At 37.5% G+C, this 70,759-nt stretch overlaps 6 protein-coding genes across 8 annotated transcripts; 5 read left to right on the top strand and 1 right to left on the bottom strand.

Moving 5' to 3' along the window:
- Positions 1–26,389: 26,389 nt before the first annotated feature.
- LOC128867792 (coiled-coil domain-containing protein 93) lies at positions 26,390–33,003 on the bottom strand. Its single transcript, XM_054109294.1, has 10 exons — positions 32,764–33,003; positions 32,478–32,686; positions 32,239–32,368; positions 32,041–32,178; positions 31,826–31,984; positions 31,575–31,619; positions 31,184–31,494; positions 31,016–31,129; positions 27,231–27,433; positions 26,390–27,170 (listed from the first exon to the last, which is right to left on the bottom strand). Exons 1-10 carry the CDS (start codon positions 32,848–32,850, stop codon positions 26,794–26,796), a joined length of 1,773 nt encoding a protein of 590 aa, XP_053965269.1. The 5' UTR covers positions 32,851–33,003; the 3' UTR covers positions 26,390–26,793.
- A 2,189-nt stretch (positions 33,004–35,192) lies between these two features.
- LOC128866780 (protein arginine N-methyltransferase 5-like) lies at positions 35,193–38,199 on the top strand. The gene is made up of 6 exons (XM_054107760.1): positions 35,193–35,724; positions 35,795–36,239; positions 36,301–36,466; positions 36,534–36,696; positions 36,752–37,299; positions 37,366–38,199. Exons 1-6 carry the CDS (start codon positions 35,328–35,330, stop codon positions 37,519–37,521), a joined length of 1,875 nt encoding a protein of 624 aa, XP_053963735.1. The 5' UTR covers positions 35,193–35,327; the 3' UTR covers positions 37,522–38,199.
- Positions 38,200–43,036: 4,837 nt separating this feature from the next.
- LOC128867365 (protein arginine N-methyltransferase 5-like) lies at positions 43,037–45,576 on the top strand. Its single transcript, XM_054108515.1, has 6 exons — positions 43,037–43,183; positions 43,411–43,616; positions 43,678–43,843; positions 43,911–44,073; positions 44,129–44,676; positions 44,743–45,576. The coding sequence occupies exons 1-6, from the start codon at positions 43,163–43,165 to the stop codon at positions 44,896–44,898; spliced, it is 1,260 nt and encodes a 419-aa protein (XP_053964490.1). The 5' UTR covers positions 43,037–43,162; the 3' UTR covers positions 44,899–45,576.
- A 4,692-nt stretch (positions 45,577–50,268) lies between these two features.
- LOC128867408 (protein arginine N-methyltransferase 5-like) lies at positions 50,269–53,169 on the top strand. 2 transcript variants are annotated; one of them, XM_054108590.1, is made up of 6 exons: positions 50,269–50,367; positions 50,980–51,209; positions 51,271–51,436; positions 51,504–51,666; positions 51,722–52,269; positions 52,336–53,169. In XM_054108590.1, exons 2-6 carry the CDS (start codon positions 51,013–51,015, stop codon positions 52,489–52,491), a joined length of 1,230 nt encoding a protein of 409 aa, XP_053964565.1. In that variant the 5' UTR covers positions 50,269–50,367; positions 50,980–51,012; the 3' UTR covers positions 52,492–53,169. The 2 variants fall into 2 exon arrangements, with proteins under 2 accessions (XP_053964565.1, XP_053964564.1); XM_054108589.1 differs by lacking the exon at positions 50,269–50,367 and adding an exon at positions 50,417–50,561.
- Positions 53,170–57,860: 4,691 nt separating this feature from the next.
- Positions 57,861–60,760, top strand: LOC128866983 (protein arginine N-methyltransferase 5-like). 2 transcript variants are annotated; one of them, XM_054108064.1, is made up of 6 exons: positions 57,861–57,959; positions 58,572–58,801; positions 58,863–59,028; positions 59,095–59,257; positions 59,313–59,860; positions 59,927–60,760. In XM_054108064.1, the coding sequence occupies exons 2-6, from the start codon at positions 58,605–58,607 to the stop codon at positions 60,080–60,082; spliced, it is 1,230 nt and encodes a 409-aa protein (XP_053964039.1). In that variant the 5' UTR covers positions 57,861–57,959; positions 58,572–58,604; the 3' UTR covers positions 60,083–60,760. The 2 variants fall into 2 exon arrangements, with proteins under 2 accessions (XP_053964039.1, XP_053964038.1); XM_054108063.1 differs by lacking the exon at positions 57,861–57,959 and adding an exon at positions 58,009–58,153.
- A 4,728-nt stretch (positions 60,761–65,488) lies between these two features.
- On the top strand, positions 65,489–68,140 carry LOC128867324 (protein arginine N-methyltransferase 5-like). The gene is made up of 6 exons (XM_054108441.1): positions 65,489–65,747; positions 65,975–66,180; positions 66,242–66,407; positions 66,475–66,637; positions 66,693–67,240; positions 67,307–68,140. The coding sequence occupies exons 1-6, from the start codon at positions 65,727–65,729 to the stop codon at positions 67,460–67,462; spliced, it is 1,260 nt and encodes a 419-aa protein (XP_053964416.1). The 5' UTR covers positions 65,489–65,726; the 3' UTR covers positions 67,463–68,140.
- Positions 68,141–70,759: the final 2,619 nt, after the last annotated feature.

Below are 70,759 nucleotides of genomic sequence, written 5' to 3'. Positions count from 1 at the left end.
TTATTCGTATTCTTAAGAAATTTGTACCCAAAACATATTACTTCGCTTCATTTTCGCATTTTTTTTTTGCAATATATATAAAATAATTAATTCCGCTTCCATATTTTTCGTTTTTTGAGCTGCTCAGAAGTAGATCACTAATTAGTGACTTTTTTTTGACTAATGACGTGAGATTGCTTACTGAATTGCAACTAGTCTCAAAATCAAATTTCACCACGAAAAGTCTCAATTAGTGACTTGAGACTGCTTACAGAATTCGAGCATAAGTTACTTTTACATCATAGTCTGCAAGGATTGTATTCATAGACTTAAATAAAGAAATTAATAAATAAATAACTGCATAGCCCTTATTAAACCGAAATAAGAATGTAACTCAAAAAATCACCCTTTATAATTAAATACCTACACTTTCACCTGTATTTACTTGGCTCACCACAAATTTTTGTTATTCTCTTTGCAATTAGATTCATTTAACACAAGCTCGTTTATCCATATTTGTGATAAAATGAATATTGTGGTTTTCATCAAATGGAAATTTGCAAACAACAGCCATCGATTTATCTATAAATACAGTTTTTTATTAAAATTGTGCTTATTGTGTTATCGGTGAGCTGCATGTTATTTTTATCAGTGGCAAGGCTTTCAATAAAGTTAGGAGTATGTTTCTCCATTTCTCGTTATTTGTATATCGGCTTATTTTATTTTTTGGGCAAATTATATGAATCAATATGCTAATCATAGCTGTGAGCAATGCCGGTGCTGGGTGATTAGATAAAAGAATTAGCACGAGTATTGATTTAGTCAGTACAAATCTGCCTGAATTTTCTGGTTTACGCCAGTTTTACGGGTGTGGTGGAAAATTCATTAAAAATCTGCATAATATAAAAATAGCGAATACATACATATTTGTACATATTTATATATTAATATTTGATAAAATTTATGCAGCTGCTAAATTGCGCAATGTACATATTTCCATTCACGGAAAACATAAGCAAATAATCCTGCTTGTTTACCAACGCTTGCACACATACATACTCATTAATTTCAGGCAAATACTCGCACATTTGCATGGCTTTTGAATTGGATTTAGTGAATTAAATTGACTTTCTATGTCAAGAGCAGCTGCTGCTTGACATCTCAATGGCGACATGTCTTAATAGCTAAGTATGTTTGCCTAACATGAGCCTGATTATGATATCAGATAACTCAATGCAAATATGCGCATATTTTTGCTTGTAGGTATGTTGAGTTACTAAGCAATAAATGCATAAACACTTAAATTGCTTCTATGTACGTGTATTTGTGTTATAGTGCAATTTCGTGTCTATTAAACACACGTTCTTCTATTTTTAGCAGTAAATGCTATTTTTTATTGTTAATAGAAAACCTTATTTGTTACTAGCCGCATATAAATAACAATGCGAGTCAGATAGCCACAGGCAATAAGTAAATAAATAAAAAAAAATATTTATTGCGCCAGAAATGTGCATTGGATGGATGGAAGGAATCAATAATCCTTCTATACTCATGAAGTTTTGAAAAAATACTAGTACCCTTGTCGCCGTAGTCGAATCTATTCGCGAGTGACTATTATTAGGCTAGTCCTATGATTGATCACGCCTTTGGGGTTGAAACATCATAGAGAAACATTTTTTTCTAATAGCAGCAGGCAGTAGCAAACCTCCGAGTTTATTTCTTTCATTAAAAAGTACTTATAAATATAATCTTCTATTCGGAGGCGACATAAAACGGTAGAGTCCTACATGCACAGAGTAATATCCACACTCCTACCACAAATCAAAGGAGAAGCTCAACAAACATCTGGCAAGGCATGTACACCTCCACAGTAATACATCAACATGTCTTAACTATATACCCTTTTTTAATATTCATTATTATTCTATAAAAGCTCTGCTCACTATGTAACAAAAACGATCAGCACGACGGATATTTTCTTTACCGATGGGTCCAAGAATGAAATAGAGTCTAGAGCCGGATGGTACTTAAACGATAGTATCACTATGCTATTTGGGAAAAGGCAACTGTTTCCCAAACGGAAAATTTGCCATCCAGAGAGCAGCCGAAAGGATAATCGAGAGGAGAAGGAGCGGGGAAACAATTGGAGTTTTCAGTTACAGTCAAGCTGCACTGAAGGCCCTGGAGAACGCGAAGCAAACCTCAAAGATTGTTCAAGAATGTAAGAAGAACCTTAATTTTGTTGCAAGACAAAACAGGCTTGTACTTATATGGGTTGCAGGGCACTCCGGTGTCCGAAATTGCCGACAAATTGGCCAACCGAGGGGATCAGCGGTTCCTCCACAAGAGCCAGAGCCAATAATCGGAATCAGTTCCGCAGGAATCATAAATTGGATCAGCGATTATGTATGCAATTTAAATAAAGAGCGATGGTCCAGTCTAGAACGCTGCAGAACTTACAAGTCCGAACAGAAAACTGTCAAACTACCTACTAAAATTTGGAAGAAAAGACGTTCGGTTGATGGTGTTATAGCTCACAACCCGTGGGGTCAGCATATGACCACCATTGCAATCATTGAAGGTCCGATATGCCCGTCTTACTTGGAGGAGGCGGATAGCACTGATCACTTTCTCTGTGAGTGTCTTGCCTTTGCTAGAGCACGTCTACGAGTTTTGGGCTCTGATGTCGTGAGAATGAATAATATTCGTTCTCTAAAGCTGGAGGATATTTACAGATTTGCCAAAAAATCTTGACTATCTACCCTCTTTCCAGAGCTCTAAATACAATGGGCTTTTTAGCCTGAGTATTTTAGGAGCCACCAAATCTCTTGGTGCTGCTTGGCTCGACCTATTCAAACTTGAATTTCAACAAAAATTATATAAAACCAACCAAAAATTAAAAATATTTCAGTAACGTTGCATCCCAATGCCATGGTTTAGAATTTCTAGAAATATTTTTAGTATGCAGTTCTATATCATAGTTTATTTCTTTCACTTTAACTTTTTTAATGTCATCCCGTAAACTTGGAATCAGCAATCACTGTAATCATCGTAAATTTATTTGGTAACTGATAAGCAGCTATTTATATGAAGTTCTGTGATTTTAATTTTTTTTTTCTTTTATACATTCGCTGTACTCGTAATATATCTAATTAATATAGTAGGCAGTAATTTGCGCTTGCGATGATAAATTATGCTAATAAAATAAACTCATTTTTAGCACAAAAATGTTTGATTAGATTTCTAACAATCTTATCCTGGCCTAAATTTTGCACCAGCTTTATAACACCAGAGAGAAAATTAAAAAAAATCGGTTCAATCTTGTCAGCACTGAGAAAATCCTCTATTTGTGGGTCGTTGTTTGTAATAAATTAGAATATAAATATATTAATCAATACTATCTCTAAGATACTTTACAAAAAATCACCAACTAAATGTGTCATTGCAGCACCATATGCAATATTTGTGGGCCATATCTACTTTGGTGTCTTCTCTGAGCAGTGGATATACCACCTGGGCGTCAGTATACCCAGTAGTGTCAACGTATAGACAGTTATGCTAAGCGTAAGCATTGCAATATTTTCTTATTTAACGACTCGATTCGTGCTTTTGAATTGTGAATATATTTTATCTCAAGATATTGCATCTCAAATGCCCTAATGTGGGAAATTCACAGCAATTCACCGAATGTTGTTAGAAAATGCCATAAATTCATTTTTGTTTTGGCAATTGCATAAATCGCCTCTAGTTAAATCAGAAATTTTGCTCGCAAACTGCCATCCTCCAAGAAGATTGCAAACAGTTCAATTTGTGAGTTGGATTCAGAGGCGGATTATAATTTTTCAAAACCGCAGAAGAAAGTTGACCTTATATCTTGTAGGTACATGGCTAGGAAGGCATGGTGTTCTATAGCTAGATAAAGAACTGTAAATTTCTGCCGCGATTCCTGTGATTTGTGTGCATCGACATAACTGGGGCGATGCATATCTGCCCCACGGATGCACTCAGTCCACTTATATTATATGAATAACTCCCTTCCCTATCATCACAGAGAAGAAGCACTAAGACTTAACCATTTTTCTGACCATGGTTCGGAAATTTCACAGGACACACGGAAATCGTAAAGAGACTCATAAAAAATCATGCACTGCAATTGTGTGACGCAATGGTTCCTATGCTAACTATTTCTAGAAATTTCGTTACATTAATTTTAGATCGGTCACTCTGGGAGAGTGGGTAATCCGTATACTCATCCTGACTCAGAAATCTGGTGCTCGATCGGGCTTAAGCTTGAGAATGGTAGGACTGCTGCGGGTGTCATTGAGCCAAACAGGCATACTGGCTAGTAAAATTAGGCGCTACATCAAAATTCTACGAGCTTACCAAATAAAGAAATTTGTCATCGTTATGAAGATGGAAAGTCCAGATCAGAGGCAACAAAACAATTAATCTTCTCTCCTTGAAGAGCATAAAGCAAGTTCTTAAACCTGGATAAGGAGGCTTTGCGAACTCGCACCGGCTACTATACGGAGCATTGTAGACTTCGTTATCATTTCAAGAAACTACAATTAGTACATAGAAGGGCTAACCTTTTTAACAAGCTGGGCAATGAAACACCAAATTTTCTGCAAATGTGCAGCCCTCCCAAGGGGAAGACTCGCTCATTTAGGTGGTGTAACTTGGGATCCATTGATACTATGGAACAAAAAGCATGAGGCGGTGCTCATCTGAAGTCTTTAATTATAGGCTCATCGTCAAGCACAATAGACTAATCCAGAGATCCCAGCACACTATGCCCAAGTAAAACTAACTAACCGTTGAGGAAATGAGAATTCCGGTGAAATATGCAAACTACAAGGTATATACTACATGAGCAAAGCCCTGTAGTGATGTACAAGTGGAAAACAATGCAGAAATCTGGGTAACCAAGTAAAGAGGGTTGTTTAAATCAGATTTCATCATAAGACAAATCTCTACCTCATAGTTTTTCTAGGGCTATGATATCAAGGTTTGATACGATTAGGTTTCTCTAATTCTATGAATTGATCTGAACAAAGATTCTATGATCACTACCTGCAGTAGGATTTTCCATTGCATATTCTCTACTCATATTCCCACTCCCTATTCATACAGGCTATAGTAAAGATAACACAGATAGGAGTGTAGTACAAAATTTCTTTGTAAACCAGGCTGCCAATAGGAAACCATTACATCTACATAGATTGAGAAGCTTGGCCTTTGATTTACTACTAAAACTAACTCTACTCTATGTATGTCTAAGGATGTCTATGGATATGAAATAAATATTCAGAGCCCACCAGTGTAAAATGGAACAAGAAAAACCAAAAACGACAATCAAAACAAAAAATTCTTTTAATGCAAAAATAAAGCGATTTATAACCGACTCGAACACTTTCTAACTTCATATCAAAAAAGTGGCATCCGTTGTATGGTCGGAATACGCAACAAAGTCAAAGAAAAAAATTATCAAAAATCAATTCTTCAAACTTGCACTTTTTTGTACTAAAACTTTCAAACTTTAATTCATTTGGTTTTTGTGGGCGAGAATGCCATTGGAAAGAGTTCAGCAACTCGCGACTTGATGCATAACAGGTGCGCTAGAAATGATACTTAGCAGAAAAATCCACGGGAAGAGAGGTGGCTTCTGAACTTCCAGACTAAGCTCAATAAGAAAGAGGAGTACTGGGTGCACAGGCAACATGACTCAGCACTTTAATCAGGAGGGAAGGTTTCATACTACAATTGAAGAGGAGGGATGGCACAAAGGCATGAAGCCTGGCCGTCGGACTTTCCTTATTTACTTTGGACGGAGTGAGGGCGGGTATTTACTGCTGAAAACTAGAGATTAGTATCTCGTGGATAATGAGACCTCTGACTCCCTAGCTAGAATGGGCTTAGGGCCAATTTCTTTTGCACTCCTTTCTGCAGCCATCAAAGCCACGGATAGCAAATGGGTTACTACAACTCACAAGCGAGCTTGGCGGGCTAAGAGAGGCTGCAGATAAACAAAACTGCTATCGAGTTATTCAATAGGTGCGCTTCAACTTTTTTCAGATAGGGAGGGCGAACGACGCAATATTTTTTATTTTTCGCTTGTCATTTGTAAACTTCATTAGTATACATTTCATCATGGAACGCTACACACTTGAGCAACGATTGCAAATCGTGCAAATTTTTTATGAAAATAATCGTTCTGTTGCTACTACTTTAATAGCATTACGGCCATTTTACGGTCCATTTAACAAGCCGTCCCGTTTTGGGGTTATGTGAAGTCATTGGTCTACAGTAACAAGCCGGCGACGATTTGTGAGCTCAGAGCCAATATTGAACGTGAAATTGCTGGAATTTCGGCCGATTTATGCAAAAGAGTGGTCGAAAATTGGGTTCAACGATCGGACTTCGTAAAACGTGCACGCGGTGGTCATGCAAAAGAAATCGAATTTCATACTTAAATGTATATGTTCAAACTCGATAATAAAAAAAAAATTAGTTAAAAAAGTCAAGCCGTTTGTGTTTTATTCAAAAAAGTTCAAAAGTTGAAGCGCTCTTACTGAAAACCCCTATATTACCTGTCATGTTCGACCGACTGTCGCAAATCCGCCTGTCATTAAGCAGAAGAGACTGCAGGCAGGTGGTTGGACTGATGACCGGCCACTGTCTGTGGGCGAAACGCATGGAAAAGGCATCTCAAACAGTGTACTCTGCCCAGCTTGTGAAAAGGAGGATGAGACGGCCGACCACTTTCTGTGCGTCTGCCCTCGCTCGAATCAGGCTTGAGGTCTTTGGCACTGATGTGTTAAGAAGTGACCACCTTGGCTCCTTGGCAACACAAGATCTACTCAGATTTCTTTGGAGATCGGGTAGATTTAAAGAAAATTAAAAGGGAACTCGAGTGCAGTACAACGGACTTTATTGTGTCTGAGTGCTGTACTTGCTAGTTGCCCCAAAAAAAACCGCCAAGATCTCATTTTGCTGCTAGCGTTACCTCCTATTATTCTTAAAAAAATGTTTGTACTTAGTCCTTATGAAACGTACGTTAAAAACTCTCTGTGCATCAAAATTGTTGTACTCATACACTTAACAAAGAAATGAAATGAAATAAATTATCAAAACTTGCCAATAAGTCCCTGTGCTATAGTTTTTTAACGCGGTTTATGTAACAAGATATATCTTAAGTTTGAGAACCACTTTTGTGTTGAATTTCTAAAAGCTTTCCAATACATGGGAAAATAAGCGTTGACAGACTATTAATTTCTAAATGGACAAACTAAATTTTGTTTGCATTCTTGAACCAGCAACGAACTCAATATTTTTAAACACACTCGTATATACACACATACGTGTGTGTGTATGTGTGTACATTGTGTCTGCATTTTACTGGCTTATAAATAAAGTGTCAATAGATATTAAATTACCAATTGAAATTTATTATAACGGGGGCAACAGCAACATTTGACGTTGATGTGCAGACGAAACGATCAAAGCCACAAGCAAATAAGTAAATATCTACATTCATATATGAAATAAAATATGTAAAATAATATATCGCACCCTAAATACAAAAGGGGCACAACTCAAAATTTTCCACACTCGAGCTTGACTTGTTTACAGTAGCACAGAAAACAAACTATGTGACATATCACGCTGAAATTTGCCATGTAAGCTTATAACAGTCCTACCAAAAAACAAAAAATTTATTTTTGCCACATGTCATCCTCGGACCGTTTTATTGATAACGTCTCGTTCATATTTGAGCAGAAGTACATTTTGAGTTGTGACCCTTTTGTATTTAGGGTGCGATATGTGCGTACTTACATACATGGAAAGGAGTGTACGTATGTACATGTAAGCATAAAGTAAAGATATAACGAAAGCAAACATACCAGTACTTACATACTTACAAACTTTTATAAGTACTTAGACATCCATATAACTATATTTGCACATACATATGTACATACATATATACTTATTTTTTAAATGCATTTTTATGTGAGTAGGAATAAATGTCTTGCTTGTGTATATGAAACTCTGCACATTAAACGCATGTGTGTCATGGTGCTTGATAACCTTGGGCTATGTAGAATGCACCAAAGGCACGCGAAATGTCTTCGACCAGCTCAAGTTGCTGCTGACACAAAACGTCAAAATGCGATGCATACTCTCATAATTTTCAATAGATATAATAAAAGATTGACAGAATGTATAAGTATATTCTATATAGAAAGGCATGTGCACGCATGCGTGAGTGGTTTGTGGTGGATAAGAAATGTGCATAGCATTAACAATGCCAAAACTCTGCGATGCTTACTGGTATCGTTAATAAAATGTGAAGCAATGTAATAAAAACATTTCAGCTCAAATGTTAAGACAGCGTCAACTACTGGTTTGGCATCGAGTGGTTCGGAAAATTTAAGAAAAATGCACGTCATGTGCAAAACTGAACCTCTTTGGTATAATTGGAGAGTAGATCAAAATGGTGCGCAGAAGTGCTCTTATTCAGCGATTGCTAACAACTGTACATATTTGGAATAGTTTAGATGTAGTTCAAACAAGTTGCCAAATGTCTTTTTTTTCAATTACAGCCATATAAACTTCGAGATCCCAACATATGCTGCAAAATCTATTTGCTTTCTCTACACCAAGCACACTCGCATTTTTAAGAAGTGAAGACAAATGTGCCAGCATATCTTAGTTGCATTATGATCAAAAGAAAGGCGGTGATAATCTGCAATATTCGCCATATTATTTCATTCCAGGTCATTTATAATCGCAAAAATTTCATCTGCCTTACTGTAAACACTCTCAAACCCTCACACATACGCCACTGGCATTATAAGATATGACACTACATGTCAAAGACTCTAAAAAATGTCAATGCATGCACACATCACTGCATTAAATACTACATTACATATACATTAGGATGGGTCAGTTTCTTTTCTACATCGTTGCTAGCCGATGAATGGAGGGGAGAGCCTGCACGGTAGTCAAGCTGCTGTCAAGGCTCTCTCTTCTGATAAACTCCTCTAAGGACGAAATCAAACGCCTCGAATGTGCAGGAAACATTTCTCTTATCTGGGTTTCAGAGCATAGGAATAAAGAATAAAATGAGGTTACCGATAAGTTTGCCAGGAAAGATCTACAGAACCGCTTTCAGTTATTGACCGTTGTTACAGGGAAACTGCACAATTTCTTTCTTAAAATAGCGCAAGGAGTTCTATTTGTCGTGCGCTATCTAAACAATACTTTGGCCTCAATACGACAGAAGTAGGCCGATTAAAGTACTACGAGTCCCCCGCTATTCAATTTCCAAACTCATAGCGGTACGGCAGTCAACGGTCACTGGGTGATCAGAACACATGCGGTAAAAGTTGGACTTCCATACAACTCCCATTGAACAAGCTGCACGAATCCTGCAGAGAAAGGGACAGTTGAACACTTTCCTTGAAAATGTCCAGGTTTGGCGGTTAGGCGTTTGTAGTTCCTTAGTGTGCCTCAACAGCATTGGACAGTTATAGATGGTTTTTCTTCCTCTCAATTTTGTAATCTTTCGCAGGTCTACAGGTGGTCTACATTATGGTATCAAAACGGCACTGTAGTGCTACTTGTAGAGTACCCGTGGCACTCTTGCCATCTAACCTACCTACCTCCTAACAGGTTTGGACTCTATACAGAATTCTAAGAAAAGTCCATAATGTCGATTTCGAGTGCCGAAAATTTTAAAAGAATCGATTTTTAATTAATACGAAGTTAATCTAAAGATAGTCAAGCAGCAATAAGAGCAATAAGCTCATATTTTACTAAGTCCAAAAATGTTCGACGGAGCAGGGAGGCCATAGAAAGGCTAGCCGGAAACAATAGGCTGCATATCTACTGGGTACCTGGTCACAAAGGCATTATGGGGAACGAAATAGTAGATGAGATAGCAAAAAGTGCTGTGAGACTACCATTTGAACAAGAGAACGACATACCAAAACCGCTAAACGCAATATACAACGAAATGGACGACCACATGAAAAGGCAAGTGGAAGCTAGGTGGACTAACCTGACCACATGCAAAACAGCAAAAGTCATGTGTAGAACTAACGACAAAAAACTGACTCCATTCGTACTTACGCTCTCGCGAAAGGAATGCAGAACTATCATAGGTATGCTAACAGGCCACAATCTATTGGCATCATATGCGTACAAGATAGGGATTGCTAAAACGGGCAAATGCAGAAAATGCCGGGAGGATGTTGAGGAGACTTTAGAACACCTTCTGTGCGTTTGTCCGGCATTATTAAAAACGCGACTAAGATGCCTGGGAGCCCCACTGTTTGAGGGTCTGGAAGACGTCTCAAAAGCGGAGCTCTCAGCCCTACTTAGATTCGCCAAAAGCGCTGACATCCTACATGATGTGCGCTACTTTCGGTATTCATAGATGTCGGTCTCCATCTGGTATCGCTAGGGACCAAAAGGTCTATGCGTGGCTTATTGCCAACCAGGCTAACCCAACCTAACCTAATCTAAAGATTAATATTGACCAAAATATTATAAATGTTTTTTAGTTTAATACAAAGTTATACTTTGGAATTTACTGTTACGAAAAATTTTACTTTGGAATTTATTTAGAAACCTCCTTGATAGTGCTACAAAGCAAATTATATATTTAAAATGTTTAGTATTTTAATTAGATTGCATTGAAAATGCTCCTCATAAACACCAATTGCCATTCGGAGGCCGAATAAAACTGTGGAATAATACCAAGACGGGCACCACAAATTGGAGTAGGAGCTTGGCTTAATACCTGACCGAGGTGTACGCGCCAATTATATAAGTATATATGTACATATACAGCCCTATTGCGAGTGTGGACTGGCAGTAGATAAACGACTACTGAGCGATTATCGATTGTCAATGTTGTGAGTGTCAATCACTCGATAAATCATCGACTGTGAAAAGGTTTCAATCACTCCTACAACGGTTTTTAGTCGTTAAAAGTAAATGCACAAGGGAGATAATAAAATAATTGCTAAGAAAATGTTTCAAAAAGTAATTAAATTTCTTAAGTAAAATTTGAAAATCGCAGACATCACAGAAAATCACAACTGCAGAAGGTTGGATGCATCACTTAACTTCCTACTAAATTTCGCCAACTCCGTCATACTACCACTAGCATCTGCATTCTCATCGCTAAACCACAACTCAATACCATCCATTTATTTGGTATCTGTTAAAAAAAATAACTGTAAATAGGCTATAATAGTTGTCCAGAGAGTGGGCCCACTTGGACGAAGAAATCATCCGAAGAGTTCATCCTTTGTGATACCATTGCAAGGGAAAAGAAGTTAAGGAAATCGATAGATCAAAAGAAGAGAGAGGAGAGGGTGGGGGGAAGGGGGAGGTTTGAGTATTTGTGGGCTATGAGCAGGGACTGATTTGCGGTTGCAACTTTATGCTGCTGATGAAGCTTATCAGATTTTTGAAATCAAGGCCTGATATATGAGCAAGCGTAGGAAAGAAGTGAGAACCAAGATGCTTAAATCTTAGTCCCACGAGAGCGCGGCAGGCGAGTACAAGGTGCTGAGATGCTTCCAACTTATACGCCATACAGCTGACTCAAAAGGACTCGAAGAAATTCCAAGTCTCACGGCATACATACCTTGCGGATAGTGGCCCAGTGAGGACACCAAGGAAGTTTGAGAGCTGGGATTTTGTTACCCTCAGAAGATCTCCGATCCACACGTGGCCAAAAAGATTTCGCGACCTTACAAGTTTGTGTACTTTCCCAGCGCTCGCTGAGTTGACCCGAAGTTCATCGTTCCAGGATTAGAGCGCACGTTGTCAAGGGGATCGCAATACTCTTTTTTCGCATGGAAACCATCTCACAGGTCCCTTATTTGGTCAGCTCATCCACTTCGCAGTTTCCCGCAATGTCGCTATGACCAGGTATCCACATGATGTCAAAGAATTAGAGTGCAATTAAAAGTGAAAGCAGACATTCCCCGACCAGTTTCGAATGCACCGTAATTGAGCCTAGGTCCCTAGTTGCCGCTGTTCTACTGTCAGCCGATATGGTATATTTAATAAGAAAAGAATGGTTAGGTTAATGGTAGTAAAGGGTTAAGGTATGACCCTTTAGCACTGCGACCATATTGATCTATTGTGCACCCTATGCTGTCTATTGACTGTTAAGTATGCTTATAAATTGTACCAGCTCCTTCTGAGGGAGTGATTGAAGGTCTTCATCTGTAAGCATGAACTTCTTTAAAAACCTTTTCCTTCTATGCGTCAACCCCGGACATTCGATGATGAGATGTTCTATAGACTCCTCATCTTCGCAGCAAAATCTGCTGGTGCTGGTGTTAGTGATGCCTAATTTATGTACTATAAGTGTTTGTTGCAGGTGAAGTGACCCGTGAGGGCGCTCTTAGCTCTTTTAGCGTTGAAACTTAGGAACTTTTTGGAGTGTCTAAGACCCTCTATGTTGTTCCAATGCTGATTTAATAGAGTTTTGGCCCAGAATTTTACTTTTTGTTTTAGGCTGTTTTTGTTGAATCTGAACATGGGACTAGGTCCGATGAATTTTACATCTGCCCCTTTTTTGGCTTGAAAGTCTGCGTTTTCGTTGCCGTCATATCCCTCATGTCCTGGTACCCAAATTAATGAGACATTGTTTTTGGATGCCAGGCTATTCAGTGCCTTGTGGCATTCTAAGAGAGTTTTTGAGTTGTGGGTATAGCTATCTAAAGCTTTTAGAACTGATTGGCTGTCCGAGAGTATTTTAATCTTTACTCTCTTGTGGTTTCTACGTTGCATGATGTTTGCTGCTTCCATTATTGCGTATAGTTCCGCTTGGAAGATGGTGGTGTCCCTGGTGAGAGTGAATGATTTGTGGATTCTGGGCCCCACTACTCCTGCTCCTACACCATAAGGTGTTTTTGATCCATCAGTGTACCATTTTTGTGAATCATCATTCATCCATTTTGGCTTTGTTTTCCACTCGATCCTCTCAGGAAAGGTAACTGTGTATCCTTTTGTGAAACAGAGGGTTGGTTCAATGTGGTCTGAGACTTCTGCCATGCTTATGGTGTCTTTGATTTTATTTAGGATACTTAGGAGTAAGAAATGAAACTATGTGATGACTTTTAATTTTATATGTCAATCAAACTAAAACTTGCAAAACCAAAAACAAATAAATTTTACAATATTTCAAAGCTGTTTACTTTTTTTCTAACCAATATGTTTTTTAGAATACAATTATTTTGGTTATAAATTCTTTTACTTTAAACACAAGATTTATTTTCACTACTTTCTATCTTCATAGCCATAACTCCCTCTCTACTTTCGTATTGGTCAAAGAGAGGGAGACACAAAATTTACTTTATATGCAGTTATACACTAACCAACCTTTTTCCTTAGAATTGAATATAGAATTTGAATCTGCTAGATGTTAGTGATGTAAGTAAAAATCGTTTCATTCACCCTAATATTCATATATGTATGTCTATATATTTAATAACATTTCCTGACTTGAATACGCTAGATGACGTTGACTGCTGATAACATTAGTCCATTGACGGTTTTATAAATTATTCGGAGCTTCACACCACCCACCTAGTTACACCAACACACCTTGCTTTCACAGCGACTTATTCACACAAATACTTGTGGAAAGCTAATGCAACCGAAAGGAAACTCTCTCACTCGATCACACACACACAATACGAGTACGACAGCATAAGTGCACACGCATGCATGCAGGCAAATGTAGGCATTTAGACTTGCCATTCGAACACTCAACGAGTGGGTTCTTGCCAAGCTCACTGTCTACGACAATGTTGTTTATATTGATTAAAGATTTAGCGGCATTATGCGCCCAATAAGAAAAAACAATAATAAATAATAATTAAGCGGCACTCAAATGAAATACATTTTAACTGATTACAAGTTACAGTTAAGTCATCAATGTGTATGTGTATCAAATACATATATTTGTCTACTCGCTCGCTTGCAAATTAGTTTTCGATTTCCTATAAGCTATGAATTTTACAAAGTATGAATACTTTTCCTTCGTTTATTCACTTAATTTAGTATAAAGTACTATTTTTTTTTTAATTTATTATGCCTTTTTAAGTCAAAAAGAAAAGATAAATTATCATGTAATGAGATACTGTTAAAATATTATTATTATTATTATTATTATTACTGAGGAGCCTTGGCACTGCTACCTAAAAGATCTAATGTGTCCCCTTCATGGACTTATAGTGTTTCTCTGAGCCCAACTTCCTCAATAAGTTTTAGTATTCATTCTATTTTATTGAATTTTATTTCCTGCTCTAGTAAAATATATTTATTTACCCACTTGTTCGTGCCACTTGTCATTCAGTGAGAGAACTCCACAACCTCTCGACCACTTCTTCAGCTATCTTTGCTGTTTCAGCTATCTTTATCATCTTTTCAAATAACGATGACTCCTTGGAAGGCAGCCACAAACCTTCGAGAGTATTTCTGCCTACAAAAAGATCCTCATAAAAAATCATCTGGCATTCAGAGATGGCATGAAAATGTAGGACCATCCATTTGTGGGAAAACATCGCGCCACCCACATCGAATCCATCTTACAGTTATAAAAGGTGGTAAATTTTCAAGGGCCGATGTTGAATGTGAACCACACCTAAACATCAACTTTTTTTCTGCATTTCATTTGACATTTTTCAATTTCAGACTAATTCAATTTGAACTATGGAAAATGTAGTGTATCAATAGAGGAAAACAACCAGCTCATTCTCAGTTCAAATAACAACTGTCCAGTTTATTAACATTGACTCTTATTTCTAATGATTACTAATAAGGTGAATATGTATGTATGTATATGAAGAGAGTGAGAGTGATTGTTATAGATAAATTATGTTATTTACATTGATATGCATTTATACAATGTTATTTAGGCTAACTGTAAATATCAATACTCTATAGAAAGAAACGCGTTAAAGTTATTCAGGCTTATTATGAAAACGGGCGTTCAAATCAAAATGCATATCGCGAACTTTCGAAGAAGATCATCTTCAGCGATGAGGCACATTTTCACCTCAGTGGATTCATCAATAAGCAGAATTGCCGCATTTGGGCGAATGATAATCCAAGAGTAATTGCCGAAAAACCTATGCACCCACAAAGAGTGACTGTTTGGTACGGTTTATGGGCCGGCGGCATCATTGGGCCGTATTTTTTCCAAAATGAGGCCGGTCAGGCAGTTACTGTGAATAGTGTTCGCTATTGTGAGATGATAACGTACTTTTTATGGCCCGAATTGGAATATATAGATGTGGACGATATGTGTTTTTAACAAGACGGGTCCACTTGTTAAACAATGGCTCTTTTGCGCGAAAATTTTGAAGGCTGAATAATCTCACGTCGCGGCGATGTCAATTGGCCGCCGAGATCATGTGATTTGACACCGTTGGACTTCTTTCTTTGGGATTATTTGAAAGAAAAAGTGTACGTCGATAAGCCAGCAACAATTTAAGAGCTAAAGAATGAGATAATTCGGCACATTAACAGCATAGAACCTCAATTATGCCTCAGCGTCATCGAAAATTTGGACCATCGGATGGAGGTGTGCGGCCGAGGCCGCGGCAGTCATTTGGCCAATATTTTATTCTATACGTAATTGAGATATACCAATATTATTATAATAAAGAGAAATGACAATAATTTAAAAAAAAAAATGGTGTTTTATTTAAAATCAACACCGGCCTTTGAAACTTAACCACCCTTTATTTACATGGTTGCGCTAAATTAAGCATCCACTTTTGTTTTGTAATAACTTTTTTACTAAATAAAAAAAATATTTGATGGAAATCTTTATTTTCACCTTTCCATGCGCTCCATTGCTTGTTCATTTGTATACCGCAGCTGTCTAGCTTACAAGCGTATTTGACGTCCGACGCCATTTGCAAAAATTATAAATTTTCCCATTGAGTGATTAATTTTGTGCTTCCTTGAATATTCTTTAACTTTTTCAGCTCTTTTTTTGATTATATATTCATATTCCTGAATGTCAAGTAGTACCATTTCAAATAATTTCAGTAAATTCAAAAAACATAAATTTTTATACAAACCTTTAAAATCTTCTGAGCGCCACTGTTAAATTGATCAAATCATTTGAATGTTTCAAATGGTTCTCTAGTTTTCAGCAAAATTTTTATTTCGTTTACTATCACACTTTTAATTCATGCTGCTACAAGCATTTTTTTTTTTTACTTAAAAAACAAGTTGCGCTTTTTTCACACAGACGCTAGCATAGTTTTGATATTTTTATGAAATATTTTGCAGCATTTATTTTATGACACGCGCGTTTGATATTCTCTGATGGTGTACTGGTTACCTTTTCTAATTCTTTAATTCAATATCACTTTACTTTTTGGAATTTTTTGTGAAATGCTAAACATCTCATAAATATGTATGATTTTCCACTGTATTCACATTTTTCCAACTCCTTTCGAAATTTTTGTTTTTACTTAATATTTAGACAATAACACTGAACCTGAACATTAATGTGATCATTAACTTGAATGGTCGGAACAACAACGTTAACTTTCTATACGGACAATACAATAAGAATAAACGTAATAAGCATCAATGGAAAGGCAGAGAAGAAGAGATAGAAAAAAATGATTTAATTAATGCGAATACATACACAAATTTTCATATAAATGCATTTTTTATGCCATCATTTTTATTTTAAGTATTTTTTAATTGCAGAAAAATTGAATTGTAAATGTAAATTCAAATTTAGTGTGTCGAATTAATTGAAGTGACGTACGTAAATGCGCGAAACGCGTATGCCATAACCGGCGGGCAAAAACAAGCAACCAACTGGGCAGAGAAAAATAGTTAATTTGCAAAGTCTTTTCATATTCAAATTTGATGAGTTCAGAGCGCGTCGCCAGCACGCGACATCATGGTAAAACTGCAGATGTGAGCGTACGGTAACCAGTAGCTAGCAGACGGCAGCATTGAACTACAAGATCTGCAATGTAACAAATCACGCTTGGATGAGCTTGTCCTGCCAGCAGTTACACGACTATTACTGTTGCAAAATAAACGCACAGAAGTAATGAAAAAAAGTGTAATAAATGAGAACAAAAATAGCCATTAAGGCACTAACACTTAATTTCTTTATGAATATCAACGATTTGCACGCCAAAAAGAAGTTCACTTCGCTGAAAGGTTGCTAATTTTTTTTTATTATTTTATATAAATTTTTTGGTTTTTTTCACACATAGCCTTACGCAAAACAACTCACTAGCTTCACTTGTTTGTTATCGTTCGATAAAGTTTTGAATCTTATTCTTATATCTGTTGTTAGTTGCTTAAAGGAAGCGTACAACGCGCGCCAATGTGCGACACTGTGCCCGGCTAAAGACGGAATGATGTTTGCGAACGCACTCAAAGCGATGTTGAGCGCGTCAGCGCAGCTATTGAGACAGACATTGCAGCCACCGCAACAGAGCAGCGGAGCAGCAAAGCAAAGCAGCGCATCTGTCGGGCATCTTTCCATTCATGGTTGGCGCGATTGAATGTAGACGAGCAGTACAATTCTATGTAAGCGTGTTGGTGTATGTATGTGTGTGTGCGATTTCGTAGCGGACAATGGAAATAGTGATAAAAACAAATAGGAGCGTAATAATAATAATAATAATAAGAACAACAATACACATCGCATCAAGTTAACAGCACACAAATAATGCTCATACGCCATGTAGCCCCAAGTCACAGCTGCTCTTTTTCACACTCATCGGCTAACGCATATTTTATTGTTGCTATTGCAATTTTCCGCTTTTCTTTTCTTGCTGTTGCGTGTGCCGCACATCACTACTATCTGTTTACTGATAAATCTCTCGCAAATGTAATAAAATTCATTCATTTTTTTGTGATTGATAAGAAAGCTCACACATTACTCATACGACTTGGCGTACTCAGTGCGCATATGCTTAGTGAAAAAGCTTTCCCCACATGTTGAGAGCAAATATGTTATTGTACATTTTCAAATACCCGCAGTTGTAAAATTGAGAGAGCAAATAATGTAGTCGAAGGGAAGAAATGAAAGCGCACAATATACCACGTGAAGTTGAAAAACGACCTGTTGCTAACGGTTTCTTAAATGAATATACATAGGTATATGTGCACATATTTACGTATTTGTTAGCAATTATGTTTGTGTGAGCGCTTGGAAGGATTAATAGGCCGATACCGACTGACAGATATTTATATATGAGTGGATTGTGTGGCACGATGACATGCGTGACCGTCGTGAAAGCACTTAAAAAATTGTACACGTGTGATTGTTGTAGGCAGCCGTGGCTATAATATGTGTAAAAAGTCTGTTTCTCAAAAATTTAGTTGACGAGAGGGACGTATTAGAAAAAACACCAATAAATTTGATTGTTAAAGGAAATGTAAATGAAACTTTAGACCAAAATTATTATAAAACTTTTAACATTCGCACTTGAATATTGGAGTAGGTGAAGTAGTTTCATATTTTTTTGTCTCTCTTTTTTTTGCGAAACTTAATTTTAGATATACCTATGTACTTTACGGCGGATAAATTTGTGTAGAGCTATTTTTTTTCGGCATCCTTTTTAACAGATTCGAATTCTACATAAAATTATACCAAGAAATATCCAGTAGAGCATAGCTCTAAAGTCAATTTCGAGCCCCCGAAATTTTAAGAGAATCTCCACTTGGGCTCACATTAGTAAGTCACTTAATCCTTTTACAATATTCGGAATATTTTTCTTGCTACATTTTTTCGTACATTTTTCATGAAAATATGGTTAATTGTATAACAAAACCCTTATAAATCAAAGTTTTACATATCCCAAAAAATTATCGTCAAATTTTAAAAATATTTAATCAAAATTCTTCATTTCATTTTAGTACAATAGAGTGAAAGATTAAAGTCGCTTAAAAATCTTCTTCATCATTTTATTTGAAAAAAAACCTTGATATACTATATGCATAAAAAAATTATTGATATCTGACCAAAACCAAAAGATCAACCGCAGAAATGACTATGTTCCAATCCTACACAGGTTCCTGTTGCAGACGAAGTTTCCGGCCACTGTTATAAAACCATGTTTTGTAAGCAACAAAAGACATGCCAAGCCAGCACATTTCTTTTCTCAAAGACTTCGAGTAAATTATGCTGCAGGTTCTAGAGACAGTAGTGAAACTCTGGATTCATAGTGTACGCGGTGTATTTAGGCTTCATTTTAACCCATTATATCCCTGGATTATGAGTATTTTTTGCTCTTTTCTACAAAATAGGTGAAAAAAACCGCATCTATTAAAGGAAAGAACATAGAACTGCTGTACGTCATACAGATTTCTAATCACCATAAAAATGTGCAGAGAAATGTCGAAACTTTGATCCGACCTCAAAAAAAAAACCGTGAACTTTCAAATATCCAATACACACATGGCACTTTGAAAGATAGTGCAAGGTGGCGCAAAATTAATCACCCCATCGGAAGATTTATAATTTTGCAAATGACGTCGTGTGTCAATCATATTTGGCACTTGAGGACTAGTATACAAACAGACAAGCAATGAAGCGCGTAAAGATCAAAATAAAAGTTTCCATCCCTCAAAATTATTTTTTTGTGATTTAGTAATTCAGTTATGAAAATATAAAATTGAATGATTAATTTTGCCCCACCTGTAGGAGTAGAGCACCTGATTTTTTTCTATTTATTTGGTCTCTAAGCTGCCCATTTGTGTTTATAGATTTTGTCATTCTAGGAATCTTTTAATTTTTTTTTTCTTTGTTCACTCCACTCGGGAGCATAGAGCCTCGACAAGACTCAGTCTTGCGATGGTTTCGTTAATCTATATATTCTGTATTTTGCTTTCTGGCAGAGTAGGTGGTTAGCCTGCCGCTACCAATCTACATTTTGTAGAGCAGCTGATTTGATTTCTTTTTCCTTTTTTCTATTTATTTGACCTCGAAATTGCCAATCTTTATTTATAGATTTTGCCATTCTAGGAATCTTTTAATCTTTTTGTTTTTGTACTGTAGCGCAAACTATTCAATGTGTCTATTGAGCTCCATAATTGAAACCTTATAATTTTTTTTTTGTTATAAGTCTAATAAAAAAAATGTTCTGCGCCGTAAAATAAAAATTTCAAATGCCCTGCGCAGCCTGCAAAAAAAGGCTTCGTTCCATAACAGCGATGGGCCATCTGTTATTTGTGTAATGAAAAACCTTTTTTAAAATTTTAATTTATTTCAATGACCAACTGAACGAAATTCACAAAATATGTTAATATTTTCTGCCTCTACCGAACAATCGAAGTCCTAAATAGTACTGACGTAATAAACCGTAGCGATAACTCTAAATATTTTAAAGAAAAAAATTATATGGTTTGGCATTTTATAGTCAAAAGATGATAGCGCACACATCCTGCACGCAGCCATACATACATACAAATACCATACCGAGCAGCCAATCTCGAAACACCCATACGCATAAAAATAAATTAATTAAATTAAAGACATCACAGTAAAGCCGTATCCATTCACAGCCAGACAACACATTTACATTCATAGAAAATAATAGAAAATCCACCAGTAACCCCAAAAACAACTCAACCCACCTAAACAACACGTCGAAAAGAAGCAAGCAAGTGGCTGTCAATCTACCAATTGAAATGGAAGTGCAATGAATGAGTAAGTATACCCTTGGGAAGCAAGCAAATTTATCGCAAAAAAGGCACAAGAAGGTTCCGGTGTCAGTAAAGAATGAAAATGGGTAGATATAAATTAAAAAAAAAAAAAACGTAATTTATAAAAAAAAATAGTTAACAATTTCCAAATGGACGCCACGAGGCTTACTAATGCAGGCATAAATAAAAGCAGGCATACATACATACATTTCCATAATACATACGAATATATTGGCAGCTCCACCGCTGCCGACATTGTCAATTAAGATTTCTACATAATTACGCCTAGCCATGAATTCAATTCACTGCTCGCTGGCGAGAATGGTGCTGCACTGCATGATACCACTTTTGTGACACCCCTTCTTCGGCAGCACTTCGATATTGTTGTTTTTGTTGTGCTTATTGTTGATGTGGTCTTCAACGTTCGTTTAATAATAACGCGCCATTAGGTATTAATTAATTAAAGCAATTTAATTGCTGCTGTGCAAGCCGCCAGTGCAGTCGCAGTCCAGCCACGGCTACAGTATTGCTAGTTGCGTGTAATCCTGTGACGAAGGCGTCAATTTAAATTAAGGCAATCGCTCTTAAATGGTCACATACATACATACCTATGCACATACATATTCATACATACATTCCTATGCACATAGGTACACATACATATATAAACACTTAGTAGAAATAATTAACTGTGTAGTGTTTGGTAGGATTTCTCTTTGCATTTACGTAATGCGGTAAAATGTGGAATGGTCCCCAGAGTGGTAAACTGATATTGTTGCAATAGCCGCAAATAAGTTAAGGAGTACATACTTCTATGTGGTAGTACGGGTATTCGAGATATGATAGCGTCAGAGTGCTCAGTTAGCAACAGCGTTGAGGTTCGATAACAGATTGCCAATTGATAAAATTAATATGGAAGGTTGGTTGTTATAAATCCTATGTATCATACTATTATATATTGACTAAATTTGGTTGTTGTTGTAGTTATCGGTCGTCTTTGCCTACCAGTTTTACTAGGAGTGAGAGAGATCAGCATGAACGGGGTTACTATTGTTTCGGTCAGCGAAGTTAAGTATCTTGGCCTTATCCTGGATGCCCAGCTTAGCTTAGAAGAGGCATGACGACACAACCTTGTCCAAAGCAACAAAGACTCTCTTGATCTGCCAACTTCTAACAGGAAAATCCTGGGGTTGTAGTCCAATAATCCTGATAAGGATGTAAATCATGATCATAAGACCGATGGTGACGTATGGAGCAGTCGCTTGGGCATCAAAAGCTACTCCCTCGACAGCGCGGGCAGCGCTAACTAAGCGTGAGTGCTTAGCATGCGTATGCATTACGGGGACAATGCGGATCTGCCCTGTAGCTGTGATGGAGGTGATACTTGAGTTGACACCGCTTCATACTGTTATTTCGCAATCAGCCAAGCGTACCCTGCTGAATATTACCACGGAAGGCTACGGGAGAGAAGAAATGATGTAATATAAAAACATGAATTCGCTGAGGCTGCAGCTCCCACCCTCTCAGCTACCCAGAGATAATATCACTTAAGTCAACAAGTTCGAAAAGAAGTTCAGGATTGAACTGGACGATAAGTTAAACTGGAGTAAACCTGCTTTTCAAAGGAAACTCCAGAAATGCACCCTGCACTGATATACATATAGCTCGATGAACCCAGAAGGCATATGCGCTGGAATTTACGGCCAAGAATCAAGCTTTCTGTGCCTGTGCCTTCCAAACGGATATGTATGCCATCTGTCTATGTGCAGAGGTAAACTTAAACAGGAACTTCTGGAATGAGCGAATTGCCATTCTGACAAACAGCATGCACTTAAAGTCCTATCGTCTGTGAGATCAAGTCTACACTGGTCCTTGAGCGTATCGAGAAACTAAATCTATAAGAAATGCCTTCAATAAGACCCGTGCCCTTCATTGCTATGGGATAACACACCATCAAGGAGAAGCTTAGGAGTGAAGAGCTAAGGCTAAGGGAGACTGCGTAGTCATCTGCACATGATCGAGATATAGTCTTCTGACTCCTGTCGTTTCTACGACCAATCGCAGGAGACTCCAATGTACCTTCTCCTAGAATGTAGCGGTATAGCTCCGAGAAAGTTGAGACATATTGGCCAACTGCAGCCAAAAGAATGGTACATACGCTCAATCCAACCCAGCACTATCCTGAGTTTAATAAGGGAACTAGGTCTGGATGAGGGCAAACCTCATAAAGAATTTAATCTAATCTAACTCATCTAAAGGTAAACCCAGGAAAGGTGATGTTTCGACAGGTTGTTTCCAGAGGGAAATGGGTGTTGAGTGAATAGGTTTGATGGGTATATGAAAAGATGGTTAGTTTCGTGCGGTGTGCCTTCATATGTTGGGCATGTGTTGGGTATGTCCGGTCAATTGTGGATAGGTAGGAGTTTAAACTGATACAGTATCCAGAACGCAGTTGAGCCAAGGTTACGGGGGTATCGCGGGGTAGCTGAAGCAAACTTGCCCCGTCTAATACACTATAGATTATATATATTTATAATTGGCGCATACACCCTTTTTGGATGTTTGGCCGAGCTTCTCCTACTATTTGTGGTGTGCGTCTTGATGTTGTTCCACATATGGAAGGACCTACAGTTTCCAGCCGACTCCGAACGGCAGATATTTTTATGAGGAGCTTTTTTATGGCAGAAATACACTCGGAGGTTTGCCATTGTCTGCCGAGGGGCGACCGCTATTAGAAGAATGTTTTTCTTAATTTTGGTGTTTTACCGAGATTCGAACCGACGTTCTCTCGGTGAATTCCGAATGGTAGTCACGCACCAACCCATTCGGCTACGGCGGCCGCACACATAGATTAGGTTAGGTTATTTTGGCTGGCCGAACCACGCTGAGACCATTTTGGTCCATAGCGATACCAGATTAGATCCCTATTTTAGTGAAAATATGCATCACTCAAGATACGCGTACTGTTCACAAATTTTAGGAGACCCTTAAGCTCCAGTTCAGGGTTAGATTCTAGCATTTCAATACTGAGAGTACCCAGTTATCATAGTCTAGTTTTCGAGAGAGCCGGTCAGGAGCATAGAAGATACTCCAGGGTTTCATTACTTTTTTTTGCAAACGCGGTAAGGATTAAATTCAGATTGTAAGCAGCTAGGCAATGCCCTGTTAGTATGCCAACTAAAGTTCTACAGTGCCTTCTATCGAACGATATAACCGATTTTGTATACTTGTCAGCATATGCGAGTTTACAAAGGATCCCTTGCAACTGGTTAAGCTAAGCCATCTGCATTTTGCCTTTCTTAGCATGCGATCTTCTAGTTATTTTTGAAATGTGCGCAGGGGTTTAAGTATCTGATTTAATTGATCCCCTGCAAGTCTCGCGCCTTCTTTAACCATTTCATCCACGGCAGTCGGTTCTACGTTACCGAAACGACCCGGATTTATATCCGGCCAAGGACTGTCACTCCAGCAGCATTCCTCGTATGTAAGTATGGGGAATGTTTATGCTACAACAACAACAACTGTCTCATTTCCCTTCATCGTTTATGCCCCGCAACCCCATATACACAAAGCCTGCGGTTATGAACGAGCTTGTTAATTGCTTCCTTTCATTCATGGACATTTTTGAATGATAGCCGGTGTAATGTGCTAGCTTTTATAGCCGCTTGGCTATCCACTGCTCTGCTGCTTTCTTTACAGCAAATATCTCAGCTTGAAACACAGTACCATGTTAGGGAGCTTAAATGACTTTTTGAAGCATAATTCAGCACAATATATGCCAGCGCCAGCCGCCTCTTCCATTTTTGGTGCATCAGTAAATACAGGGTGGCTGATGAATTTTGCTACATTAAGAAACTCAAATAACTTTTTTTTTAGTGTATGGAATTCATTTATTTTTTTTTTTCAAGTTGAAGGTCCTTAAATTTTATTAAATTAAATTTAGTTCATCCAAATTTGTTGGCTTTGTTTTATAAACTTCTTGTTTACATAAACCCCACAAGAAAAAGTCAGGCGACCTGGGGGGCCAACGAAGTTCGGAGTTTCTTGAAATCAGTTTATTGGGAAATTTTCGTCGCAACTCTGTCATAACAGTCTGGGGTATGTGAGACGTTGCCCCATCTTGTTGAAACCACACAGAGTTGAAAGGAATTATCTTTCGGCGTAGTTCTGGTTAGAAAAATTCTTTCAGCATTTTCAAATAACGGTCTCCAGTAACCGTAACGGTGTGACCATTTTCTTCAAAAAAATAAGGCCCGACAATACAGCGTGAAGAAACCGCACACCACACTGTCACGCGAAGAGGATGCAATTCCGTCTCGTGGAGTATCTGTGGGTTAGAAGTACTCCATATTCGACAATTTTGTTTGTTCACATTGCCGTTTAAATCGAAATGGGCCTCATCAGACATGAAAAGGCAGTTTAATATGTTTTGGTCTTCTTCCACCATTTGGAGGATCTTGGCAAAATTCCAAGCGAATCGGCAAGTCTGCTGCATTCAGTTTGTTAACCATTTGAATTTTGTAGGGAAATAAGTCTAAATCTTTGTGCATTATTGTTTGCAAAGACTGTCGGCTGACACCAAGTTGAGCAGATAAGCTTCTTGTTGAAACCCTTGGATTGCTTTGTATAGCTGCAGCTACAGCAGCGATCGTTTCCTCCATCCGAACTGGTGGGTTTCGATGATAAGGCCGTCTTGCGGCTGTTCCTTGCTCATCAAAATTATTCACCAGTCTCATTATGGTCCATCTGCTCGGGGGATCGCCACCAAACATCCGCCTGTACTCTCTCTGTACCAAAACTACGGACTCCAGTGCGTGATAGCGGCGGACTATCCAAATTCTTGTTTGCGTGTCCCAGTTATCCATTTTAATAAATTTTAAAGATCAATCTACAAATTACAACAAAAATGGAACAGATAACTTAAAAAGAAAAAAGTTATTCAATTTTTTTTTGGTAGCGGCTTTCATCAGCCACCCTGTATATTGATGGTATTACTCCGCGGAACCAAGCCTTTGCGCCATCCACCGTCTTCGATAACGATCTTTAGTGGTTTTCCTAAACTCGTTACTGGAACCTATAGTCTGAATTGACCATGGCATTCCCAGTAATAGAGCTATGTGCAAAGATTCTAGAGGTGTGCCAGTCGGTTGTTTGTAGCCTCACAGTTCAGTTTGCTGTCCGATTTTCAGCGTAGAGACCAATCGGTGTTAGGTTGAGGATAGCCTAGAGAGCTGGCGTTAAAATTGATTTCATAGCTCCCGTAATACAAGACGCGGAGAGTCGTTGAACTTTTACCAATGGCCATGTTTTCTTCCTAACCGCCTTCCACCATACCAATAGGACATATAGTAATATTGGTCTAACAATTGCAGCATAGCACCAGTGCATAAGAGCGGGTTGAGTCCCCATGTGCTTCGAAGCATCCTTTTACATGCGTACAAAGCATTCGTGGCCTTTTTCACCCTCCTCTCAACATTGGATTTCCACGTCAATTTATTTTCCACTATTACTCCTAGGTATTTGGTGCCGCATTTCAGCGATAGAGAGACGTCGTCGAGTGCTAGTGCAACGTCCTTATAAATATTTGGTAATAACCTTTGTTTTAGCGAGTAGTTAGAATGGTTATACAAAATTTAATTTCACAAATTTTTGTCTTTTATTTGCAATATCTTAAATAAGTGTATCATCATTTTTTACGATAACTTTTTTTTTTATAAATTTAAATTAATTAAGTAATTTTCCTAAATCAACACATTTTCATATGCGAGTATGTAGCAAAATGGAATTAAATTTTAATTCCTCTTCTAAAATCTTTATATAATACATATATTTTTGCATTGGAAACTATTTATTTAATATATTATAAATTAGTGTGTATAAACATCGCATCTTTTTTCTTTGTTTATTTGTAAGCCACTTCACGTTAGCTTGCGTGTCGCAACTATTCGCGTGTACTTTGAACTAAAAGCATAATTACTTCATTAAAACTCGGAAAGCAGTTGCATTTTTTCGTTTTTTCTTTTACTCATAAATTATGCATATATCGCATATATTTCTATACTTCTCTACACTAAATTATTTTTGCTGAATTGACTTTAAATGCTGTTGCAATTGTTCGCAACGTTGGCACTCCTTGGTCAGCTGTTTCACTGCGGCCGCATATTGGCGCTGCAGCTCGAGCAGTCCTTGCAGCTCTGCATTCAGTGCATCACGTCTCGCACACTCCTCATTGTACTTTTGGCGCACCTTTTGCTCGGTTTGCTTCACACCAGCCACAATCGCCTCAAACTGTTTGATAAACTCCTCACGCCCATGCGCGCTCGTCATACCTTCGTTATATGCCTCACATATGGAGTTGAGTAGTGAGAGTTCTTTTTCGAGATAACGCTTTTTATCGTTCAGCGTATTAAAAAGTGTGTAGTATTGTTTCGTTTCGATATGTTTGGCACTCACTGAAAAGGAACAGATGCATGAATAACATAATAATATAATTGATTTTGTTAAAACCATACTTTCATTATGCAGCTCATGAAATCGTCGCTGATACTGCGTCAGCTCCGTGCGATCGGGTATGGCATCTAAACGTCGCTGTATGGCCACAATTCCACGATTCTTTTTCGCTATCTGCAACTTCAATTCGTGTATTTGTGCTTTCTCTTTTGACACAGCAGCCTCTTGTTCCTCTGGCGTTTGTGCATTGAGTGCCTCCAGTTCGCTATGAATTGAAAAAAAAGGAATGTAAAGTCAAGGGCACATTATGATTAGTAAGATTGATTTTGGAAAGCTTATTACATCAAAGTTGAAAATCTAGGACCATTAAATTATTGATATGTTTCCATACGACTTTAATACAAATAAGCTAATGAATGATCTAATAAACTACCTCACCAAAGGTAGAACTAGAAAGTAAACACAAATAAATGTAATGCAGCACTCGGATGAAATATTTAGTTATTGTTGTAGCAGCTTACTAAACTCTGTTAGTGCGGTGTAGTCACCGGTCGTCATCGTCTAACTCATTTAACGGTGGACCCAGAAAACGTGCTGTTTTGACAGGTTGGGTCCAGACGAAGAGGGGTGTTAGATCAGTGGATTTGAAGGGTGATGTGAAAAGGTGGTTAGTGTCGTGCGGGGTGCTTTCACATGCTGGACATATATTATTGAGTTTAACCTGCCACAATATCCATACTGTAATTGGGCTAAATTGGGCGGCCGCCGTACCACCAACCCATTCGGGTGCGTGACTACCATTCGGATTTCAGAGAGAGAACGTTGGTTCGAATGGCAAACCTCCGAGTGTATTTTTTCCATGAAAAAGCTCCTCCAAAAAAATATCTGCCGTTCGGAGTTGGCTTGAAACTTGTGGAACAACATCAAGACGCACGCCACAAATAGGAGGAGGAGCTCGGCCAAACACCCATAAAAGAAGTACGCGCCAATTGTATATATAATTGGGCAAAAGTTACGCGGGTCTCGCGAGGCAGCTGAAGCTCTTCGTCGACAATAGGTGATGATGGGAGGATTGGTGGTAAGGGTCTCTTGTTGAGTGTCGTTTAGTGTTTATCGGTATACTGTCCTGTCCAATATTTGTAGTTGTTGTTGTTGTTGTTTTAACAGTAATAGAAGCCCCGTCAGTGTAGGGTATATCACCGGTCGTCTTCGTCTGGCTCATCTAAAGGTAGGCCCAAGAAACATGCTGTTTCGGCGGGTTGAGTCCAGAGGGAGACGGGTGTTAGATGAGTCGTGCGAAGTATCTTCACATGCCGGACATATGTTTGGTATGTCGGGGTCAATTCAGGATAAGTAGGAGTTGAACCTGCTACAGTATCCAGAACGTAGTTGTGCCAGTGTTACGCGTGTCTCACGGGGAAGCTGCAGCTCTTCATCTGCAATAGGTGGTGGTTGGTCTCCGAGTACGGCATTCACAGGACGGGAGTTCATGAAGGTGGTGACGGTCTCCCGGTGGATGTCGTTTATTGACTGTCTAAATACTGTCTGGTCCAGTAGATTTCTGTCAGTTTTGTCCTGGATCTCGTCGGTATAGTTTAAAAGGTGTCTCCTGACGCGCCCTAGGAGGCAGCTCTGGCTCAAGCAGGTGTCTGCAAGGGTGAAACCTGCGGTAACACGCCAGCAGGAACTGCTTGCTGAGCAGTTTATTGTGATCCATTACAGGGAGCATTTGTGCCTCGTTGTGAAGGTGTTGAATAGGGGACATCAGGAGGCAACTGGTCGTTTTCCGGATGGCAGTATTTTGGCAAGTTTGTAGCTTTATCCACTGCGTGTCACTAGTTCCACGCGACCAGGCAGGCGCAGCATAGTTTAGAACCGGCCGACCAACTGCTTTAAAGCTTTTAAAGTGGCAATTGCGGTTGAGTGCGCTGACAAGGAGAGAAAACTGTCAAAGGTCACACCCAAAATTTTGGGATTGTTTACCATCGGAATTACGGCGGCCGCCCTAGCCGAATGGGTTGGTGAGTGGTTACCATTCGAAATTCATAGAGAGGTCGTTGGTTCGAATCTCGGTGAAAGCAAAATTAATAAAAACATTTTTCTAATAGCGGTCGCCCCTCGGCAGGCAATGGCAAACCTCCGAGAATATTTCTGCCATGAAAAAGCTCCTCATAAAAATATCTGCCGTTCGGAGTCGGCTTGAAACTGTAGGTCCCTCCATTTGTGGAACAACATCAAGACGCACACCACAAATAGGAGGAGGAGCTCGACCAAATACCTAACAGAAGTGTACGCGCCAATTATTTATTTATTTTTTACCGTCGGAATTGGTGTGTCATCGACTTTTACCCTGAGGGACAGTTTGACCTTCTTTGTGCAGGTGGTAAAGAGGGTCGCCGTGGATTTAGCGGGGGAAAGTTGGAGATTTCTCGCAGTGAAAAAGCGAGAAAGGTCGGTGAGGTGGCCGTTCACTTTGGAACACAGACCATCGATGTCATTGCCCGACACCATTATCGAGCAGTCGTCAGCGTATGAAACCAGGGAGACTCCGCTGGGGGTTGTCAGAGCTTCAAGATATAGAAGTGGAACAGCAAGGGCAAAAGGGCACCACCCTGCGGTACACCTTGCTTAATCTTCCTCTGCTTTGGTCTCGAAAAATCACTGACGAGTGACGACCGCTCAGGTAGTTTGCGGAACACCTCTTCAGCCCTGGCGGGAGTGTCGCCTGATAAATATCATCTAGTAGCGTGAAATGGCTGACTGTACCGAAAAGCTTTCTTCAAGTCCAACGCTACTAGGACAGTCCTCTCGCAGGGGCGGTTTTGGTTGAGCCCGCGGTTGTAGTTGTATTTTGTCCTGGATCTCGTCAGTGCAGTTGAAGAGATGCCGTGCCTGGGAGATGGATCAGGCTCTAGCAAATGTATGTAAGGTTGATACCGAAGATAGAAGAAATACCTTGCTGAGCATTTTGTTGTGCTCTTTGACATATGGTTTAGGAACCAAGTCATCATTTACACCTTGATCTTAGCCATAAGGCCGAGTAATGAAGAGGAACCCTGGAACACCTACTCTGCCACTGCCCTGCACTTAGTAGAACACGAATATTTCAACAGTAGAAAATGTGGCAGATCAGAAAATTAGCAGCCTATTTAAATTATGCAAACTGTGTATCAAAGAAAAATGTAAGATAAACTCTCCATACTAACACTTGGTACCACTATGGACCAATTTCTGGTCTATGTGCGATCTAGAGGATCAACAAAGTCTAACCTAACCTAAATCATCATTTACTTAGCATCCTAATATCTGTTCACGTTCATCCTTGATCTATGCTACCAGGACAATCTCCCTACTGAGACACATAGTGAATAACCGTTACAACCTAACTAACCTAAGATACTTAACTTAATGGTGAGGATTGATCAAAATGAAGCTATGTAAAGAAATCTGAATATGTTTTTGCTTAGATTATTTTCGATAATTTCAATGAAAAATGCCCACTCAGAATAAGTTATGTTTACTAAAAAAGTAATTTTTTGTGTTACTGAGTAGTAGAATTTTCGTTACCGCGACTACTAATCCTCACTCACGTAAATACGAATGCTAAAGAATTAGTAGAGCGAAACTTCTAGTAGTGAAGAAGCGAATTACTTTGCTGTTATTGTTGTTGTAAAGGCATAAAATGGTGCCCTACAATTTTTTTTTTGCTAATCATTCTGATACGAAAATCCTTGGTTGGATCATTTCGACAATTTAATACATTCGCAAGAACGAAGATCTAATTATTTAGGTTTTGGCGTGATGCCAAATCGATTTAAGCTCCTGATTGCATTTTGGGTAAACTTACTCAATTTCTTTTTGCAAATTGGCCAAATCTTGTCGACAGAACTCTTTGAACTCCGTCTCCTCTTTCTTCAGTTGGTCGTGCTGTTTCAGCATATCTTGCACTTTAGCAACAATCCTGCAACAATTTGAATTAGTCTCAAATATATATATAAGGGTTAAATTGGCTTACTCTGGGTCAGCTTTCGCTTCGATCGCTTTGTACTGTTCAATTTCAGCTTCCAACTGCTGTTTTTGTTCTTCTAGCAACCGCAACTGTTGTTGTTGCTTTTGCAATTCTACTTTTATTTCTTCATTCTCTTTGAGATTACATTGAACTTTGCGTTCTAACGCTTCTTTAGAAGCTTCGAGCATTTTAATTTGACTATGTTCGGATAGTTGTTTGGCATCCGTTTCCATTTCCTGTTGCAGTTCTGTGTAGTGTTTGTGCATTGCGCTACGCTCGTTAGCGTCGAGACGGTGCGTTGGAGAACAAGTGATGTCCTACAAATGTGGAAATGTATTATTTTTTCTCCATCATTCATCTTACTCAATCTAAGAAAATTTAAGGCCCGTTATTTTACCTCTTTTGCTAAAGTAAGATTCTTAAGCAATTGCTGCACATCAAACTGCAAATCAAAATATTTACATTTGCACAACACACAAAAGCAATGTGAACCGAAAAAGCAAGGCCAGTCAATTATTCGGATATGCAAAAAAAAACAAAAAATAAATAAAAACATTAAAATAAAATAAGCAAATTAAGTACAAAGACGTAAATTATATGACTATGAGTTAAACAGAAAGAAAATGAGTTAAAAATGCTTGTTTGAACCTCATTCTCAGCGCCATCTTGATTGCCTAACTGGCTTTCACTACCGGCCTTCGCTACAGCTGCGTTACCATACTCCAACAATGTCATACGCACACGCATTTTCTCGTCCTCATTGTTGGTATCTTTGCGCTGGTATAGCCGTGTTGGATTGTATAACTCCTACAGAAGAAGCACTTTTAATAATAATAAAATAAATATATTAAGTATGTCACGACTTGAATGTGCTTAATGTACGTTGAGGCATTTCTTATTTTCGCTAATTGCTCTTTATCCGTTTTATACTGGTAGTGATTGTGAAACTGACCAATGGCAAATTTTTTCAGTCGTTGAGCACGCTCTGCGCGATTTTCCACCTAAAGCGTAAATTTGTAATTATTTTGTTCCTCGATACTATGCGATTTAATAATACGAACCGATTTTTTAACCAGCCATTGTATAACTGGATGTATGCTAAGGAACTCTAGTCCCTGTATTTGATGTGGTTCTATTTGAAAAGGGCACTTCATTTGTGGCAGAACAGATACGATTTTTTCAACAAGTGCTCTGTAAGAAGCAAGCAGTAAAATATGAATAATTTTTTTTTCAGTTTATGAAAGTGCTTGTTTCGATATTTTTTGTAATATTATGAAAGCAACTACTCCTTCATACGAACATTTTTTGGCCAATGGTTAGGTTCTCATGAAACAATAAATCCACATCAACATCATATTCACAGCACTCAATGCACCAAGTCATACCCCCGATCACTTTGTCAAAGGAAGACAATCCCTTAATACGCGCTCTATAGTAGCCCGCAGCCACCAACATATCAAATGTTTCCTGCTCTTTCGCTGTAGCGTCCACATCCTCACGACGCTCCACCTTCAGATGCAGAAATGAAATCAACATAGTAATTTATTACCTGTATTCTATAGGAAGCTTTATTTTCAATCACTCACCTGCACTTCCCGACCTTCGGCGTCGATACGTGTGGCCAACTTCACGTTAGGCAAAAGCTTCGAGAATATATCACGGTTGGACGCCATCGAAAAACGCCCACTTTCATCACTTTTGTGCTAATGCTTTATAAATCGAATCTGCCCAATTTATCAACAAACAATGTATTAAAATTTGCCGAATGGCAAAAAGGAAAATGGAAAATATTTTCTAATAGAGTTGTCAATGTAATCAGCTGAGTTGTGGTGAGCTGTCTTTACTGTGGCAAATTGTAAACATCTGATAAGGGGTGTTACGATGGTGAAAAACGTAAATAAAGTTAGTAAAGCTATTTGCTAAAATAATTTTTTTCTTGCTTAAAAATGCAGCTTCTTAAGTAATCAAATAACAATGACTTAAGGAAAATTTGCTAATTGTTTTAAATGGAAAAAAATTTCATATAATTTATTGCCATCATAATTTTTTTTATTTAGAAGCCAAGTTATTCAAAAACAAAATTGGATGATGTACAAATATCCAAAAATCATACAAATCATTAATTATAGTGAATTTATAGTGAATTAAATTTTACTGAGATGCAGTGGCTCACAATCAAAAATAGGCCCTGAAATTTGAAAAAAGTAATGATGAAAGTAGCGGAAATAAATCACATTTTTGACAAAGTGGATATATCAGTTGGCAATACATTTCTTTATTTAAAATATAACAAAAAAAAATCTTTTTGAATATTCACGCTTTATAGTATAGTACAAAAACTTAATATATTGCAGAGTATCCCCTTTTGTGAATATCAAATTTTAACCTCCCGATTCCACTAACGTTCTAGTATATTCAGAATAAATCTGTTGGCATTGTCATGTTGGTATTAGTTTCAAATTTAATTCTGTACAAGCGCTGTTTCATGATTTGTGTCGTTATCCAAATAGAAGCGAAAATTTTTCTCAATATTTAATTTTGTGGCACTTTTTAGCCAAGTTTCTTTTAAGATTTAATAATTATGCCTATCTGTGTCTCGATTTTGGGGTAGTGCATATGGTTGTGCATTTAGTTTTCTCTAAATAAAACTTTTTCCGCCAGATCGGAAAAAGTTAAACTTGTTTCCATCGGCAAAAATTAGGGTTTTCCAGAACATCTCATCTTTAGTTCTGTGATCTCTTGCAAAGTTCAATCTTGGAATATGGTTTTTAGCATAGATAAATAGCTTGTTGCGGGCTGTGCGTCCATGCAAATCAGTTCGTAATTATTGTAGCACTCCCTTTTGGATTTTTACGTATTCTTCGTAAAATCGATATAGAATCATTGTAATTAAAGATTTTGGTATGCGCAGGACCATTGAACCATTTCAGCGGTTTTTGTTAGATTTTGCCATCTTTATAGACATTTAATCCTATTTCAGGTACTTTGTCGCAACTAACAGTAAATAATTGTGCATCATTTTGGCTGTGACTATATATTTGTGTATAATTATGTATGTATTTTATGTTCTTGCTTTTGTTACATATGGACAATATAATTTGTTTCTCTATAAAATACATAAATATATGAGTTTATATAAAACAGCAGAAAAAAAAATGGTTGGGGTAATATATTTGCCAGATTTTAGCTTAATATATAATACATATAAATGACTGTCATCATCGTTGCTTGAGCCACAGTGTACCAAGCTCATTAAACAGGTAGTATCAGTGGGGCAGATTATTTGATTTTTTTTTCTCTTTATAAATGGTCTGAATTTATTTAAATTACTCTAATCTATCTATTTGGCGGCCGCCGTAGCCGAATGGGTTGGTGCGTGACTATCATTCGCAATTCACCGAGAGAACGTCGGTTCGAATCTCGGTGAAAACACCAAAAATTAATAAAAACATTTTTCTAATAGCGGTCGCCCCTCGGTAGGCAATGGCAAACCTCCGAGTGTATTTCTGCCATGAAAAAGCTCCTCATAAAAATATCCGCCGTTCGGAGTCGGCTTGAAACTGTAGGTCCCTCCATTTGTGGAACAACATCAAGACGCACACCACAAATAGGAGGAGGAGCTCGGCCAAACACCCAAAACGGGTGTACGCGCCAATTATATATACATATATATAATCTATCTATCTTTGTTTATAGGTTTTAAAATTTTAGGAACCAAAGGCAAAAACAAAATACTTTGTGCCTGTTGTTGTGCTCTACTTCTCCTACCTGTTTAATGTGCCTTGAGATCTACATAATTACTATAAAAGCAGATTTCAAGCCATTGTCATGGAAAGGCTAATTCCCTGCTTTGAAAAGTTTTTTATTAAATATATATTAAACCGTTTTTAATCATCTAATTGACTTATCTAATTCCCTCCTTTTTATTGTTCATTGCAACCCTGACTGACCACTACTCTCATTTTCTCTCTCTACCTCGTGCTCATTGTTGTTATTTCTCGCAAATTTTCTTGAATGGATTGGCGTCTAGCCGGCACAACGTGGGCAAATAATAAAATAATTCGTTGGTGCGTGCGTGAAAAAATCGGTCAGCAGACGGTCCACAAAATACATAATTCTATTACTGAAGAAGTGTGTAATTCGAAAAAATATGCCTTACATTTGTTTGCTACAGGAAGGCAATGAGAGCCTGTCGCGTCTCATGAACAGCGCTCAGCAAAACGGCTACGCGGTCATAGCTGCACCCATAAATGCAACTGAAATACCATTGGAGTATCAGGAACCGCCAATGTGTGATCGGCAAAGGGACTTCACGTACTCAGACTTGATCTTCCCATCAGATCAATGGAATGGGAAAGTGATAAGTATTCTGTCGGACACAATCGACTGTGATGCTGAGGATCCAGTAGTGCGTCGCAATGCAGAGGAAACACTGAAGCGTGATATATCGTGGGCAGAACATTTACAATATGGTGGTTATACGATGATACAACTAAAGTCTGACCGTAATCTTAATATGGCACGCATTGCTTCAAGTAATGTGAAGGGTAGGCTTACTTTCAACTTATTTTTTCGCTTCCTTCAAACTAACTGTTACTTTCGTTTGCATTTATATAGGGTTACTGCTCGTGCAAGTACCGTTATATAATTCAAAGATTGCACAGTCTACCTGGCGACGTGACATTGACAATGGACAGTTGGAGCGACTCGAACAGCAGGACACTTGGCATTGGTGGAATAGCTTTCGATGGGCGGCCGATTTTAATTCAAAAATAAAGGTGGTACTCGAGTTAAATGAAAGTGATCGTCCATCATTGGAAGTTGTGCGTCGTTGGATGGGTGAGCCGGTCGAAGCTATCATTGTGCCCTCTACAATGTTCATTTGCAATCGCCAAGATTACCCAGTGCTACCAAAAGCTTGGCAGGAGATTTTATCTTATTTTATGCGTGCACGCATAAATATAATTATCTCTTCGGATGTGCATGACGGCAGCCTGAAACTCTATGCCGAATATATGATGCGTTTCCAGGATATTAACAGTGACATGCACGAACTGTTGGCGTAAGTCTTTGAGTAGGCCATATTTAAATAATTTATGTAAGCAGCTTATATTTATTTACAGTTTCGAAGATGTGTTGGAAGAGCCGCTGCAACCATTGTACGATAACTTGGATTGTTACACTTATGAGGTCTTCGAAAAGGATCCTGCCAAATATAAGCTTTATCAAGAGGCCATTGAACAAGCACTTTTGGACCGTGTTGCTGAAAAAGACAAGGAAAAGAAATTGGTATTTTTTATTTATTTCTGTCATCAAATCAAAAGCGTTGACTTATAATAAACGTTATCACCTACAGACCGTTATAATGGTGTTAGGGGCAGGTCGAGGTCCACTTGTACGTTCAGCGCTAAATGCCGCAGAAAACACCGGGCGTAAAGTGCGCGTCTACATTATCGAGAAAAATCCCAACGCTATACGCACACTGAATGCTATTGCTAAAAAATTGTGGTACAAGAAAGGTACACCATTATTAATATTATATAAATTTAAATTACATTCTTTAATCATCGACAGATGTGCATATATTCTCTAAGGATATGCGCGAATTCTCACCACCTGAACCAGCCGATATTCTAGTCTCTGAGCTATTGGGCTCATTTGGTGATAATGAACTTTCACCAGAATGCTTGGATTGTGCACAAAAACTACTAAAATCCGATGGCATAAGCATTCCCTGCAAGTCTACCTCCTATATCAATCCAATAATGTCTTCCAAGCTGCTTAATGGTGTGCGTCAAGTGCTGCGTCACGAGACATTTGGTCGGCAAAAGCAGGCCACTTATCATACACATGCAGAGAGTGGCTTTGTTGTGCTACTCAAAAATATATACAATATTGGCTTGCCACAATCTTTGTTCGAATTTGTACATCCTAACCCTCAAAGTCCAATTGATAATAGTCGCTATAAAACATTGCGCTTCGAAGTGGAATTGGATTGTGTGCTTACGGGTATAGCGGGCTACTTTGATACGGTGCTTTATAAGGATATTAAGCTGAGCATTAACCCACAAACGCACACGCCAGGCATGTTCTCTTGGTTTCCGATGTACTTTCCGTTCACGGTAATATTTTTTTGAAATCTTTATACATTTGAGTGTTGTCAAATTAAGTATCATATAATTTTACAGGAACCAATGGACGTAAAAAAAGGTCAAACTATTGAAATTCACTTTTGGCGTTGCGTTACAAAACAAAAAATTTGGTATGAATGGTGTTTGGCTGCGCCACTCCGCACCCATATACACAATCATGGTGGACGCTCGTGTCCCATCTACTGTACATAAGCATAAAGACGTACGTTGCATACGTTTATAAATATTCTATACAAAAATTAGAAATATAAAATTCGTTCACCGAAAAACTTGACAAATTTAAAATGATTAATAATTTGCTAAATTCTGTTAAGGGATTAATAAATAAGTGTCTATTATTTCGCTATGACTTTAATAATTGAATCAGAAACACTTTGTAACCGATTTCTTTAAGAATCCGAAATGTATGTATGTTGTATTATAAACCAAATATTTTTATATGATATTAAAAACATTGAATAGGAAATGGCTAATTTTTTCTTAATAGCATAAAAGTTACTCTACAAATTTGGCTGTTTATAGTGCAAAAATAAGCTTTTATTTACAGATATTTATATATATTTTCGTTTTTGAATTAATTTATGTACTTTATTTTTTGCATTGTTTTGACTATAACTTTTTTTAGAAAGCACAAACTTTAGTTCATGCAGCATATTTTATTAAACATTTTTACCCCGTTTTTCTATTGCATTATGAATAAAGCCAAGATTTTTTCAGAGCTATTAATGGAATAAAAAGTTATTAAAAACATCATTCGACAATATCATATGCTAGAAATGTGAAATAATAAGACACAAACATTGTAAAACAAATGCTTAATTTCCTCATTTAAATTTAATAAAAATAAAATCACACTTAATGCAAAAATAATAGCAGTGTGTTATCCATTTCATTACGCATCACGAGGAGTAATCAGTTTGAGGACCGTCACACAAGGCGAATTCTCCGAAAGTTTTGCTGTTACGATACTCGATATTAATATAATATATAGGACTATGAAGAAGTTCGTGCGGTTTTTTTCGAAATTTGAAACTTTATTGACGTAAAATGGTTACAAATTTAATATTCAAAATATTGTCCATCGCTTACTACTACTTTTTCCCATCTTTCTGGCAATTCACGGATTCCCTTTGTGAAAAATTCGGTCGGTTTTGCCGCAATCCACGAATCGATCCATTTTTTGACTTCATCGTAATTACGGAAGTGCTGGTCAGCCAGGCCATGTTGCATCGATCGGAAGAGATAGTAATAGGATGGCGCAAGGTCTGGACTATACGGCGGGTGGGGTAGGACATCCCATTTGAGCGTTTCTAAGTATGTTTTGACCGCTTGTGCAACATGTGGCCGAGCATTGTCATGTTGCAAAATAACTTTGTCGTGTCTATCGGCGTATTGCGGCCGTTTTTCTAGCAGTGCTCGGCTCAAACGCATCAATTGTCGTCGGTAGACATCCCCCGTAATCGTTTCATTCGGTTTCAGTAGCTCATAATACACAACACCCAGCTGGTCCCACCAGATACACAGCATAACCTTCAGGCCATGAATATTCTGCGCCGACGTCGATGTTGAAGCATGGCCAGGGTATTCATACGTTGCCCGACGTTTTGGATTGTCGTAATGGACCCACTTTTCACCGCCAGTCACAATTCGATGCAAAAAACCCTTTCTTTTGTGCCGTTGAAGCAGTTGTTCGCATGCCATAAAACGGCGTTCAACGTCTCTTGGCTTCAATTCATACGGCACCCAATGGCCTACCTTTCGGATCATTCCCATGGCTTTTAAACGTTTGGAAATGGTTGATTGATCAACTCCCAAAGTTTTTGCAACCTCTTCTTGCGTTTGAGCCGGATCTTGATCGAGCAATTCCTCCAATTCGGTATCCATGAACTTTGGCGGCGCACCCTCGCGTTCTTCGTCTTCCAAGCCAAAATCACCACTTTTAAAGCGTGCAAACCACTTCTGGCACGTTCGCTCAGATAGAGCATGCTCACCATAAACTTCCACCAAGATACGATGACTTTCGGCTGCTTTTTTCTTCATATTAAAATAATGAAGAAGAATTCCCCGCAAAAACACATTATTTGGCACGAAATTCGACATTTTCAAGTGTGGTAAAAATATTGTTGTTTACGCTTCAAATAAAAAACTTATACTGACGTTTGTGCCCATGATGCAAAGAATAATGAGATGGCGCCCATCGTGGTCCCGTTACTTTGCGCTCAGTGAATTTGACAACTAGTTACGTGATTTTAGCTCCAGTATGGCCAGATTACCATTTTCGTAACTTGATTTAGCATTTTTTTTTGTTATTTTTATTATTTTTTGTCTCGGAGGTTTAGCTCTTTCTTCATGACATTTTTCTAGCTGTTCTAATTAAAATGTCATGTTTATAATTTTGTAAAATATACATTTTTTAATAATTATTTAAATAATTCACTCAGTTTTATTTAGCTTTACTTTTTTTTTTACATCTGGTGGCATTGCCCGCGATTGCCGGTGTTGTGGGTGTTCTTCTGCTTTCGGCAGTCAAATCTCTCTCTCGCTACTGCAGAGTTGCCTAGCTTTGGATATAAAAACGCACTAAATGCCCATTTAAAGAAAATAAAACACGAAATTTTTATTGTGTTAAGTAAGAACTTTGTATGCGTGACAAATTGTCTGTAGAATGTGCGTTTTTTTTAAATAAATGTGTTATGCTTATGTACAATTTAATTTATGAGTTTTTTTTGTTAAGCGAAATTCTTTTGTTAAGGAAACGACTTTTTTGCTATATTTGAAGTTATGTAACTAGATAAGGTACTCTTTTTGTAAAAATGTCAGTATGGTTTCTTTAGTATTTTCTGGTATTTTGTTGGTTATTTTTACTATGAATACACCTCTTGATGCTCTATGTCTCACTAAGGATTGATGACCGGAAGAAACGATTACACCTCTATGGTTTCAATTCGCATTCAATAAATTCAAAGGCTTTTTAAAATGTGTAAAAAGGTTTTCAATCTTAAGAAGAGTTGAGAGAGGGGCATTTAATATTTTTGCATAGCCTTAAATGGAGCCAAAAATTAAATTTGCACTTTCAAATTATCAAATTTTATAAGAGTAAAAAACTTTTCATTAACACTAAAATCTTTTCAGAGTGGCCTTTTTTAAACTTCTTTTGTATAATAATACAGTTTTTTTTCAACTTAAGTCTCGGTAGCCTTAAATTAAAAACAAAAAGAAACAAACACCAAACTTAAAAATTGTCGCATTTTCGGTATAAAAAATTTATTGAGAAGAGCAAATGGTTGGCAATACTGCACAACTCTGCAAACGTGACGTCACGTACGCTCTGATGGGCGCAATCTTCTTTCTATCATTCTTGGTTTGTGCCTTACGACAGTAGCTCTCCAATGAATGTTTGGAAATGTGGATCGATGGAATAATAATCAAGTTACGCCATCTGTTGTAAAACCGCACGAACTTATTCATAGTCCTATAAGTACACTTGTGCTCACATAATTAAATAACTTTGTCTATGCAGTATTTTTCATGCAAAATTTGTTTCGCATTTTTTTGTAAAGATTTAGTTGATTGTAGAAAAAAAGTTATAAAAAAAAGTTCCAAACTTTAACTTTTTTGCGAAATTTTAAAAATTTCAAAGAATTGTCCTCAAAAATGTCAACTTTTTAATCAGAATTTGCAGATAGCAACTTTTTATGTACGAGCATGAAGTGTTGTAGAATTAGTTTGATCGCTCTTCTACAAATCTCTTGGATTCATTGATGAATCTTAAGAGATCCGGAAGAGGGAGAGTATGAACTTTATCCATACTCAGTACATCGCAGCCCAATATTCTAAGTCTGATTCTGGAAAACGCCGGACAGCTACAGAGAAAATGCTCTGCAGTGTCATCTTCCTCAAGACAGGATAGGCATATCGGGCTGTTGACGACCCCCATGGCAGCCATATGCTGACCACAGGCGTTGTGCCATGTGATTACACCCACCAGTACTCTCAGGTCCTTTCTGCTGAGTTTTAGGAGAAAGGTCGCTATTTTCCTGGTTGGTTCTTTCACAAAGCAGTTGGCTACTCTGCACGAGTTCAACCCAGAGCAACGGCCTCGATGGGTAGACGACGTCATGAAGTCGTCAATCCATAGTTGAATCGATGCGGAATTGACACCTAGAAAGGGTTCAGGGCCTAGTGGCATACTTGAAGAGCCTTCATTAGCCAGTTTATCAGCTAACTCGTTCCCTGTAATACCACAATGACCAGGCACCCAAATAAGACTAACTTTGTTGTGTTTTGCAACACTGTTCAGTTTTGTCTTACATGCACCGACTAACTTCGAAGAGCACCGTGGGCTAGCAAGGGCTTTCACTATCACTACAAATTCCAATACTACTACTCTGCCACTTTTTCTCAATTAGCCAGTATGCCACATTCAAGATGGCAAAGACTTTCGTAAGGAATAACGTGTGCATCTGTCCTGTGGCATAGGAGTACTTAGTGTCTTCGTCTAACTACCATCCATGTCCGCTACCATCACTGGTTTTGGATCCGTCGGTGTAGAAAGTGTGCTAATATCCCGTTAATAGGTTCTCTGAACTTAACCATTGATCTCTGTCTGGGATCAAAACATCGTACTTTCAACCGAAGCTAACGAAAGGCACCCGATTTTCCACTGGCATCGAGAACTCGAGAACAGTGTCCCGCTCCGACAACTGGTGGTATATCTGACAGGGGCCAGTGCTTTCTTCATTTCCCCATACTCCGTTTAACTTGAGCCTTCACGCCGCCCTCATCGTTTCCTTTCGAATTTGAGGACCTAGAGGTTTCAAGTTCAGAATGGCATTAAGAGCACCACCAGATGCCAGATGTAGTACTCATAGCACTTGTGATACCCAAGCACACACTTCTCTGTAGCCTGTTTAAGGGTTTTACTCTGGAATTAACCATTGTAGCCTTCCACCATACTACAGAGGCATATGTAATATTTGGTCTAATCAGGGTGATGTACAACCAGAGTACTATCGCCGGTCTTAGACCCCATGTCTTGCCAAAAGATCTCATACACCACCAGAAAACTTTTAGTGTGCGAGAGACCTTCTGCTCGATGTGCTTCTTCTAGGTAAGCTTACTATCTAGGATTACTCCTAAGTATTTAACCTCAGAAGACAGTTTCAGTGTTACCCCTTTCAAAGTGGGTAGTAAAAGGCCTTCCATATTGCGTCCCCTACTAGTGAAAAGCATTAAGGTACTTTTTATAGGACTCACCGAAAGACCATGCAATTCGCATCAACGCTCAATCTTATTTAGAGCTACCTGCATTTTATTACAAATAGCTTCAAGTGATCGTCCTGAGATTAATACGCCCACATCTTCTGCGAAGGCTTGGAGTTGTTTACTTAAATATTAAAATACTCGCCATTAAACAAAAAATGTCATCATTTCATGACGAGTACACGCGACATAAACACTTGCAAAAGCATAGTTAAACCAAGGCTGTGTTCGTAAATGCAACATGACTTGCAGCATAAGCATCAGTGGCAACACTGCAAGTTTGACATTTGATACTTCTTATACAATTTTTGACAATTTGCAAATACGTTTGTTTGCATTTTTGAACGCGTATAATACTAAAATGGAAATTTTGCTGAATCTAACACTAGACGAAATTTGTGAGCAAAGAAAAGATAAATTTTCTTTAAATTTAAGAAAAAGAAGGCTATTGAAGTCAGAGAAAAATGTTTAGTACAAATGCTTGTCTTTAAAAAGAAAAATACCTAAAAACAAATCGTTTCTTAAAACAATAAAGTCGTTTCCCGAGGACCTTTTCTATTCCCATTTCCGAATGAATTGGGCCACTTTTAAAGTAAGGTTTTATAAGTTTTATGAAAATTAATAATTTATAGGGCTGAGCTTTCCTTTTCTACCACGATATATTTGGTTATAATGTCTAAGTGCGTGGACCGAATTTAAAAATTATAACACGCAAATGTAGTCACTATATCAGCCTTTTGATTTATATTCTTTTTATAAATTAAAATTAAGAATTACAAGCAATATTTAACGTTAAAAATGCATCTTTTTTTTTATAAGCTTGAAAAAATGCCCCATTACAGAGGCTTATTTCACTTAAATACAAACACAATACCAAAAGCTTGGCAGGAGATTTTATCTTATTTTATGCGTGCACGCATAAATATAATTATCTCTTCGGATGTGCATGACGGCAGCCTGAAACTCTATGCCGAATATATGATGCGTTTCCAGGATATTAACAGTGACATGCACGAACTGTTGGCGTAAGTCTTTGAGTAGGCCATATTTAAATAATTTATGTAAGCAGCTTATATTTATTTACAGTTTCGAAGATGTGTTGGAAGAGCCGCTGCAACCATTGTACGATAACTTGGATTGTTACACTTATGAGGTCTTCGAAAAGGATCCTGCCAAATATAAGCTTTATCAAGAGGCCATTGAACAAGCACTTTTGGACCGTGTTGCTGAAAAAGACAAGGAAAAGAAATTGGTATTTTTTATTTATTTCTGTCATCAAATCAAAAGCGTTGACTTATAATAAACGTTATCACCTACAGACCGTTATAATGGTGTTAGGGGCAGGTCGAGGTCCACTTGTACGTTCAGCGCTAAATGCCGCAGAAAACACCGGGCGTAAAGTGCGCGTCTACATTATCGAGAAAAATCCCAACGCTATACGCACACTGAATGCTATTGCTAAAAAATTGTGGTACAAGAAAGGTACACCATTATTAATATTATATAAATTTAAATTACATCCTTTAATCATCGACAGATGTGCATATATTCTCTAAGGATATGCGCGAATTCTCACCACCTGAACCAGCCGATATTCTAGTCTCTGAGCTATTGGGCTCATTTGGTGATAATGAACTTTCACCAGAATGCTTGGATTGTGCACAAAAACTACTAAAATCCGATGGCATAAGCATTCCCTGCAAGTCTACCTCCTATATCAATCCAATAATGTCTTCCAAGCTGCTTAATGGTGTGCGTCAAGTGCTGCGTCACGAGACATTTGGTCGGCAAAAGCAGGCCACTTATCATACACATGCAGAGAGTGGCTTTGTTGTGCTACTCAAAAATATATACAATATTGGCTTGCCACAATCTTTGTTCGAATTTGTACATCCTAACCCTCAAAGTCCAATTGATAATAGTCGCTATAAAACATTGCGCTTCGAAGTGGAATTGGATTGTGTGCTTACGGGTATAGCGGGCTACTTTGATACGGTGCTTTATAAGGATATTAAGCTGAGCATTAACCCACAAACGCACACGCCAGGCATGTTCTCTTGGTTTCCGATGTACTTTCCGTTCACGGTAATATTTTTTTGAAATCTTTATACATTTGAGTGTTGTCAAATTAAGTATCATATAATTTTACAGGAACCAATGGACGTAAAAAAAGGTCAAACTATTGAAATTCACTTTTGGCGTTGCGTTACAAAACAAAAAATTTGGTATGAATGGTGTTTGGCTGCGCCACTCCGCACCCATATACACAATCATGGTGGACGCTCGTGTCCCATCTACTGTACATAAGCATAAAGACGTACGTTGCATACGTTTATAAATATTCTATACAAAAATTAGAAATATAAAATTCGTTCACCGAAAAACTTGACAAATTTAAAATGATTAATAATTTGCTAAATTCTGTTAAGGGATTAATAAATAAGTGTCTATTATTTCGCTATGACTTTAATAATTGAATCAGAAACACTTTGTAACCGATTTCTTTAAGAATCCGAAATGTATGTATGTTGTATTATAAACCAAATATTTTTATATGATATTAAAAACATTGAATAGGAAATGGCTAATTTTTTCTTAATAGCATAAAAGTTACTCTACAAATTTGGCTGTTTATAGTGCAAAAATAAGCTTTTATTTACAGATATTTATATATATTTTCGTTTTTGAATTAATTTATGTACTTTATTTTTTGCATTGTTTTGACTATAACTTTTTTTAGAAAGCACAAACTTTAGTTCATGCAGCATATTTTATTAAACATTTTTACCCCGTTTTTCTATTGCATTATGAATAAAGCCAAGATTTTTTCAGAGCTATTAATGGAATAAAAAGTTATTAAAAACATCATTCGACAATATCATATGCTAGAAATGTGAAATAATAAGACACAAACATTGTAAAACAAATGCTTAATTTCCTCATTTAAATTTAATAAAAATAAAATCACACTTAATGCAAAAATAATAGCAGTGTGTTATCCATTTCATTACGCATCACGAGGAGTAATCAGTTTGAGGACCGTCACACAAGGCGAATTCTCCGAAAGTTTTGCTGTTACGATACTCGATATTAATATAATATATAGGACTATGAATAAGTTCGTGCGGTTTTTTTTCGAAATTTGAAACTTTATTGACGTAAAATGGTTACAAATTTAATATTCAAAATATTGTCCATCGCTTACTACTACTTTTTCCCATCTTTCTGGCAATTCACGGATTCCCTTTGTGAAAAATTCGGTCGGTTTTGCCGCAATCCACGAATCGATCCATTTTTTGACTTCATCGTAATTACGGAAGTGCTGGTCAGCCAGGCCATGTTGCATCGATCGGAAGAGATAGTAATAGGATGGCGCAAGGTCTGGACTATACGGCGGGTGGGGTAGGACATCCCATTTGAGCGTTTCTAAGTATGTTTTGACCGCTTGTGCAACATGTGGCCGAGCATTGTCATGTTGCAAAATAACTTTGTCGTGTCTATCGGCGTATTGCGGCCGTTTTTCTAGCAGTGCTCGGCTCAAACGCATCAATTGTCGTCGGTAGACATCCCCCGTATCGTTTCATTCGGTTTCAGTAGCTCATAATACACAACACCCAGCTGGTCCCACCAGATACACAGCATAACCTTCAGGCCATGAATATTCTGCGCCGACGTCGATGTTGAAGCATGGCCAGGGTATTCATACGTTGCCCGACGTTTTGGATTGTCGTAATGGACCCACTTTTCACCGCCAGTCACAATTCGATGCAAAAAACCCTTTCTTTTGTGCCGTTGAAGCAGTTGTTCGCATGCCATAAAACGGCGTTCAACGTCTCTTGGCTTCAATTCATACGGCACCCAATGGCCTACCTTTCGGATCATTCCCATGGCTTTTAAACGTTTGGAAATGGTTGATTGATCAACTCCCAAAGTTTTTGCAACCTCTTCTTGCGTTTGAGCCGGATCTTGATCGAGCAATTCCTCCAATTCGGTATCCATGAACTTTGGCGGCGCACCCTCGCGTTCTTCGTCTTCCAAGCCAAAATCACCACTTTTAAAGCGTGCAAACCACTTCTGGCACGTTCGCTCAGATAGAGCATGCTCACCATAAACTTCCACCAAGATACGATGACTTTCGGCTGCTTTTTTCTTCATATTAAAATAATGAAGAAGAATTCCCCGCAAAAACACATTATTTGGCACGAAATTCGACATTTTCAAGTGTGGTAAAAATATTGTTGTTTACGCTTCAAATAAAAAACTTATACTGACGTTTGTGCCCATGATGCAAAGAATAATGAGATGGCGCCCATCGTGGTCCCGTTACTTTGCGCTCAGTGAATTTGACAACTAGGTACGTGATTTTAGCTCCAGTATGGCCAGATTACCATTTTCGTAACTTGATTTAGCATTTTTTTTTGTTATTTTTATTATTTTTTGTCTCGGAGGTTTAGCTCTTTCTTCATGACATTTTTCTAGCTGTTCTAATTAAAATGTCATGTTTATAATTTTGTAAAATATACATTTTTTAATAATTATTTAAATAATTCACTCAGTTTTATTTAGCTTTACTTTTTTTTTTACATCTGGTGGCATTGCCCGCGATTGCCGGTGTTGTGGGTGTTCTTCTGCTTTCGGCAGTCAAATCTCTCTCTCGCTACTGCAGAGTTGCCTAGCTTTGGATATAAAAACGCACTAAATGCCCATTTAAAGAAAATAAAACACGAAATTTTTATTGTGTTAAGTAAGAACTTTGTATGCGTGACAAATTGTCTGTAGAATGTGCGTTTTTTTTAAATAAATGTGTTATGCTTATGTACAATTTAATTTATGAGTTTTTTTTGTTAAGCGAAATTCTTTTGTTAAGGAAACGACTTTTTTGCTATATTTGAAGTTATGTAACTAGATAAGGTACTCTTTTTGTAAAAATGTCAGTATGGTTTCTTTAGTATTTTCTGGTATTTTGTTGGTTATTTTTACTATGAATACACCTCTTGATGCTCTATGTCTCACTAAGGATTGATGACCGGAAGAAACGATTACACCTCTATGGTTTCAATTCGCATTCAATAAATTCAAAGGCTTTTTAAAATGTGTAAAAAGGTTTTCAATCTTAAGAAGAGTTGAGAGAGGGGCATTTAATATTTTTGCATAGCCTTAAATGGAGCCAAAAATTAAATTTGCACTTTCAAATTATCAAATTTTATAAGAGTAAAAAACTTTTCATTAGCACTAAAATCTTTTCAGAGTGGCCTTTTTTAAACTTCTTTTGTATAATAATACAGTTTTTTTTTCAACTTAAGTCTCGGTAGCCTTAAATTAAAAACAAAAAGAAACAAACACCAAACTTAAAAATTGTCGCATTTTCGGTATAAAAAATTTATTGAGAAGAGCAAATGGTTGGCAATACTGCACAACTCTGCAAACGTGACGTCACGTACGCTCTGATGGGCGCAATCTTCTTTCTATCATTCTTGGTTTGTGCCTTACGACAGTAGCTCTCCAATGAATGTTTGGAAATGTGGATCGATGGAATAATAATCAAGTTACGCCATCTGTTGTAAAACCGCACGAACTTATTCATAGTCCTATAAGTACACTTGTGCTCACATAATTAAATAACTTTGTCTATGCAGTATTTTTCATGCAAAATTTGTTTCGCATTTTTTTGTAAAGATTTAGTTGATTGTAGAAAAAAAGTTATAAAAAAAAGTTCCAAACTTTAACTTTTTTGCGAAATTTTAAAAATTTCAAAGAATTGTCCTCAAAAATGTCAACTTTTTAATCAGAATTTGCAGATAGCAACTTTTTATGTACGAGCATGAAGTGTTGTAGAATTAGTTTGATCGCTCTTCTACAAATCTCTTGGATTCATTGATGAATCTTAAGAGATCCGGAAGAGGGAGAGTATGAACTTTATCCATACTCAGTACATCGCAGCCCAATATTCTAAGTCTGATTCTGGAAAACGCCGGACAGCTACAGAGAAAATGCTCTGCAGTGTCATCTTCCTCAAGACAGGATAGGCATATCGGGCTGTTGACGACCCCCATGGCAGCCATATGCTGACCACAGGCGTTGTGCCATGTGATTACACCCACCAGTACTCTCAGGTCCTTTCTGCTGAGTTTTAGGAGAAAGGTCGCTATTTTCCTGGTTGGTTCTTTCACAAAGCAGTTGGCTACTCTGCACGAGTTCAACCCAGAGCAACGGCCTCGATGGGTAGACGACGTCATGAAGTCGTCAATCCATAGTTGAATCGATGCGGAATTGACACCTAGAAAGGGTTCAGGGCCTAGTGGCATACTTGAAGAGCCTTCATTAGCCAGTTTATCAGCTAACTCGTTCCCTGTAATACCACAATGACCAGGCACCCAAATAAGACTAACTTTGTTGTGTTTTGCAACACTGTTCAGTTTTGTCTTACATGCACCGACTAACTTCGAAGAGCACCGTGGGCTAGCAAGGGCTTTCACTATCACTACAAATTCCAATACTACTACTCTGCCACTTTTTCTCAATTAGCCAGTATGCCACATTCAAGATGGCAAAGACTTTCGTAAGGAATAACGTGTGCATCTGTCCTGTGGCATAGGAGTACTTAGTGTCTTCGTCTAACTACCATCCATGTCCGCTACCATCACTGGTTTTGGATCCGTCGGTGTAGAAAGTGTGCTAATATCCCGTTAATAGGTTCTCTGAACTTAACCATTGATCTCTGTCTGGGATCAAAACATCGTACTTTCAACCGAAGCTAACGAAAGGCACCCGATTTTCCACTGGCATCGAGAACTCGAGAACAGTGTCCCGCTCCGACAACTGGTGGTATATCTGACAGGGGCCAGTGCTTTCTTCATTTCCCCATACTCCGTTTAACTTGAGCCTTCACGCCGCCCTCATCGTTTCCTTTCGAATTTGAGGACCTAGAGGTTTCAAGTTCAGAATGGCATTAAGAGCACCACCAGATGCCAGATGTAGTACTCATAGCACTTGTGATACCCAAGCACACACTTCTCTGTAGCCTGTTTAAGGGTTTTACTCTGGAATTAACCATTGTAGCCTTCCACCATACTACAGAGGCATATGTAATATTTGGTCTAATCAGGGTGATGTACAACCAGAGTACTATCGCCGGTCTTAGACCCCATGTCTTGCCAAAAGATCTCATACACCACCAGAAAACTTTTAGTGTGCGAGAGACCTTCTGCTCGATGTGCTTCTTCTAGGTAAGCTTACTATCTAGGATTACTCCTAAGTATTTAACCTCAGAAGACAGTTTCAGTGTTACCCCTTTCAAAGTGGGTAGTAAAAGGCCTTCCATATTGCGTCCCCTACTAGTGAAAAGCATTAAGGTACTTTTTATAGGACTCACCGAAAGACCATGCAATTCGCATCAACGCTCAATCTTATTTAGAGCTACCTGCATTTTATTACAAATAGCTTCAAGTGATCGTCCTGAGATTAATACGCCCACATCTTCTGCGAAGGCTTGGAGTTGTTTACTTAAATATTAAAATACTCGCCATTAAACAAAAAATGTCATCATTTCATGACGAGTACACGCGACATAAACACTTGCAAAAGCATAGTTAAACCAAGGCTGTGTTCGTAAATGCAACATGACTTGCAGCATAAGCATCAGTGGCAACACTGCAAGTTTGACATTTGATACTTCTTATACAATTTTTGACAATTTGCAAATACGTTTGTTTGCATTTTTGAACGCGTATAATACTAAAATGGAAATTTTGCTGAATCTAACACTAGACGAAATTTGTGAGCAAAGAAAAGATAAATTTTCTTTAAATTTAAGAAAAAGAAGGCTATTGAAGTCAGAGAAAAATGTTTAGTACAAATGCTTGTCTTTAAAAAGAAAAATACCTAAAAACAAATCGTTTCTTAAAACAATAAAGTCGTTTCCCGAGGACCTTTTCTATTCCCATTTCCGAATGAATTGGGCCACTTTTAAAGTAAGGTTTTATAAGTTTTATGAAAATTAATAATTTATAGGGCTGAGCTTTCCTTTTCTACCACGATATATTTGGTTATAATGTCTAAGTGCGTGGACCGAATTTAAAAATTATAACACGCAAATGTAGTCACTATATCAGCCTTTTGATTTATATTCTTTTTATAAATTAAAATTAAGAATTACAAGCAATATTTAACGTTAAAAATGCATCTTTTTTTTTATAAGCTTGAAAAAATGCCCCATTACAGAGGCTTATTTCACTTAAATACAAACACAGAAAAGTAACAAAATCACTTATAAAGATTCTTTATTACATTAAGATTCGATTTAAAGCTATTTTTACTAAATAATAGTCCAAATTCTATTAAAATTCTATTATTACAAATGTTCTTCTAACCGTTTGTAATGCCGTGCAGAATAAATTTGAGGAGCGAACTGTCAAACGAACGATGAGAGAGAGAAGAACAAAGGGAAATAAGAAAAACCCAGTGCTACCAAAAGCTTGGCAGGAGATTTTATCTTATTTTATGCGTGCACGCATAAATATAATTATCTCTTCGGATGTGCATGACGGCAGCCTGAAACTCTATGCCGAATATATGATGCGTTTCCAGGATATTAACAGTGACATGCACGAACTGTTGGCGTAAGTCTTTGAGTAGGCCATATTTAAATAATTTATGTAAGCAGCTTATATTTATTTACAGTTTCGAAGATGTGTTGGAAGAGCCGCTGCAACCATTGTACGATAACTTGGATTGTTACACTTATGAGGTCTTCGAAAAGGATCCTGCCAAATATAAGCTTTATCAAGAGGCCATTGAACAAGCACTTTTGGACCGTGTTGCTGAAAAAGACAAGGAAAAGAAATTGGTATTTTTTATTTATTTCTGTCATCAAATCAAAAGCGTTGACTTATAATAAACGTTATCACCTACAGACCGTTATAATGGTGTTAGGGGCAGGTCGAGGTCCACTTGTACGTTCAGCGCTAAATGCCGCAGAAAACACCGGGCGTAAAGTGCGCGTCTACATTATCGAGAAAAATCCCAACGCTATACGCACACTGAATGCTATTGCTAAAAAATTGTGGTACAAGAAAGGTACACCATTATTAATATTATATAAATTTAAATTACATCCTTTAATCATCGACAGATGTGCATATATTCTCTAAGGATATGCGCGAATTCTCACCACCTGAACCAGCCGATATTCTAGTCTCTGAGCTATTGGGCTCATTTGGTGATAATGAACTTTCACCAGAATGCTTGGATTGTGCACAAAAACTACTAAAATCCGATGGCATAAGCATTCCCTGCAAGTCTACCTCCTATATCAATCCAATAATGTCTTCCAAGCTGCTTAATGGTGTGCGTCAAGTGCTGCGTCACGAGACATTTGGTCGGCAAAAGCAGGCCACTTATCATACACATGCAGAGAGTGGCTTTGTTGTGCTACTCAAAAATATATACAATATTGGCTTGCCACAATCTTTGTTCGAATTTGTACATCCTAACCCTCAAAGTCCAATTGATAATAGTCGCTATAAAACATTGCGCTTCGAAGTGGAATTGGATTGTGTGCTTACGGGTATAGCGGGCTACTTTGATACGGTGCTTTATAAGGATATTAAGCTGAGCATTAACCCACAAACGCACACGCCAGGCATGTTCTCTTGGTTTCCGATGTACTTTCCGTTCACGGTAATATTTTTTTGAAATCTTTATACATTTGAGTGTTGTCAAATTAAGTATCATATAATTTTACAGGAACCAATGGACGTAAAAAAAGGTCAAACTATTGAAATTCACTTTTGGCGTTGCGTTACAAAACAAAAAATTTGGTATGAATGGTGTTTGGCTGCGCCACTCCGCACCCATATACACAATCATGGTGGACGCTCGTGTCCCATCTACTGTACATAAGCATAAAGACGTACGTTGCATACGTTTATAAATATTCTATACAAAAATTAGAAATATAAAATTCGTTCACCGAAAAACTTGACAAATTTAAAATGATTAATAATTTGCTAAATTCTGTTAAGGGATTAATAAATAAGTGTCTATTATTTCGCTATGACTTTAATAATTGAATCAGAAACACTTTGTAACCGATTTCTTTAAGAATCCGAAATGTATGTATGTTGTATTATAAACCAAATATTTTTATATGATATTAAAAACATTGAATAGGAAATGGCTAATTTTTTCTTAATAGCATAAAAGTTACTCTACAAATTTGGCTGTTTATAGTGCAAAAATAAGCTTTTATTTACAGATATTTATATATATTTTCGTTTTTGAATTAATTTATGTACTTTATTTTTTGCATTGTTTTGACTATAACTTTTTTTAGAAAGCACAAACTTTAGTTCATGCAGCATATTTTATTAAACATTTTTACCCCGTTTTTCTATTGCATTATGAATAAAGCCAAGATTTTTTCAGAGCTATTAATGGAATAAAAAGTTATTAAAAACATCATTCGACAATATCATATGCTAGAAATGTGAAATAATAAGACACAAACATTGTAAAACAAATGCTTAATTTCCTCATTTAAATTTAATAAAAATAAAATCACACTTAATGCAAAAATAATAGCAGTGTGTTATCCATTTCATTACGCATCACGAGGAGTAATCAGTTTGAGGACCGTCACACAAGGCGAATTCTCCGAAAGTTTTGCTGTTACGATACTCGATATTAATATAATATATAGGACTATGAATAAGTTCGTGCGGTTTTTTTTCGAAATTTGAAACTTTATTGACGTAAAATGGTTACAAATTTAATATTCAAAATATTGTCCATCGCTTACTACTACTTTTTCCCATCTTTCTGGCAATTCACGGATTCCCTTTGTGAAAAATTCGGTCGGTTTTGCCGCAATCCACGAATCGATCCATTTTTTGACTTCATCGTAATTACGGAAGTGCTGGTCAGCCAGGCCATGTTGCATCGATCGGAAGAGATAGTAATAGGATGGCGCAAGGTCTGGACTATACGGCGGTGGGGTAGGACATCCCATTTGAGCGTTTCTAAGTATGTTTTGACCGCTTGTGCAACATGTGGCCGAGCATTGTCATGTTGCAAAAAAACTTTGTCGTGTCTATCGGCGTATTGCGGCCGTTTTTCTAGCAGTGCTCGGCTCAAACGCATCAATTGTCGTCGGTAGACATCCCCCGTAATCGTTTCATTCGGTTTCAGTAGCTCATAATACACAACACCCAGCTGGTCCCACCAGATACACAGCATAACCTTCAGGCCATGAATATTCTGCGCCGACGTCGATGTTGAAGCATGGCCAGGGTATTCATACGTTGCCCGACGTTTTGGATTGTCGTAATGGACCCACTTTTCACCGCCAGTCACAATTCGATGCAAAAAACCCTTTCTTTTGTGCCGTTGAAGCAGTTGTTCGCATGCCATAAAACGGCGTTCAACGTCTCTTGGCTTCAATTCATACGGCACCCAATGGCCTACCTTTCGGATCATTCCCATGGCTTTTAAACGTTTGGAAATGGTTGATTGATCAACTCCCAAAGTTTTTGCAACCTCTTCTTGCGTTTGAGCCGGATCTTGATCGAGCAATTCCTCCAATTCGGTATCCATGAACTTTGGCGGCGCACCCTCGCGTTCTTCGTCTTCCAAGCCAAAATCACCACTTTTAAAGCGTGCAAACCACTTCTGGCACGTTCGCTCAGATAGAGCATGCTCACCATAAACTTCCACCAAGATACGATGACTTTCGGCTGCTTTTTTCTTCATATTAAAATAATGAAGAAGAATTCCCCGCAAAAACACATTATTTGGCACGAAATTCGACATTTTCAAGTGTGGTAAAAATATTGTTGTTTACGCTTCAAATAAAAAACTTATACTGACGTTTGTGCCCATGATGCAAAGAATAATGAGATGGCGCCCATCGTGGTCCCGTTACTTTGCGCTCAGTGAATTTGACAACTAGGTACGTGATTTTAGCTCCAGTATGGCCAGATTACCATTTTCGTAACTTGATTTAGCATTTTTTTTTGTTATTTTTATTATTTTTTGTCTCGGAGGTTTAGCTCTTTCTTCATGACATTTTTCTAGCTGTTCTAATTAAAATGTCATGTTTATAATTTTGTAAAATATACATTTTTTAATAATTATTTAAATAATTCACTCAGTTTTATTTAGCTTTACTTTTTTTTTTACATCTGGTGGCATTGCCCGCGATTGCCGGTGTTGTGGGTGTTCTTCTGCTTTCGGCAGTCAAATCTCTCTCTCGCTACTGCAGAGTTGCCTAGCTTTGGATATAAAAACGCACTAAATGCCCATTTAAAGAAAATAAAACACGAAATTTTTATTGTGTTAAGTAAGAACTTTGTATGCGTGACAAATTGTCTGTAGAATGTGCGTTTTTTTTAAATAAATGTGTTATGCTTATGTACAATTTAATTTATGAGTTTTTTTTGTTAAGCGAAATTCTTTTGTTAAGGAAACGACTTTTTTGCTATATTTGAAGTTATGTAACTAGATAAGGTACTCTTTTTGTAAAAATGTCATTATGGTTTCTTTAGTATTTTCTGGTATTTTGTTGGTTATTTTTACTATGAATACACCTCTTGATGCTCTATGTCTCACTAAGGATTGATGACCGGAAGAAACGATTACACCTCTATGGTTTCAATTCGCATTCAATAAATTCAAAGGCTTTTTAAAATGTGTAAAAAGGTTTTCAATCTTAAGAAGAGTTGAGAGAGGGGCATTTAATATTTTTGCATAGCCTTAAATGGAGCCAAAAATTAAATTTGCACTTTCAAATTATCAAATTTTATAAGAGTAAAAAACTTTTCATTAGCACTAAAATCTTTTCAGAGTGGCCTTTTTTAAACTTCTTTTGTATAATAATACAGTTTTTTTTCAACTTAAGTCTCGGTAGCCTTAAATTAAAAACAAAAAGAAACAAACACCAAACTTAAAAATTGTCGCATTTTCGGTATAAAAAATTTATTGAGAAGAGCAAATGGTTGGCAATACTGCACAACTCTGCAAACGTGACGTCACGTACGCTCTGATGGGCGCAATCTTCTTTCTATCATTCTTGGTTTGTGCCTTACGACAGTAGCTCTCCAATGAATGTTTGGAAATGTGGATCGATGGAATAATAATCAAGTTACGCCATCTGTTGTAAAACCGCACGAACTTATTCATAGTCCTATAAGTACACTTGTGCTCACATAATTAAATAACTTTGTCTATGCAGTATTTTTCATGCAAAATTTGTTTCGCATTTTTTTGTAAAGATTTAGTTGATTGTAGAAAAAAAGTTATAAAAAAAAGTTCCAAACTTTAACTTTTTTGCGAAATTTTAAAAATTTCAAAGAATTGTCCTCAAAAATGTCAACTTTTTAATCAGAATTTGCAGATAGCAACTTTTTATGTACGAGCATGAAGTGTTGTAGAATTAGTTTGATCGCTCTTCTACAAATCTCTTGGATTCATTGATGAATCTTAAGAGATCCGGAAGAGGGAGAGTATGAACTTTATCCATACTCAGTACATCGCAGCCCAATATTCTAAGTCTGATTCTGGAAAACGCCGGACAGCTACAGAGAAAATGCTCTGCAGTGTCATCTTCCTCAAGACAGGATAGGCATATCGGGCTGTTGACGACCCCCATGGCAGCCATATGCTGACCACAGGCGTTGTGCCATGTGATTACACCCACCAGTACTCTCAGGTCCTTTCTGCTGAGTTTTAGGAGAAAGGTCGCTATTTTCCTGGTTGGTTCTTTCACAAAGCAGTTGGCTACTCTGCACGAGTTCAACCCAGAGCAACGGCCTCGATGGGTAGACGACGTCATGAAGTCGTCAATCCATAGTTGAATCGATGCGGAATTGACACCTAGAAAGGGTTCAGGGCCTAGTGGCATACTTGAAGAGCCTTCATTAGCCAGTTTATCAGCTAACTCGTTCCCTGTAATACCACAATGACCAGGCACCCAAATAAGACTAACTTTGTTGTGTTTTGCAACACTGTTCAGTTTTGTCTTACATGCACCGACTAACTTCGAAGAGCACCGTGGGCTAGCAAGGGCTTTCACTATCACTACAAATTCCAATACTACTACTCTGCCACTTTTTCTCAATTAGCCAGTATGCCACATTCAAGATGGCAAAGACTTTCGTAAGGAATAACGTGTGCATCTGTCCTGTGGCATAGGAGTACTTAGTGTCTTCGTCTAACTACCATCCATGTCCGCTACCATCACTGGTTTTGGATCCGTCGGTGTAGAAAGTGTGCTAATATCCCGTTAATAGGTTCTCTGAACTTAACCATTGATCTCTGTCTGGGATCAAAACATCGTACTTTCAACCGAAGCTAACGAAAGGCACCCGATTTTCCACTGGCATCGAGAACTCGAGAACAGTGTCCCGCTCCGACAACTGGTGGTATATCTGACAGGGGCCAGTGCTTTCTTCATTTCCCCATACTCCGTTTAACTTGAGCCTTCACGCCGCCCTCATCGTTTCCTTTCGAATTTGAGGACCTAGAGGTTTCAAGTTCAGAATGGCATTAAGAGCACCACCAGATGCCAGATGTAGTACTCATAGCACTTGTGATACCCAAGCACACACTTCTCTGTAGCCTGTTTAAGGGTTTTACTCTGGAATTAACCATTGTAGCCTTCCACCATACTACAGAGGCATATGTAATATTTGGTCTAATCAGGGTGATGTACAACCAGAGTACTATCGCCGGTCTTAGACCCCATGTCTTGCCAAAAGATCTCATACACCACCAGAAAACTTTTAGTGTGCGAGAGACCTTCTGCTCGATGTGCTTCTTCTAGGTAAGCTTACTATCTAGGATTACTCCTAAGTATTTAACCTCAGAAGACAGTTTCAGTGTTACCCCTTTCAAAGTGGGTAGTAAAAGGCCTTCCATATTGCGTCCCCTACTAGTGAAAAGCATTAAGGTACTTTTTATAGGACTCACCGAAAGACCATGCAATTCGCATCAACGCTCAATCTTATTTAGAGCTACCTGCATTTTATTACAAATAGCTTCAAGTGATCGTCCTGAGATTAATACGCCCACATCTTCTGCGAAGGCTTGGAGTTGTTTACTTAAATATTAAAATACTCGCCATTAAACAAAAAATGTCATCATTTCATGACGAGTACACGCGACATAAACACTTGCAAAAGCATAGTTAAACCAAGGCTGTGTTCGTAAATGCAACATGACTTGCAGCATAAGCATCAGTGGCAACACTGCAAGTTTGACATTTGATACTTCTTATACAATTTTTGACAATTTGCAAATACGTTTGTTTGCATTTTTGAACGCGTATAATACTAAAATGGAAATTTTGCTGAATCTAACACTAGACGAAATTTGTGAGCAAAGAAAAGATAAATTTTCTTTAAATTTAAGAAAAAGAAGGCTATTGAAGTCAGAGAAAAATGTTTAGTACAAATGCTTGTCTTTAAAAAGAAAAATACCTAAAAACAAATCGTTTCTTAAAACAATAAAGTCGTTTCCCGAGGACCTTTTCTATTCCCATTTCCGAATGAATTGGGCCACTTTTAAAGTAAGGTTTTATAAGTTTTATGAAAATTAATAATTTATAGGGCTGAGCTTTCCTTTTCTACCACGATATATTTGGTTATAATGTCTAAGTGCGTGGACCGAATTTAAAAATTATAACACGCAAATGTAGTCACTATATCAGCCTTTTGATTTATATTCTTTTTATAAATTAAAATTAAGAATTACAAGCAATATTTAACGTTAAAAATGCATCTTTTTTTTTATAAGCTTGAAAAAATGCCCCATTACAGAGGCTTATTTCACTTAAATACAAACACAGAAAAGTAACAAAATCACTTATAAAGATTCTTTATTACATTAAGATTCGATTTAAAGCTATTTTTACTAAATAATAGTCCAAATTCTATTAAAATTCTATTATTACAAATGTTCTTCTAACCGTTTGTAATGCCGTGCAGAATAAATTTGAGGAGCGAACTGTCAAACGAACGATGAGAGAGAGAAGAACAAAGGGAAATAAGAAAAACCCAGTGCTACCAAAAGCTTGGCAGGAGATTTTATCTTATTTTATGCGTGCACGCATAAATATAATTATCTCTTCGGATGTGCATGACGGCAGCCTGAAACTCTATGCCGAATATATGATGCGTTTCCAGGATATTAACAGTGACATGCACGAACTGTTGGCGTAAGTCTTTGAGTAGGCCATATTTAAATAATTTATGTAAGCAGCTTATATTTATTTACAGTTTCGAAGATGTGTTGGAAGAGCCGCTGCAACCATTGTACGATAACTTGGATTGTTACACTTATGAGGTCTTCGAAAAGGATCCTGCCAAATATAAGCTTTATCAAGAGGCCATTGAACAAGCACTTTTGGACCGTGTTGCTGAAAAAGACAAGGAAAAGAAATTGGTATTTTTTATTTATTTCTGTCATCAAATAAAAGCGTTGACTTATAATAAACGTTATCACCTACAGACCGTTATAATGGTGTTAGGGGCAGGTCGAGGTCCACTTGTACGTTCAGCGCTAAATGCCGCAGAAAACACCGGGCGTAAAGTGCGCGTCTACATTATCGAGAAAAATCCCAACGCTATACGCACACTGAATGCTATTGCTAAAAAATTGTGGTACAAGAAAGGTACACCATTATTAATATTATATAAATTTAAATTACATTCTTTAATCATCGACAGATGTGCATATATTCTCTAAGGATATGCGCGAATTCTCACCACCTGAACCAGCCGATATTCTAGTCTCTGAGCTATTGGGCTCATTTGGTGATAATGAACTTTCACCAGAATGCTTGGATTGTGCACAAAAACTACTAAAATCCGATGGCATAAGCATTCCCTGCAAGTCTACCTCCTATATCAATCCAATAATGTCTTCCAAGCTGCTTAATGGTGTGCGTCAAGTGCTGCGTCACGAGACATTTGGTCGGCAAAAGCAGGCCACTTATCATACACATGCAGAGAGTGGCTTTGTTGTGCTACTCAAAAATATATACAATATTGGCTTGCCACAATCTTTGTTCGAATTTGTACATCCTAACCCTCAAAGTCCAATTGATAATAGTCGCTATAAAACATTGCGCTTCGAAGTGGAATTGGATTGTGTGCTTACGGGTATAGCGGGCTACTTTGATACGGTGCTTTATAAGGATATTAAGCTGAGCATTAACCCACAAACGCACACGCCAGGCATGTTCTCTTGGTTTCCGATGTACTTTCCGTTCACGGTAATATTTTTTTGAAATCTTTATACATTTGAGTGTTGTCAAATTAAGTATCATATAATTTTACAGGAACCAATGGACGTAAAAAAAGGTCAAACTATTGAAATTCACTTTTGGCGTTGCGTTACAAAACAAAAAATTTGGTATGAATGGTGTTTGGCTGCGCCACTCCGCACCCATATACACAATCATGGTGGACGCTCGTGTCCCATCTACTGTACATAAGCATAAAGACGTACGTTGCATACGTTTATAAATATTCTATACAAAAATTAGAAATATAAAATTCGTTCACCGAAAAACTTGACAAATTTAAAATGATTAATAATTTGCTAAATTCTGTTAAGGGATTAATAAATAAGTGTCTATTATTTCGCTATGACTTTAATAATTGAATCAGAAACACTTTGTAACCGATTTCTTTAAGAATCCGAAATGTATGTATGTTGTATTATAAACCAAATATTTTTATATGATATTAAAAACATTGAATAGGAAATGGCTAATTTTTTCTTAATAGCATAAAAGTTACTCTACAAATTTGGCTGTTTATAGTGCAAAAATAAGCTTTTATTTACAGATATTTATATATATTTTCGTTTTTGAATTAATTTATGTACTTTATTTTTTGCATTGTTTTGACTATAACTTTTTTTAGAAAGCACAAACTTTAGTTCATGCAGCATATTTTATTAAACATTTTTACCCCGTTTTTCTATTGCATTATGAATAAAGCCAAGATTTTTTCAGAGCTATTAATGGAATAAAAAGTTATTAAAAACATCATTCGACAATATCATATGCTAGAAATGTGAAATAATAAGACACAAACATTGTAAAACAAATGCTTAATTTCCTCATTTAAATTTAATAAAAATAAAATCACACTTAATGCAAAAATAATAGCAGTGTGTTATCCATTTCATTACGCATCACGAGGAGTAATCAGTTTGAGGACCGTCACACAAGGCGAATTCTCCGAAAGTTTTGCTGTTACGATACTCGATATTAATATAATATATAGGACTATGAATAAGTTCGTGCGGTTTTTTTTCGAAATTTGAAACTTTATTGACGTAAAATGGTTACAAATTTAATATTCAAAATATTGTCCATCGCTTACTACTACTTTTTCCCATCTTTCTGGCAATTCACGGATTCCCTTTGTGAAAAATTCGGTCGGTTTTGCCGCAATCCACGAATCGATCCATTTTTTGACTTCATCGTAATTACGGAAGTGCTGGTCAGCCAGGCCATGTTGCATCGATCGGAAGAGATAGTAATAGGATGGCGCAAGGTCTGGACTATACGGCGGGTGGGGTAGGACATCCCATTTGAGCGTTTCTAAGTATGTTTTGACCGCTTGTGCAACATGTGGCCGAGCATTGTCATGTTGCAAAATAACTTTGTCGTGTCTATCGGCGTATTGCGGCCGTTTTTCTAGCAGTGCTCGGCTCAAACGCATCAATTGTCGTCGGTAGACATCCCCCGTAATCGTTTCATTCGGTTTCAGTAGCTCATAATACACAACACCCAGCTGGTCCCACCAGATACACAGCATAACCTTCAGGCCATGAATATTCTGCGCCGACGTCGATGTTGAAGCATGGCCAGGGTATTCATACGTTGCCCGACGTTTTGGATTGTCGTAATGGACCCACTTTTCACCGCCAGTCACAATTCGATGCAAAAAACCCTTTCTTTTGTGCCGTTGAAGCAGTTGTTCGCATGCCATAAAACGGCGTTCAACGTCTCTTGGCTTCAATTCATACGGCTCCCAATGGCCTACCTTTCGGATCATTCCCATGGCTTTTAAACGTTTGGAAATGGTTGATTGATCAACTCCCAAAGTTTTTGCAACCTCTTCTTGCGTTTGAGCCGGATCTTGATCGAGCAATTCCTCCAATTCGGTATCCATGAACTTTGGCGGCGCACCCTCGCGTTCTTCGTCTTCCAAGCCAAAATCACCACTTTTAAAGCGTGCAAACCACTTCTGGCACGTTCGCTCAGATAGAGCATGCTCACCATAAACTTCCACCAAGATACGATGACTTTCGGCTGCTTTTTTCTTCATATTAAAATAATGAAGAAGAATTCCCCGCAAAAACACATTATTTGGCACGAAATTCGACATTTTCAAGTGTGGTAAAAATATTGTTGTTTACGCTTCAAATAAAAAACTTATACTGACGTTTGTGCCCATGATGCAAAGAATAATGAGATGGCGCCCATCGTGGTCCCGTTACTTTGCGCTCAGTGAATTTGACAACTAGTTACGTGATTTTAGCTCCAGTATGGCCAGATTACCATTTTCGTAACTTGATTTAGCATTTTTTTTTGTTATTTTTATTATTTTTTGTCTCGGAGGTTTAGCTCTTTCTTCATGACATTTTTCTAGCTGTTCTAATTAAAATGTCATGTTTATAATTTTGTAAAATATACATTTTTTAATAATTATTTAAATAATTCACTCAGTTTTATTTAGCTTTACTTTTTTTTTTACATCTGGTGGCATTGCCCGCGATTGCCGGTGTTGTGGGTGTTCTTCTGCTTTCGGCAGTCAAATCTCTCTCTCGCTACTGCAGAGTTGCCTAGCTTTGGATATAAAAACGCACTAAATGCCCATTTAAAGAAAATAAAACACGAAATTTTTATTGTGTTAAGTAAGAACTTTGTATGCGTGACAAATTGTCTGTAGAATGTGCGTTTTTTTTAAATAAATGTGTTATGCTTATGTACAATTTAATTTATGAGTTTTTTTTGTTAAGCGAAATTCTTTTGTTAAGGAAACGACTTTTTTGCTATATTTGAAGTTATGTAACTAGATAAGGTACTCTTTTTGTAAAAATGTCAGTATGGTTTCTTTAGTATTTTCTGGTATTTTGTTGGTTATTTTTACTATGAATACACCTCTTGATGCTCTATGTCTCACTAAGGATTGATGACCGGAAGAAACGATTACACCTCTATGGTTTCAATTCGCATTCAATAAATTCAAAGGCTTTTTAAAATGTGTAAAAAGGTTTTCAATCTTAAGAAGAGTTGAGAGAGGGGCATTTAATATTTTTGCATAGCCTTAAATGGAGCCAAAAATTAAATTTGCACTTTCAAATTATCAAATTTTATAAGAGTAAAAAACTTTTCATTAGCACTAAAATCTTTTCAGAGTGGCCTTTTTTAAACTTCTTTTGTATAATAATACAGTTTTTTTTCAACTTAAGTCTCGGTAGCCTTAAATTAAAAACAAAAAGAAACAAACACCAAACTTAAAAATTGTCGCATTTTCGGTATAAAAAATTTATTGAGAAGAGCAAATGGTTGGCAATACTGCACAACTCTGCAAACGTGACGTCACGTACGCTCTGATGGGCGCAATCTTCTTTCTATCATTCTTGGTTTGTGCCTTACGACAGTAGCTCTCCAATGAATGTTTGGAAATGTGGATCGATGGAATAATAATCAAGTTACGCCATCTGTTGTAAAATCGCACGAACTTATTCATAGTCCTATAAGTACACTTGTGCTCACATAATTAAATAACTTTGTCTATGCAGTATTTTTCATGCAAAATTTGTTTCGCATTTTTTTGTAAAGATTTAGTTGATTGTAGAAAAAAAGTTATAAAAAAAAGTTCCAAACTTTAACTTTTTTGCGAAATTTTAAAAATTTCAAAGAATTGTCCTCAAAAATGTCAACTTTTTAATCAGAATTTGCAGATAGCAACTTTTTATGTAGGAGCATGAAGTGTTGTAGAATTAGTTTGATCGCTCTTCTACAAATCTCTTGGATTCATTGATGAATCTTAAGAGATCCGGAAGAGGGAGAGTATGAACTTTATCCATACTCAGTACATCGCAGCCCAATATTCTAAGTCTGATTCTGGAAAACGCCGGACAGCTACAGAGAAAATGCTCTGCAGTGTCATCTTCCTCAAGACAGGATAGGCATATCGGGCTGTTGACGACCCCCATGGCAGCCATATGCTGACCACAGGCGTTGTGCCATGTGATTACACCCACCAGTACTCTCAGGTCCTTTCTGCTGAGTTTTAGGAGAAAGGTCGCTATTTTCCTGGTTGGTTCTTTCACAAAGCAGTTGGCTACTCTGCACGAGTTCAACCCAGAGCAACGGCCTCGATGGGTAGACGACGTCATGAAGTCGTCAATCCATAGTTGAATCGATGCGGAATTGACACCTAGAAAGGGTTCAGGGCCTAGTGGCATACTTGAAGAGCCTTCATTAGCCAGTTTATCAGCTAACTCGTTCCCTGTAATACCACAATGACCAGGCACCCAAATAAGACTAACTTTGTTGTGTTTTGCAACACTGTTCAGTTTTGTCTTACTTGCACCGACTAACTTCGAAGAGCACCGTGGGCTAGCAAGGGCTTTCACTATCACTACAAATTCCAATACTACTACTCTGCCACTTTTTCTCAATTAGCCAGTATGCCACATTCAAGATGGCAAAGACTTTCGTAAGGAATAACGTGTGCATCTGTCCTGTGGCATAGGAGTACTTAGTGTCTTCGTCTAACTACCATCCATGTCCGCTACCATCACTGGTTTTGGATCCGTCGGTGTAGAAAGTGTGCTAATATCCCGTTAATAGGTTCTCTGGACTTAACCATTGATCTCTGTCTGGGATCAAAACATCGTACTTTCAACCGAAGCTAACGAAAGGCACCCGATTTTCCACTGGCATCGAGAACTCGAGAACAGTGTCCCGCTCCGACAACTGGTGGTATATCTGACAGTGGCCAGTGCTTTCTTCATTTCCCCATACTCCGTTTAACTTGAGCCTTCACGCCGCCCTCATCGTTTCCTTTCGAATTTGAGGACCTAGAGGTTTCAAGTTCAGAATGGCATTAAGAGCACCACCAGATGCCAGATGTAGTACTCATAGCACTTGTGATACCCAAGCACACACTTCTCTGTAGCCTGTTTAAGGGTTTTACTCTGGAATTAACCATTGTAGCCTTCCACCATACTACAGAGGCATATGTAATATTTGGTCTAATCAGGGTGATGTACAACCAGAGTACTATCGCCGGTCTTAGACCCCATGTCTTGCCAAAAGTTCTCATACACCACCAGAAAACTTTTAGTGTGCGAGAGACCTTCTGCTCGATGTGCTTCTTCTAGGTAAGCTTACTATCTAGGATTACTCCTAAGTATTTAACCTCAGAAGACAGTTTCAGTGTTACCCCTTTCAAAGTGGGTAGTAAAAGGCCTTCCATATTGCGTCCCCTACTAGTGAAAAGCATTAAGGTACTTTTTATAGGACTCACCGAAAGACCATGCAATTCGCATCAACGCTCAATCTTATTTAGAGCTACCTGCATTTTATTACAAATAGCTTCAAGTGATCGTCCTGAGATTAATACGCCCACATCTTCTGCGAAGGCTTGGAGTTGTTTACTTAAATATTAAAATACTCGCCATTAAACAAAAAATGTCATCATTTCATGACGAGTACACGCGACATAAACACTTGCAAAAGCATAGTTAAACCAAGGCTGTGTTCGTAAATGCAACATGACTTGCAGCATAAGCATCAGTGGCAACACTGCAAGTTTGACATTTGATACTTCTTATACAATTTTTGACAATTTGCAAATACGTTTGTTTGCATTTTTGAACGCGTATAATACTAAAATGGAAATTTTGCTGAATCTAACACTAGACGAAATTTGTGAGCAAAGAAAAGATAAATTTTCTTTAAATTTAAGAAAAAGAAGGCTATTGAAGTCAAAGAGAAAAATGTTTAGTACAAATGCTTGTCTTTAAAAAGAAAAATACCTAAAAACAAATCGTTTCTTAAAACAATAAAGTCGTTTCCCGAGGACCTTTTCTATTCCCATTTCCGAATGAATTGGGCCACTTTTAAAGTAAGGTTTTATAAGTTTTATGAAAATTAATAATTTATAGGGCTGAGCTTTCCTTTTCTACCACGATATATTTGGTTATAATGTCTAAGTGCGTGGACCGAATTTAAAAATTATAACACGCAAATGTAGTCACTATATCAGCCTTTTGATTTATATTCTTTTTATAAATTAAAATTAAGAATTACAAGCAATATTTAACGTTAAAAATGCATCTTTTTTTTTATAAGCTTGAAAAAATGCCCCATTACAGAGGCTTATTTCACTTAAATACAAACACAATACCAAAAGCTTGGCAGGAGATTTTATCTTATTTTATGCGTGCACGCATAAATATAATTATCTCTTCGGATGTGCATGACGGCAGCCTGAAACTCTATGCCGAATATATGATGCGTTTCCAGGATATTAACAGTGACATGCACGAACTGTTGGCGTAAGTCTTTGAGTAGGCCATATTTAAATAATTTATGTAAGCAGCTTATATTTATTTACAGTTTCGAAGATGTGTTGGAAGAGCCGCTGCAACCATTGTACGATAACTTGGATTGTTACACTTATGAGGTCTTCGAAAAGGATCCTGCCAAATATAAGCTTTATCAAGAGGCCATTGAACAAGCACTTTTGGACCGTGTTGCTGAAAAAGACAAGGAAAAGAAATTGGTATTTTTTATTTATTTCTGTCATCAAATCAAAAGCGTTGACTTATAATAAACGTTATCACCTACAGACCGTTATAATGGTGTTAGGGGCAGGTCGAGGTCCACTTGTACGTTCAGCGCTAAATGCCGCAGAAAACACCGGGCGTAAAGTGCGCGTCTACATTATCGAGAAAAATCCCAACGCTATACGCACACTGAATGCTATTGCTAAAAAATTGTGGTACAAGAAAGGTACACCATTATTAATATTATATAAATTTAAATTACATTCTTTAATCATCGACAGATGTGCATATATTCTCTAAGGATATGCGCGAATTCTCACCACCTGAACCAGCCGATATTCTAGTCTCTGAGCTATTGGGCTCATTTGGTGATAATGAACTTTCACCAGAATGCTTGGATTGTGCACAAAAACTACTAAAATCCGATGGCATAAGCATTCCCTGCAAGTCTACCTCCTATATCAATCCAATAATGTCTTCCAAGCTGCTTAATGGTGTGCGTCAAGTGCTGCGTCACGAGACATTTGGTCGGCAAAAGCAGGCCACTTATCATACACATGCAGAGAGTGGCTTTGTTGTGCTACTCAAAAATATATACAATATTGGCTTGCCACAATCTTTGTTCGAATTTGTACATCCTAACCCTCAAAGTCCAATTGATAATAGTCGCTATAAAACATTGCGCTTCGAAGTGGAATTGGATTGTGTGCTTACGGGTATAGCGGGCTACTTTGATACGGTGCTTTATAAGGATATTAAGCTGAGCATTAACCCACAAACGCACACGCCAGGCATGTTCTCTTGGTTTCCGATGTACTTTCCGTTCACGGTAATATTTTTTTGAAATCTTTATACATTTGAGTGTTGTCAAATTAAGTATCATATAATTTTACAGGAACCAATGGACGTAAAAAAAGGTCAAACTATTGAAATTCACTTTTGGCGTTGCGTTACAAAACAAAAAATTTGGTATGAATGGTGTTTGGCTGCGCCACTCCGCACCCATATACACAATCATGGTGGACGCTCGTGTCCCATCTACTGTACATAAGCATAAAGACGTACGTTGCATACGTTTATAAATATTCTATACAAAAATTAGAAATATAAAATTCGTTCACCGAAAAACTTGACAAATTTAAAATGATTAATAATTTGCTAAATTCTGTTAAGGGATTAATAAATAAGTGTCTATTATTTCGCTATGACTTTAATAATTGAATCAGAAACACTTTGTAACCGATTTCTTTAAGAATCCGAAATGTATGTATGTTGTATTATAAACCAAATATTTTTATATGATATTAAAAACATTGAATAGGAAATGGCTAATTTTTTCTTAATAGCATAAAAGTTACTCTACAAATTTGGCTGTTTATAGTGCAAAAATAAGCTTTTATTTACAGATATTTATATATATTTTCGTTTTTGAATTAATTTATGTACTTTATTTTTTGCATTGTTTTGACTATAACTTTTTTTAGAAAGCACAAACTTTAGTTCATGCAGCATATTTTATTAAACATTTTTACCCCGTTTTTCTATTGCATTATGAATAAAGCCAAGATTTTTTCAGAGCTATTAATGGAATAAAAAGTTATTAAAAACATCATTCGACAATATCATATGCTAGAAATGTGAAATAATAAGACACAAACATTGTAAAACAAATGCTTAATTTCCTCATTTAAATTTAATAAAAATAAAATCACACTTAATGCAAAAATAATAGCAGTGTGTTATCCATTTCATTACGCATCACGAGGAGTAATCAGTTTGAGGACCGTCACACAAGGCGAATTCTCCGAAAGTTTTGCTGTTACGATACTCGATATTAATATAATATATAGGACTATGAATAAGTTCGTGCGGTTTTTTTTCGAAATTTGAAACTTTATTGACGTAAAATGGTTACAAATTTAATATTCAAAATATTGTCCATCGCTTACTACTACTTTTTCCCATCTTTCTGGCAATTCACGGATTCCCTTTGTGAAAAATTCGGTCGGTTTTGCCGCAATCCACGAATCGATCCATTTTTTGACTTCATCGTAATTACGGAAGTGCTGGTCAGCCAGGCCATGTTGCATCGATCGGAAGAGATAGTAATAGGATGGCGCAAGGTCTGGACTATACGGCGGGTGGGGTAGGACATCCCATTTGAGCGTTTCTAAGTATGTTTTGACCGCTTGTGCAACATGTGGCCGAGCATTGTCATGTTGCAAAATAACTTTGTCGTGTCTATCGGCGTATTGCGGCCGTTTTTCTAGCAGTGCTCGGCTCAAACGCATCAATTGTCGTCGGTAGACATCCCCCGTAATCGTTTCATTCGGTTTCAGTAGCTCATAATACACAACACCCAGCTGGTCCCACCAGATACACAGCATAACCTTCAGGCCATGAATATTCTGCGCCGACGTCGATGTTGAAGCATGGCCAGGGTATTCATACGTTGCCCGACGTTTTGGATTGTCGTAATGGACCCACTTTTCACCGCCAGTCACAATTCGATGCAAAAAACCCTTTCTTTTGTGCCGTTGAAGCAGTTGTTCGCATGCCATAAAACGGCGTTCAACGTCTCTTGGCTTCAATTCATACGGCACCCAATGGCCTACCTTTCGGATCATTCCCATGGCTTTTAAACGTTTGGAAATGGTTGATTGATCAACTCCCAAAGTTTTTGCAACCTCTTCTTGCGTTTGAGCCGGATCTTGATCGAGCAATTCCTCCAATTCGGTATCCATGAACTTTGGCGGCGCACCCTCGCGTTCTTCGTCTTCCAAGCCAAAATCACCACTTTTAAAGCGTGCAAACCACTTCTGGCACGTTCGCTCAGATAGAGCATGCTCACCATAAACTTCCACCAAGATACGATGACTTTCGGCTGCTTTTTTCTTCATATTAAAATAATGAAGAAGAATTCCCCGCAAAAACACATTATTTGGCACGAAATTCGACATTTTCAAGTGTGGTAAAAATATTGTTGTTTACGCTTCAAATAAAAAACTTATACTGACGTTTGTGCCCATGATGCAAAGAATAATGAGATGGCGCCCATCGTGGTCCCGTTACTTTGCGCTCAGTGAATTTGACAACTAGGTACGTGATTTTAGCTCCAGTATGGCCAGATTACCATTTTCGTAACTTGATTTAGCATTTTTTTTTGTTATTTTTATTATTTTTTGTCTCGGAGGTTTAGCTCTTTCTTCATGACATTTTTCTAGCTGTTCTAATTAAAATGTCATGTTTATAATTTTGTAAAATATACATTTTTTAATAATTATTTAAATAATTCACTCAGTTTTATTTAGCTTTACTTTTTTTTTTACATCTGGTGGCATTGCCCGCGATTGCCGGTGTTGTGGGTGTTCTTCTGCTTTCGGCAGTCAAATCTCTCTCTCGCTACTGCAGAGTTGCCTAGCTTTGGATATAAAAACGCACTAAATGCCCATTTAAAGAAAATAAAACACGAAATTTTTATTGTGTTAAGTAAGAACTTTGTATGCGTGACAAATTGTCTGTAGAATGTGCGTTTTTTTTAAATAAATGTGTTATGCTTATGTACAATTTAATTTATGAGTTTTTTTTGTTAAGCGAAATTCTTTTGTTAAGGAAACGACTTTTTTGCTATATTTGAAGTTATGTAACTAGATAAGGTACTCTTTTTGTAAAAATGTCAGTATGGTTTCTTTAGTATTTTCTGGTATTTTGTTGGTTATTTTTACTATGAATACACCTCTTGATGCTCTATGTCTCAATAAGGATTGATGACCGGAAGAAACGATTACACCTCTATGGTTTCAATTCGCATTCAATAAATTCAAAGGCTTTTTAAAATGTGTAAAAAGGTTTTCAATCTTAAGAAGAGTTGAGAGAGGGGCATTTAATATTTTTGCATAGCCTTAAATGGAGCCAAAAATTAAATTTGCACTTTCAAATTATCAAATTTTATAAGAGTAAAAAACTTTTCATTAGCACTAAAATCTTTTCAGAGTGGCCTTTTTTAAACTTCTTTTGTATAATAATACAGTTTTTTTTCAACTTAAGTCTCGGTAGCCTTAAATTAAAAACAAAAAGAAACAAACACCAAACTTAAAAATTGTCGCATTTTCGGTATAAAAAATTTATTGAGAAGAGCAAATGGTTGGCAATACTGCACAACTCTGCAAACGTGACGTCACGTACGCTCTGATGGGCGCAATCTTCTTTCTATCATTCTTGGTTTGTGCCTTACGACAGTAGCTCTCCAATGAATGTTTGGAAATGTGGATCGATGGAATAATAATCAAGTTACGCCATCTGTTGTAAAACCGCACGAACTTATTCATAGTCCTATAAGTACACTTGT

Source organism: Anastrepha ludens, chromosome 6, assembly GCF_028408465.1.
Source record: "Anastrepha ludens isolate Willacy chromosome 6, idAnaLude1.1, whole genome shotgun sequence".
Lineage (NCBI taxonomy): Eukaryota > Metazoa > Arthropoda > Insecta > Diptera > Tephritidae > Anastrepha > Anastrepha ludens.
The sequence above is the reverse complement of the archived record's forward strand: the minus strand, read 5'-3'. Positions and strand labels throughout refer to the sequence as shown.

Excerpts from the sequence above, each read along its gene's own strand:
- LOC128867792 (XM_054109294.1), bottom strand. The coding sequence starts at position 32,850 with ATGGCGTCCAACCGTGATATATTCTCGAAGCTTTTGCCTAACGTGAAG. Across the intron at positions 31,985-32,040 it reads CGTACATTAAGCACATTCAA|GAGTTATACAATCCAACACG; the intron begins GTCGTGACATAC and ends CTTCTTCTGTAG. Across the intron at positions 31,620-31,825 it reads AAGATGGCGCTGAGAATGAG|TTTGATGTGCAGCAATTGCT; the intron begins GTTCAAACAAGC and ends TTTGATTTGCAG.
- LOC128866780 (XM_054107760.1), top strand. The coding sequence starts at position 35,328 with ATGCCTTACATTTGTTTGCTACAGGAAGGCAATGAGAGCCTGTCGCGT. Across the intron at positions 36,240-36,300 it reads GACATGCACGAACTGTTGGC|TTTCGAAGATGTGTTGGAAG; the intron begins GTAAGTCTTTGA and ends ATTTATTTACAG. Across the intron at positions 36,697-36,751 it reads AAAATTGTGGTACAAGAAAG|ATGTGCATATATTCTCTAAG; the intron begins GTACACCATTAT and ends AATCATCGACAG.
- LOC128867365 (XM_054108515.1), top strand. The coding sequence starts at position 43,163 with ATGAATTGGGCCACTTTTAAA. Across the intron at positions 43,184-43,410 it reads TGAATTGGGCCACTTTTAAA|CTTGAAAAAATGCCCCATTA; the intron begins GTAAGGTTTTAT and ends TTTTTTTATAAG. Across the intron at positions 43,617-43,677 it reads GACATGCACGAACTGTTGGC|TTTCGAAGATGTGTTGGAAG; the intron begins GTAAGTCTTTGA and ends ATTTATTTACAG.
- LOC128867408 (XM_054108589.1), top strand. The coding sequence starts at position 50,541 with ATGAATTGGGCCACTTTTAAA. Across the intron at positions 51,667-51,721 it reads AAAATTGTGGTACAAGAAAG|ATGTGCATATATTCTCTAAG; the intron begins GTACACCATTAT and ends AATCATCGACAG. Across the intron at positions 52,270-52,335 it reads CGATGTACTTTCCGTTCACG|GAACCAATGGACGTAAAAAA; the intron begins GTAATATTTTTT and ends ATAATTTTACAG.
- LOC128866983 (XM_054108063.1), top strand. The coding sequence starts at position 58,133 with ATGAATTGGGCCACTTTTAAA. Across the intron at positions 59,258-59,312 it reads AAAATTGTGGTACAAGAAAG|ATGTGCATATATTCTCTAAG; the intron begins GTACACCATTAT and ends AATCATCGACAG. Across the intron at positions 59,861-59,926 it reads CGATGTACTTTCCGTTCACG|GAACCAATGGACGTAAAAAA; the intron begins GTAATATTTTTT and ends ATAATTTTACAG.
- LOC128867324 (XM_054108441.1), top strand. The coding sequence starts at position 65,727 with ATGAATTGGGCCACTTTTAAA. Across the intron at positions 66,181-66,241 it reads GACATGCACGAACTGTTGGC|TTTCGAAGATGTGTTGGAAG; the intron begins GTAAGTCTTTGA and ends ATTTATTTACAG. Across the intron at positions 67,241-67,306 it reads CGATGTACTTTCCGTTCACG|GAACCAATGGACGTAAAAAA; the intron begins GTAATATTTTTT and ends ATAATTTTACAG.